The sequence below is a fragment of the Oncorhynchus masou genome, chromosome 19, assembly GCF_036934945.1.
Source record: "Oncorhynchus masou masou isolate Uvic2021 chromosome 19, UVic_Omas_1.1, whole genome shotgun sequence".
NCBI lineage: Eukaryota > Metazoa > Chordata > Actinopteri > Salmoniformes > Salmonidae > Oncorhynchus > Oncorhynchus masou.
In genome coordinates this window covers 28,265,491-28,319,720 of record NC_088230.1, presented here as the reverse complement: position 1 = coordinate 28,319,720, position 54,230 = coordinate 28,265,491, and the positions used below count along the sequence as shown (strand labels likewise).

The following is a 54,230-nucleotide window of genomic DNA, read 5'->3' as shown; positions in this document are numbered from 1 at the left end:
ACCTCTTTGTTAGCGCGTTCAGCCCAGTAATCCAAATTCATCACGCACAAGCAGACAAAGTCAGTTCCGCTTCAGTCTGTAGAAACATGTCAAGCAAAGTATAGAATCACTCTTTAGGCTGTTAACCTCTAATCTTCAATAATGTTCCAAACGGAGAATTCCTTTGTCTTCAGAAATGCAATGTAACTCAAGCTAACACTCACGTGAACGCGTGTCACAAGCTCATGGTACTCTGCCAGACTACTGACTCATTCAGCTCCCATTCCCCCATCCTTCACAGTAGAAGCATCAAATAAAGACGTGACATAGTGGAAGCCTTAAGAAGTGCAATTTGACCCCATAGACACTGTATTCGATCGGCCAAGAATTGAAAAACTACAAACTCGCGATTTCCCACTTCCTGATTGGATTTTTCTCAGGTTTTTGTCTGCCATATGAGTTCTGTTATACTCAGACAATATTCTAACAGTTTTGGAAACGTCCGTGTTTTCTAACCAAATCTACTAATAATATGCATATATTAGCAACTGGGACTGAGTAGAAGGCAGTTTATTCTGGGCACGCTATTCATCCATATGTGAAAATGCTGCCCCCTATCCCAAACAGGTTATTAAACATAAGTACACTTTATGAGGTTGTTCCCTCTTTTCCAAGTTTAAAAATTAGTTGAATCGTTTGTATAAATTCAACAAGTGGATACGATTGGCAGTTAATTAAGTAATTTTTGTATTGTAATTTAATATATCACTATGGAAGTGACCGACCCATGCTATGGTCAAAAGCGACTAGCTTTTACCTTAATTGTCGAGTCATCAAGAGTTAATATTTTTAATTGAGTTTTTCTATCCTGTAAATGATTTCTTGCACAAAATAATAAATTGACAAAATGTCTTTTTTGTTCCTCTGATTCAGAATCTATAGAGAATTCTAGTAAACTATAGTTTGAAATTCATGAATGATTGTGTATAAAATCTCCAGAATTACCTGTTTACCTTTGTTAAATGGCATTATGCTTATCCTTGTAACTCCAATCATAACTATTTTATTAACATTATTATTATATTTGCTGCTGTAAATGGGGTGGTGCAATTACTTTATTTTTTTCTTTGAACTGTTGCAATTTTTTATAAATCGCCCAAGCTGTGAAACTTAAGTTGGAAAAATTTATTAGAAGTCATTGCTGTTTCATTGCCTTGTATTTACAGGAATGTCCCTGTATTGATGTGCAATGTTATTGTTGCAATAAAGAAAGCCTTTGTCTTGAGCTCTAGCTAGCAACAATGGCTGACGTTAGTGCTGTCTACTTTAAAAATAGAAATGTTTTTACGGTTATCTTGCCCGTATACATAAACTGGTAAGGGAGGCCTTTTGGACTTTTTCTTGTGTACATGTATTTAAAACGTCCCTTTAATTCTTTGCTATTTTTATATCCTAACATTGAGGAATATGTTTGTTTACCTGAGCAACATTTTACCAGTAATTTCAATTTTGTGAATTCTTTCAGGTTAAGCCCCAGGATGTCAAGAAATTCAACACAGAAGAGCCACTCCTGAAAGAAAATCCGCGCCGGTTCGTCATTTTCCCCATCAAGTACCATGACATCTGGCAGATGTACAAGAAGGCAGAAGCTTCATTCTGGACAGCTGAGGAGGCATGTCCAACTTGATGTGTTCATTTTATTCTGTTTTACATGTAAATTACATGTTATGATTTAATATGTAGTACTTCATTTCCATACCAACCAGTTAAACCGACTCTGTGCAGACAAATTCACATGCATTGTCATTTTTATTAGGACGTTTATTTAATTGGTTTTCATATTTTGTTTTCCAGGTTGATCTTTCCAAAGACACGCAACACTGGGATTCTTTGAAGGACGAGGAGAGATACTTCATATCTCATGTACTGGCTTTCTTTGCTGCTAGTGATGGCATTGTCAATGAGAACCTGGTAAGTTGATCTTGAATGCATACTATACAAAAATCATTATTTCACTATACACTGTCAGAAATTACTGATCTGAGGGTTAGAAAATGGCAACTCATCCAGTATTCAAGTGTGGCTGTGTGGAATTTGTTGCCTTTACTTCCTTTTCACCGCTAGGTGGAGCGATTTACACAGGAAGTCCAGGTGACTGAAGCAAGATGCTTCTATGGTTTCCAAATCGCCATGGAGAACATCCACTCTGAGATGTACAGCCTGCTCATTGACACCTACATCAAAGACCCTAAAGAGAGGTCAGTATTGGATATTTAATATGTTAAACATATTTGTATTATCTGGCAATGATGAGAAGCGCAGGGGTACGTACCTCAGCTGATAATGGGAGCTGAGTGTTGGTGCTGGTTCTCAGCTCAGTGGGCATGTGGTCTGCTGACTGAGGGGTGCCAACACGATATAGACGCCTGACTGAGCCTCATGATAGTAAAATGTACTCTACCAAAGCCCATATTTCAAACCCCTAAACAATCTATTAAGCATTTTGTAGTGCAGCCTTGAACATTCTGAGGATGTGCCTAATGTACTTTGTCACTCAGGGACTACCTCTTCAATGCCATTGAAACTCTCCCCTGTGTGAAGAGGAAGGCTGATTGGGCCCTGAACTGGATCGGTAACAAAAATGCTGAATTTGGTAGGTACATCTCATAAAAACCTGCACAGCATTGTTGTGGTCAATCAGTTGGTAATGGCGTTGCTTGTATTCCAGGTGAGCGTGTGGTTGCATTTGCTGCTGTTGAGGGGATCTTCTTCTCTGGGTCCTTTGCTGCCATTTTCTGGCTGAAGAAGAGGGGGCTCATGCCTGGCCTGACCTTTTCAAATGAGCTCATCAGCAGAGACGAGGTGGGTCTTTTCACTGTTGATTAAAACTCTTCTACACAATTATCCCAGAGGGCGAACCTGGTTGAACTTGTCACTACCACCAGCATTCTTACTAACTAGTTCTGTCTAAATCTAGGGCCTCCACTGCGACTTTGCCTGCCTCATGTTCAAGCACCTGGTGCACAAGCCCTCAAAGGAGACTGTCACCAAGCTCATCAGGAACGCAGTAGAGATTGAGCAGGTAAATTGATTACACAATAAGGGCCTGTTGTCTTGACTCAGATTGAGCCTATTCTTGGTATGCGAGTCAAATGTCACCGTTTCCCTATACTGCACTAGATGTCTCTGATACTGCACTACAGAGCTATGGGCCCTGGTCAGTAGGGCAGTAAATGGGAAGCCATTTGGGACACATGGCCCTAATTGTGCTTAATGGAAAATTATATATACCTTTATCTAGATTTGTGTATTAAAGATCTGAATTAGTGAATACATGCTGATGTCTGTTCCCATTTCAGGAGTTCCTGACGAAAGCCCTTCCAGTAAAGCTGATTGGTATGAACTGCGACCTGATGACCCAGTACATAGAGTTTGTGGCTGACAGGCTGATGCTGGAGCTGGGCTTTGACAAGGTGAGATGGTAGTCTATGGGTCAGTCCCTGATGGCAACACACTTTCTATGTAGTGCACTACTTTGACCAGTGTACTATGTAAGGGAAGTTGGGTGCATGCTGTCCCTCATGTTTTCTCCTTTGATATGGAGAATGAGTTAAATCCAACACCTGTTGTAATTCTATGTTTAGATGGGCAGTCCATTTCTAATCTTTTTTCAAATAGTTATTTTGACTGATCAGCTCTGTAAGATTTGGTGTGATTGGTCAAAAGTCCAATTAGTGGTGGGGATCATAATTGGGCTACCTGTGACTGTGGACCATTAGTTCTTAATTTTCTTGTGATTGATAGACATGGGCTGGCAATGATGAGAAGCGCAGGGGTACGTACCTCAGCTGATAATGGGAGCTGAGTGTTGGTACTGGTTCTCAGCTCAGTGGGCATGTGGTCTGCTGACTGAGGGGTGCCAACACGATATAGACGCCTGACTGAGTCTTGCCTGTAAAGCTGTAGTTTAAATTTAGCCTGGTCCCAGATGTATGTGCTCTTGCCAGCACTATTGTGCATTAACCCAAACGTGACAATGAGTTGACTTTTTTTTATTGCACAGGCAGGCACTTTGGCTACTAGAAATGGGTGGGGTTAATGAAAGCATTTTAATTCCACTAGCAGACACCAATTAACTTCTCTTCTAGATCTACAGAGTGGAGAATCCTTTTGACTTCATGGAGAACATCTCATTGGAGGGCAAGACTAACTTCTTTGAGAAACGAGTAGGGGAGTACCAGAGAATGGGTGTGATGTCTGGCACCACAGACAACTCCTTCCGGCTGGATGCTGACTTCTAAAGCTCTTACAGGCCCCCAAGATGCCCTTGACATTAGACTCTTTGAAACTGTAAATACTTGAGAAGGGACATGGCCCAGACTAGATACTGGACTGACCACAGTACCACATCTCAACTGGCACCCTATTCCCTATGTAGTGCACTACTTTTGACCAGAGTTCTATGTGGGCCCTGATGAAAAGTAGTCCACAATATAGAGACTAGGGTTCCATTTGGGATGTGTACTTGGGTTGTCTGGTCCACAGACAACATGTATATTACCATTCACAACTGACCCTATTTGCAGCAGATCTTTCCTTATTTGTATATTACTGTTGAAATTTTATCTGTTTTTACTTTTTGTAATTAAATTTTTAAAATCAGATGCAGCGTTAAACCCTGTTTTACTTTACACTCCATCTTGGCACTAAAGTAAAAATGTATCTGGGGCAAGAAAGTCGAGAAATATGGGCAAGAAAGTCGATGGGGAAATGATCTGAAAACATGTTTCTGAATTTAGACACGATCCCACCTGTCACATAACTAAGGTAGCCTAGTGGTTAGAGCTTTGGGCCACAGTGCTGGATTGAATTCCTGAGCTGATAAAGAAACATCTTGTTCTGACCCTGAGCAAAGCACTTAACCCACTGTACCCCAGTAGGCCATCATTGTAAATAAGAATTTGTTCTACTTCGATGTTGACCATGTGATTTTCAGCATTTCGGTGCCATCAAGTAGCCTGATTTCAGATGTGTCATGCAAGAACGATTTCCGTTTACATGGCATGTGAATTTATATGAATTTGACTCCGCAATAATGGTGATGGCTCCCGAGTGGTGCAGCGGTTTAAGGCACTGCGTCTCAGTGCTAGAGGTGTCTACAGACCATGGGTTTGATTCCACACTATCACAACTGGCCATGATTGGTAGTCCCATGGCAGCGCACAGTTGGCCGTTGTAGGCCGTCATTGTAAATAAGAATTTGTTCTTAATACACATCTGATGTATAATGAGGTTAGGATGGGTTACTCACAGAGCAGGGGAAGAAGCTGATGGCCTGAACTTTGACTTTTCCAGAGAAGGCCAGTGGGTCCATCGTATCCAGGTCCAGTCAGCTTAGTGTAGCATATGAGCACTGTTCCCTGCCACCTAGAGAGATGGGGAAACAGTGGGAGATTCCTGATGGCTTCCATAGCCTCTGCGCCAATGTAATCAACATGTTATGGGTTGGTTACCAAGTAACAAACTGACACCTAAGAGGAGCAGAAGGACGGCCAGTTTGCTTGCTATGCACGTATTCACTAGGGCTAGGCAAATGTAAGAAAGACCAACATGGAGGGACTACCACATATTGCACAATAAGAAACTTGTTCGCTAATGAATACACTAGGTAGCTACAGAAGAGCCTACTTTTATCTACGTAGAGGTTATTTCCAGATCTGATATGCAGTGAGCTCCAACTATTAGGACAGAGACGCTTTGGATTTTTAAAAGTATCGGGACAAATTACTTACAATAAAAATGTCATTACAGTTAAATACATTCTTATTTACAATGACGGCCAAACCTGGACAACGCTGGGCCAATTGTGTGCCACCCTATGGGACTCCCAATCATGGCCGGATGTGAAACCGCCTGGATTCAATTCAGGGTTCTGTAGTGACGCCTCTTGCACTGAGATGCAGTGCCTTAGACCGCTGTGCCACTCGGGAGATCTTGCATGTATTAGTGGTCAAAAGCTTTGTATTTGGTCCCATATTCCCAGAACACAATGATTATATCAAGATTGTGACTACAAACTCGTTGGATGCATTTGCTGTTGAGTTTCAGATTATTTTGTGCCCAATAGAAATGAATGGTAAATGTATTACGTCATTTTGGAGTCACCTTTTATTGAAAATTAGAATATCTGTTTCTAAACATGTCTACATTAATGTGGATACTACCAGGATTACGGATAGTCCTGAATGAATGGTGAACAATGAGTGAGAAAGTTAGATGAAGTATCCACAATTACATATATATACCCCCCCCCAACAAAAAAAAATGCTTACCTTCCCTGTTATTGTAATAATGATATGATATTTATGCCTCTAACTATACACAAAAATGCTTTGATTTCTAAACTGTTCACCCAATATGTATGAAATACCCTCAAATGAAAGTTGACAGTCTTTACTTAAACCTCCATAGTCATTGCATACAGATCCAAAACAACAAAACATGTCAACCTTTTGGAGCTGGAATGAGGTAGACCACCACAATTAAGCACTGATATATTTGGCTTTTACCTCAGACAACATAAGAACCCTCCTAAAGTCGACCTCAACGTGATTGTGGTGGTTTATTTCTGCTTTACCAAACGAGGAGAGTTAAATGTCACACACCAGAGTTATACTTAAACTACATTTTTAATAAGAGCTTTGCAATAGTAATTTTACTTTCAATGATGTGCCATCTCTAATGAACCATTGAAAGTGACTTCAGAAAAGTACAAAGATCTGTTACAGCCAAGATACACCCCTCTCAACCTACATGACGAACCACAGATCTTAGGAACAGTTCACAAATTAATACTTTTACTTGAGAGAGAGGAGTATCCCATAGCCAGATAGCATTCTCTATAAGCTATCACTCAATTTGGTCCCTAAAACGAGGTTCTAATCTCGTTCCTGGTACTTCATAGCGCAGGACCATTACCTCATCCAATGGCAACTCTAGATACTCCCATCTCAAGTAAACTCCCTCTTGACCCCACTCCTGGACAAGCTCACTGAGGGGAGTGACTTGTGTGGAGACAAGTAATTGGTTCCCCATTAATCACGCCATCCCTTCACATGGTTTAACAGATACCTTCACATATGAAGACAATGTTCCATCCTGTACTCTTCCCTTTCTCATATTCTGCATAGCACCAGAAACATGTAAAAGACAAGCCTGACCTCTCCCCTCTCTGGGCCCCAAGTGACTGAGCCCCAGCTGAGGGAAGCAATGCAACTGCCAACACTAGAGTCTATTAGAAATACATTCTAATAAAAAGTATATCACATAAGAATATTATGCAGATATGACATCTTAATTACTTATGTTACCCAACTAATTCTGATTCATCCACCACATGATATATTTGGCTTTTACCTCAGACAACATAAGAAACCTGAGGTCAACCTCAACCACTAAGGGCAGTGAAAAATATATTATACTGAATTCTTACTAGGTCATGAAGGCAAACTGATTAAGCACGTTCCCCGTGCTTGATGAATATACAACCCTGGAACACAAAAACAAGGAAATGAAAGATTGGTATTCAGTCATATGCTGTGTTGGATTTGCACCAAACATAATGCTTTGTATTCAGAACAAAAAGTTCCTTTCTTTTTTCCAGTTTTACTTTAGTGCCTTAATGCAAACAGGATGCATGTTTTGGAATATTTTTATTCTGTACATGCCTCCTTCTTTTCACTATCTTTTAGGTTATTATTATGGAGTAACTGCAATGTTGTTAATTCTCAATTTTCTTCTATTAAAGCCATTTAACTCTGTAACTGGTTTAAAATCACATTTGGGCTCATGGTAAAATCCCTGAGAGGTTTCCTTCCTCTCATTCAACTGGGTTAGGAAGGACACCTGTATCTTTGTAGTGACTGGGTGTATTAAAACACATTCCAAATTGTAATGAATAACTTCACCATGCTCAAAGGAATATTCAATGTCTGCTTTTCATTGATCCAGGACAGGCCATACAGATCAGGGGAATCTGGGTTCGTATGCATAGACGCTGGAAGATGTTTTGTGATGGACGTGGGGGGTGCTGAGTATTTCTTTCCACTTGTACAGAAGTAATAAAGCCCATAGTTCACACAGGAGTAATATAATTTTGTGAAAAAGTATTATGAATGTTCTACATTTCAATTTATCAGGGGTTTTGGCTGTATGGAACAAATGTCTTAGTGTGCTGATCTAGGAACAGGTCCACATAGTCCATGATGTCATCTTATTCATTGTGGTCGAAAAGTTCAAACTGATCCTAGATCAGCACTGCTACTCTGAGACGCTTCACGAATATAGGCAATGAGGCATCTGAATCTGATCACAAGAGTCATCCTCACTTTAAACTCATCTTTCTGCACCAGGACCATCATCTCAAAGGTTGACCCCAGTGTGAAGGCGTGCTAATGCAGGATAACTTCCTTGCCGCAGCTCTGCATCATTTTGCACATGATGCAGGGAGATCTCTTAAAGCGCGGGTTGAAGTGGAAGGCGATGTCCGCTCTGGGCTTTGTGCTCTTCCCACAGGAGAAGTCCACCTGAAACGTGGAGACAGACAGACACACATATAGTAGGCTATAGCCAAGAGACTCCTATATCAACTTTAATCAAATTCTCTGCAACTGTGACTCATTCGTCATATGACTGCATGTGTAGACTTGTGATAGTAATCTGAAATACTTATTGAAACGTGTGTGTTTACATGTTCAACCTGATACCTCTCATAATCACTGGGAACAGTGCCTTGAATAAGCACCAACTCCGCAAACTGTAAACCTCCCATTGTCTGTGAGTGGAGTAGAAAATAAAGTGATCATAGTGTTACAGATAAGAGGGTATTGCTTGCTTTTACAGCTGGGTTGTTGTTTTACAGTTGGGTTGTTCTGATTAATGAGGGTGTTGACTGATACCCAAATAGTCAGGCTAGGTTGTTGTTTGAATGCATTGATGCACAAGAAAACAAATGTTTTGGTTCAATATGAATAATTATGAAATATTGTGACACAGAGGTAAAAATGTGTTTTATATTGGATATTCAATTCTCTGTCATCAATAGCTACTGAACCAAGCATGCCATGACTATGAATATGGTCTATTCTGAACCGGGGGGAAGAATAACAATCAACATATTCTTTTCATAAAAATACAAGTAAAAATTTATGATGGGGGGGGGGGGGCTTTCAATTGTTAATAGCTATTACATAAAGCTTGCCATGACTATAAACATGGAGAATCCAGGGCATTCTCTTCTAAAGCAGAACCTACACCATCGTTTCTCCTGCAAATTTTGTATGTATTTTAACAAGGGATATGTGTTGATGGTGCCTCTGAAAGCTCACCTCTCAGCAGAGCACACAGGCAGAGCACTTATGACAGGGCAGGGGCCAGTACTGTCCGGGGATAAGTCCAGTGCTGCCCCATACCAACTACAACCATAACTATCATCTATGAACTTTCTTTCCACACACATGCATACAATCACACACACCATGCTATTTTTTTGGTTGCTATTTGATTGCTTAATGTCCCCTGACGCTATTTTGTCGCCCCCCCCCCCCCCATGATTTAGTGGAGTAATGTTTCAAATTAGGTCAACAATTGAGGCTGGTGGGAGGAGCATAAATTATGTTTTTTGAAATATAGAGACCTGTTCCGAAAGGACCCGAGGACCATTAGACCATTCCATATCGACCTGGTCGGATCACATTTTTAAAGCTACTTTATTAACTAGAGCTGATATAGCACGAGAGGAGAGAGAGGGGTGCTGATCTAGCAGGCAGGGGAGGGGCCATACTGTGAGTGAGTGACCCAAGGAGAAGGGATGGAGAGGCAGCAACCAATCAAGCAAGTCTACTGGTGCGATAGTAGACTAATAGCTGCCATAGATAGGTCCTTTATCATCAAATATGATTATGTAGTACCTGTCTTGACTGCATCAAACCAGGAGAAGCTAGTTTTTTTTTGTAACAGTATTTTTATTGGAATTTCACAATTTTCACCCATATTAAGAGATACAACAGAGACAAAGCAACAAAAAACAGCACTCACTTACACATACCTGCGTATATACATACACATACATACGCATATACATACATAACAAAAGTGAATACACCCCTCACATTTTACAAATATTTGAGTATATCTTTTCATGTGACAACGCTGAAGATATGACACTTTGCTACAATGTAAAGTAGTGAGTGTACAGCTTGTATAACAGTGTACATTTGCTGTCCCCTCAAAATAACTCAACACACAGCCATTAATGTCTAAACCGCTGGCAACATAAGTGAGTACACCCCTAAGTGAAAATGTCCAAATTGGGCCCAATTAGCCAATTTCCCTCCCCGGTGTCATGTGACTCGTTAGTGTTACAAGGTGTGAATGGGGAGCAGGTGTGTTAAATTTGGTGTCATCGCTCTCACACTCCCTCATACTGACTGGTCACTGGAAGTTCAACATGGCACCTCATGGCAAAGAACTCTCTGAGGATCTGAAAAAAGAATTGTTGCTCTACATAAAGATGGCCTGGGCTATAAGATGGCCAAGACCCTGAAACTGTGGTGCAGCACGGTGGTCAAGACCATACAGCGGTTTAACTGGACAGGTTCCACTCAGAACAGGCCTCGCCATGGTCGACCAAAGAAGTTGAGTGCACCTGCTCAGCGTCATATCCAGAGGTTGTCTTTGGGAAATAGACGTATGAGTGCTGCCAGCTTTGCTGCAGAGGTTGACTTAGGGGTGTACTCACTTTTGTTGCCAGCGGTTTAGACATTAATGGCTGTGTGTTGAGTTATTGAGGGGACAGCAAATGTACACTGTTATACAAGCTGTACACTCACTACTTTACATTGTAGCAAAGTGTCATTATTCAGTGTTGTCATATGAAAAGATATACTCAAATATTTACAAAAATGTGAGGGGTGTACTCACTTTTGTGATATACTGTACATACACACCCATACATACGTACACCATTTTCCTCTCCCCGCTTCTCTCACCCCATCCCCATCATTGCGTCTCTCAATACATACATTTTAAACAAATTTACAAACAGAAATTAAACAAAAATGCTCAGTTTAAACCAAGAAGTTAGGTTCCACACATGAAACGTACAGTGTAATTCTGAAATACATAGATCACCACCATTCTAAAATAATCCTTGCAGCATAATAGCTGATACAGTGGGGCAAAAAAGGTATTTAGTCAGCCACCAATTGTGCAAGTTCTCCCACTTAAAAAGATGAGAGAGGCCTGTCATTTTCATCATAGGTACACTTCAACTATGACAGACAAAATGAGAAAAAAAATCCAGAAAATCACATTGTAGGATTTTTAATGAATTTATTTGCAAATTATGGTGGAAAATAAGTATCTGGTTAACTTCAAACAAGCAAGATTTCTGGCTCTCACAGACCTGTAACTTCTTTAACAGGCTCCTCTGTCCTCCACTCGTTACCTGTATTAATGGCACTTGTTTGAACTTTTTATCAGTATAAAAGACACCTGTCCACAACCTCAAACAGTCACACTCCAAACTCCACTATGGCCAAGACAAAAGAGCTGTCAAAGGACACCAGAAACAAAATTGCAGACCTGCACCAGGCTGGGAAGCCTGAATCTGCAATAGGTAAGCAGCTTGGTTTGAAGAAATCAACTGTGGGAGCAATTATTAGGAAATGGAAGACATACAAGACCACTGATAATCTCCCTCGATCTGGGGCTCCACGCAAGATCTCACCCCGTGGGGTCAAAATGATCACAAGAACAGTGAGCAAAAATCCCAGAACCACACGGGGGGACCTAGTGAATGACCTGCAGAGAGCTGGGACCAAAGAAACAAAGCCTACCATCAGCAAGGGCATTGAAGATGAAACGTGGCTGGGTCTTTCAGCATGACAATGATCCCAAACACACCGCCCGGGCAACGAAGGAGTGGCTTCGTAAGAAGCATTTCAAGGTCCTGGAGTGGCCGAGCCAGTGTGTGAAAACCTTGTGAAGACTTACAGAAAACATTTGACCTCTGTCATTGCCAACAAAGGGTATATAACAAAGTAGAGATAAACTTTTGTTATTGACCAAATACTTATTTTCCACCATAATTTGCAAATAAATTCATTAAAAATCCTACAATGTGATTTTCTGGATTTTTTTTCTCATTTTGTCTGTCATAGTTGAAGTGTACCTATGATGAACATTACAGGCCCCTATCATCTTTTTAAGTGGGAGAACTTGCACAATTGGTGGCTGACTAAGTACTTTTTTTGCCCCACTGTATGTGAGAATGCTGTTCATCGACTACAGCTTAGCATTTAACACAATAGTACCCTCCAAACTCATCATCAAGCTCGAGACCCTGGGTCTCGACCCCGCCCTGTGCAACTGGGTATTGGACTTCCTGATGGGCCGCCCCCAGGTGGTGAGGGTAGGTAACAACATCTCCACCCCACTGATCCTCAACACTGGGGCCCCACAAGGGTGAGTTCTGAGCCATTTCCTGTACTCCCTGTTCACCCACGACTGCATGGCCATGCACGCCTCCAACTCAATCATCAGACGACACTACAGTGGTAGGCTTGATTACCAACAACGACGAGACGGCCTACAGGGAGGAGGTGAGGGCCCTCTGAGTGTGGTGTCAGGAAAATAACCTTACATGCAACGTCAACAAAACAAAGGAGATGATCATGGACTTCAGGAAACAGCAGAGGCAGCACCCCCCTATCCACATCGATGGAACAGTAGTGTAGAGTGTAGTACATTTAAGTTCCTCGGCGTACACATCACAGACAAACTGAATTGGTCAACCCACACAGACAGCGTGGTGAAGGCGGCGCAGCAGCGCCTCTTCAACCTCAGGAGGCTGAAGAAATTTGGCTTGTCACCAAAAGCACTCACCATCTTTTACAGATACACAATCAAGAGCATCCTGTTGGGCTGTATCACCGCCTGGTACGGCAACTGCTCCGCCCACAACCATAAGGCTCTCCAGAGGGTAGTGAGGTCTGCACAACGCATCACCGGGGGCAAACTACCTTCCCTCCAGGACACCTACACCACCCGATGTCACAGGAAGGCCATAAAGATCATCAAGGACAACAACCACCCGAGCCACTGCCTGTTCATCCCGTTATCATCCAGAAGGCGAGGTCAGTACAGGTGCATCAAAGCAGGGACTGAGAGACTGAAAAACAGCTTCTATCTCAAGGCCATCAGACTGTTAAACAGCCACCACTAACATTGAGTGGCTTCTGCCAACACACTGACTCAACTCCAGCCACTTTAATAATGGAAAAATGTATGTAAAAATGTATATCACTAGCCACTTTAAACAATGCCACTTAATATGTTTACATACCCTACATTACTCATCTCATATGTATATACTGTACTCGATACCATCTACTGCATCTCACCTAAGCCGTTCTGTACCATTAATATTTTTATGTACATATTCTTCATCCCTTTACACTTGTGTGTATAAGGTAGTTGTTGTGAAATTGTTAAGTTACATTACTCATTGGTTACAACTGCATTGTTGGAACTAGAAGCACAAGCATTTCGCAACACTCGCATTAAAATCTGCTAACCATGTGTATGTGACAAATAAAATTTGATTTGAAATACATACCTCCAAACCTAGATGATTTGAATCCCTTCAATTCCGAGGAGCCAATGCTGGATGAGACAATCTTCAATGTTTAGACAGACTGTTTATTTCATGAAGATTATAATGAAAATCCGAAAAAGAAGAGTTATAAATGGATATAGGCCTAGAACAGTCATTGATGAGTATATGATGTAAATACATTAATTGGTTTTGTTTGATTTTGTGTGACATTTATATTTCCAATAAAGGTTGAAGTATCAGTGAGTAATATTTAGTCATAGGGTGGATTGAAAGGAATTTATGTTTAAAGTAATGACTAAAGGATTCCACCCTGAAATCATATAATTGTATGAAATGTGTTCGAGTCATAATTCCATAATGTGTGTGTGACTAGACCATTGTGTTACTATGTAGTAATGTGAGAGTCAAAGCTACAGTGATAGTTGAGTTCAACCATTGAGATAACAATTCTCGTGACAGTGTCCCATTTCGCGGACCCCCTTTCCGGCTCCGCCCACCGACATCCTATTAAGGTAAACAAGAGCAAAGAGAAAGAATTCGGGAGACAGAGTGGGAAGGTCGTAACATTACAAATAACTCCATCAGAACATTAAGTAGCAGCCTATCTGTTGGCTCTTGGTCGTTGTAGTCTATCCTTATCCTTTAACTTTTTATTACGTAATTTTAATTCCATCTATTGATTAGATATTTCCTAACTTTTGCCACACGGAGGCTCTGTGACAGTAGCCTTTTGCTGCTTTAATGACAAGCTACATGCCAGTGGACACTCCTCAGAGGAGGAAGGGGAAGACAATCCTCAGTGAATTTCATAAAAAAGTAAATCATTTAAAAAGTTACCCTAGCTAAAACTATAAATATATTCATGACATCAAATAATTGATTTAAACACACTTTTGCAATGAAGGTCTACAGTAACCTCAACAGCACTGTGGGGTAGCACCATGGTGTAGCCAAAGGACAGCTAGCTTCTGTCCTCCTCTGGGTACATGGACTTCAATACAAAAACATAGGAGGCTCATGGTTCTCAAACCCTTTCATAGACTTACACAGTAATTAGGACACCTTCCGGGGGATATCTTTCAACATGTCAGAGTTCTTGCAGCATGAACTGCTATGTTGTCCACCCAATCAAAAAAATCAGAGAATTAATCTAATACTGAAAGCATAAACTACAGCTAGCTAGCACTGCAGTACATCAAATCTGAATAGTTTACTCAGTGTTCAACTATTGTTTTTTTAACAAAGGAAGAGAGAGCAACTGTATATTTCCCACTTTTTCCCACTTAGCTAGCAAATGCAGCTAACTACTTTTGCCTACTCAAACAATAGGCTCAAACAGAGGGATGCTCTTTTAGCAGGAAATGACTATCCATTACAAGGTAAGCTTTTGGTTTTACTAATTGCCACTGGGGCCTTCCGGTGTAACTGGTAAACTACTTACTGACTGTACACTAACGTTACTGCATCATTGTAGCGGGTTAACTAACGCATTAGTTCTATTAGCTGACTATGATGTTAATATAGCAAATATGGTGACAGCGATGTAGGCTGTGTGCAGCAGTAATGATATGGTTTTGATTTTTTTTCTCTCACTTGGTCACATACAGCTGATGTGTTGTTCATTGAAGTCCACAAGCAAAGGGAAAAGGTGAAAGGAGGAGCGCATAGATGCAAGAAGGAATACAATGTGGCTGCTATGAAAGTGAACCGTATTTACGTGTGATCAGGGGTGTATTCATTCCACCGATTCTGTTGAAATACATTTCTTAAACGGAAGCAAACGGAACAAAACAGGGATAAACATACCTGAATTTTTCCAAGAGAAACCTGTTTTCAACAGTTGGACTAATAATAACACCCTATATCAGATAGATGCAGGCAAGTGTGCAAAGCAGTATTTAATGTGTCGTCCTCCATCTTAAACATCACCAACCACCACTGCTACACTCCACTCTTGTGAAAAGCAAGAGCAGCAGTATAAATTATACAATTTCTCTCTACTGCAGCATTTGTGTTCAGATCTATAAGTCAGTTAAAATTACACATACTCGAGACCTGTGACAAAGTCAGATCCGACCCAGACATTTAGAATTCTAGATCCGGGCCCGCTCGCGTCGCTGGTATTTGAGTAAAGATGGATCCGTGAAGACCTCTAATCCCCAACCTCCCGGTACAGAATGTCAATGTCATAGTCATGGCAGGCTGTGTAAGAGCTATTGAAAGATTGAAAGTCAAATTATATATATTTTTTAGAATATATGGACTGTTCTCCATCCACCCAATTCAGACTATGCCATCTTCAGTCATGGCATGCTTGGTGAAAACCGAATATCCAATATAAAATACATTTTACCTTGGTAATTATGACCTAACCAGTTGAAGAACGTCCCAGTTTTAATTTACTTAAAAACATTGCATGCACGTGCCTGACCTACATAGCTACTTCAGAAAGGTATGGTAGCTATTGGGACTGTTCAGGTACCAAAAGCCATCAAACCATTTGTTCAACCCGGTAAATTATTTTTTAAATATTTTATTTAACTAAGCAAGTCAGTTAATGTTTACATCTAGGTATATGATGTAGCCTAACTGGCTTTATGCTGTCAAGGCCTTTAACCGAATGTTATGCACCTCGAGTTTAATTCTGCAGGAGACGTGCATTCACTTGAGGGACATTTTAGTTAGGAACACAAGTTTGACCCGTTGTGATGTGGCCCATAGTGTGAAAAGTTTGTTTTGTCACCTCAAATTGTAGAACTCCGGTCCACTTCCACCTGGTGTGGTGAACACCAGAGGCCCACTAGCCAACGGAAGGAAGTCACTTTTCTACATGAAATAAAGGCAAATACATTTTTGCAAAGACTGCTAACATGGTGGTGCTTTTGAAGAGGAGCATTTTCAAGTCCACGCAATGGGATTGTTTAAGACTGCATGGAGTTTCTGCCAACATGTATAATAAGGAAATCATATCAAACATGCCCAGTTTCTGTCCTTTACAAGCCAATTATGATTAGTCTCTGTAATCAGAGCAACATATCAGTGCATGTCAGAGCAAAAACCAAGCCATGAGGTCGAACGAATTGTCCATCGAGCTCAGAGACAGGATTGTGTCAAGGCACAGATCTGGGAAAGGGTACCAAAAAATGTCTGCATCATTGAAGGTCCCCAAGAACACAGTAGCCTCCATCATTCTTAAATGGAAGAAGTTTGGAACCACCAACACTCTTCCTAGAGCTGGCCGCCCGGCCAAACTGAGCAATTGAGGTACAAGGGCCATGGTCAGGGAAGTGACCAAGAACCCGATGGTCACTCTGACAGAGCTCTGGAGTTCCTTTGTGGAGATGGGAGAACCTTCCAGAAGGACAACCATCTCTGCAGCACTCCACCAATCAAGCATTTAAGATGTGGAAAAAGGGAAGGGGCCCGAATACTTTACGAATGGCCTGTATGTGCAAGTCAGGGGTGAATTCTATTTAAATTCCAGTCAATTCAGGAAGCACAACTACATTCCAATTCTCTCCATGCTTTTCAATTAGTAAAAATGTTCAAGGTGAGTTTAGTGTACTTTTTTAATTGAAATGGAATTGACCCCAACCCTGGTGTGAGTGCTTGGTTTGGGGTTTGGCTTTGACTTTCTCGGTTAATTAGTGGACTACTAATCGAGCTGCACTGATCAAGTGTTTTGGGACGCGTTGAATGTAATTAGCAAATTGTTACGAATCTGTTGAAGCAGGTATGCGTAATATGATAAACAGGTGTGTTAACCTCTACGGGATAGTTTCATATTTCCACAAACCACAAAGTGTTTCCGTTCAAATGGTATCAAGAATATGCATATCCTTGCTTCAGGTCCTGAGCTGCAGGCAGTTAGATTTGGGTATGTCATTTTATGTGAACGTTGAGAAAAAAGGGTCCGATCCTTAACAGAAAAGCCTATTATTCATTTGAGGCAACTCAGGCCAGTGCGATCAGGTCCATATTGAGATATTAATACTATAATCAGGTACAGATTACGATACATTTTGTAATAATTAATGATCACCCTAATGCAATCAGAATAGCAATACTTTAATCTATCAATGCTTGTTATTTGTACCCATCCAACTTTTCAGCCCTGGAATGTGAAAGCATTCCCGAGCTGGTTATCTAACTATCTCGACTTTACGGCTAAATATTTTATTCCATGAGCATCAAAAATGGATGAAAGCTTATCTTGTTTAATACAGCTCAAAGCTGTTTACACTCCTTCAATCTAATAGCACATAATGTTATATGTTATACAATATACTATGCAGTACAAGAGTGAGCTTGTATAGTCAGGTAATTCTCTATCTTCCAGGATGAATGATACTCTTGTTTATCCTTGCTAACTGACCAAAAAGGTGCATTATTTTATGTATAGGATATACTGGGAAGTGTGGCTGAACTGACAATGACTTATATAGCAACTATTTCATCCGTATCGCGGAAGTATGAATTTCAGCAGCCCGTGGATGGACCACAGTTGCATAGGACAGTTTTCAGAATTGCCATTTCTACAAGCATCGACTGATGGTGACTCAATGTTGTTGCTAGCAAATCGCGTGACCAGTTATCAGTACTCAACTCCGCTTCAATATAAGATAATGGAGTTGTGCATTCCTCAGCTACGTTTACCGTGATTGCAGTCGCCGCTAACATTGCCGTTAAATTTCATCACGTATCCTCCCCTACGGTAAACGCTGCATATGTCGGCTCAATCGGAAATAACCTTTACATTTATTTGCGCAATCTGTAAAGCCAGCGATAAAGATTGAAGAGACTTTTACCACTATGTAACAAAGGCATTAGACCAGGGAATTGATCATACGCATTACCTCCTGACATTTCCAGAGCACAGGTCTGCTATAAGACATATCTAATTCAACTTGTATTGAATTATCAGGGAGCCCCTTGAACAAACAGTTTGGTTGTCGTTAACATTCCAATACAGGTTCCCACAGAGATATGCCTGATATGTCATTTTAAGGTAGATTTTTTGCATCTGCCACCAGTGTATTGTATAATTTCTGTCCCCAAAACTGAAGGTTTATTTTTGAATATCATGTATCACTGATATTAACAATAGCCCACAAGCTTTACCATAGGAAATTATTAAAGTATGTAAAGATGTGAAACAATAATAAACTAACAAATTCATATATCTGTTATTAGTTGTGTATTGTGTATTCTCTTTGAGTAGATCTTTCAGTTTAGCCTGAGAGCCAGTCTGTGCCATCATGCCAACTCCTTGTCACCGTTTGGCTTGACAATGAGCAATGTAGTTGGCAGGAGAACAAACAGATCTGGGATCAGGCTACAGTACTTTCAGTACAGATTAGCCTGAGGGCAAGTGCATCTTCTGTCCTCAGTGTATCCACTAGAGGGCAGTATACAGCCTCAGTCTCTGCCATCTCTAAGAATAGCATCCACATCATCCTCTCACTCGCCATACATACAGCAGATCCCTCAGAGCTGGCATAGCCATGCAGACATACCAGTACCTACACATCTGTCACTGCCGACAATTGGCCTGCAGGCATTCATTCAGTAATACACCCGAGAGCAAGGTACTGAAGAAGCTATTAGAATGGAGTTGCCTAAAAGCATTTCTGCCAATAGATTAGAGACTGGATTCATTCAGATCAAGTGTTAACCGGCGAAAGCAGACACCCACATAGCGGCTGTTTTGGCGCTGTTGGAAGTGGAACTGCATTGGCGCAAATGCTTTATATATACACACTAGATGATTGATAGGAGGCACTGTGTTGACCCCACCGTGCCTCCATCTTGGCTCTCCTCCATTGTAACATATTTTAGAACCTATAGAAATGCATTTATTAATGTCTACATACAATTTTGCCACATGTATTATTTTAAACACCTTAATGCACACTTTTAAATGATGTTATGTGAGCTAAACATACAAATAAAATAAAACATATAAAAACATTTTATTGAAGTATACATTTTTAGAGATGACCAATGTTACTGTCCCCACTACAACAACACACATAATGAAATACTTGTCATTTTGTCCTTTAATTGAACATTTAATTGAAATACTGTGGATTTCCATTAATTGAGACTGCTCTTACTGGGGACTGACAATACAACCGACCGGTGGCTTCAAAGAATCTCAATGGCCAATTCATAGCATCAGCAATCCAGGGTTTATATCCAGTACCAGTCAAAAGTTTGGACACACCTACCCATTCAAGGGTTTTTCTTTATTTTTTTTACTATTTTCTACATTGTAGAATAATAGTGAAGACATCAAAACTATGAAATAACACATATGGAATCATGTAATAACCAAAAAAGTGTTAAACAAATCAAAATATATTTTATATATAAGATTTTTCAAGGTAGCCGCCATTTGCCTTGATGACAGCTTTGCACACGCTTGGCATTCTCTCAATCAGGTTCACCTGGAATGCTGTTCCAACAGTCTTGAAGGAGTTACCACATATGCTGAGCACTTGTTGGCTGCTTTTCCTTCACTCTGCCGTCTGACTCATCCCAAACCATCTCAATTGGGTTGAGGTCGGGGGATTGTGGAGGACAGGTCATCTGATGCAGCACTCCATCACTCTCCTTCTTGGTCAAATAGCCCTTACACAGTCTGGAGGTGTGTTGGGTCATTGTCCTGTTGAAAAACAAATGATAGTGGGACTAAGTGCAAACCAGATGGGATGCCGTATCGCTGCAGAATGCTGTGGTAGCCATGCCGGTTAAGTGGGCCTTCACAAAATCACACCTTCCCCTCCATGCTTCACCACGGGAACCACACATGCGGAGGTCATCCGTACACCTACTCTGCGTCTCACAAAGACACTGTGATTGGAACAAAAACTCTCAAATTTAGACTCATCAGACCAAAGTACAGATTTCCACCGGTCGAAATGTCCATTGCTCATGTTTCTTGGTCCAAGCAAGTCTCTTGTTGTTGGTGTCCTTTAGTAGTGATTTCTTTGCAGCAATTCGACCATGAAGGCATGATTCACGCAATCTCCTCTGAACAGTTGATGTTGAGATGTCTGTTACTTGAACTCTGTGAAGCAGTTATTTGGGCTGTAATTTCTGAGGCTGGTCACTCTAATGAACTTATCCTCTGCAGCAGAGGTAACTCTGTGTCTTCCTTTCCTGTGGCGGTCCTCATGAGAGCTAGTTTCATCAAAGCGCTTGATGGTTTTTGCGACTGCACTTCAAGAGTTACTTAAAAAGTTCTTGAAATATTCCGGATTGACTGACCTTCATGTCTTAAAGTAATGATGGACTATCATTTCTCTTTACTTATTTGAGTTGTCATAATATGGACTTGGTCTTTTACCAAATAGGTCATCTTCTGTATACCACCCTTACATTGTCACAACACAACTGTTTGGCTCAAACACATTAAGAAGGAAATAAATTCCTAAATTAACTTTTAACAAGGCACACCTGTTCATTGAAATGCATTCCTCATGAAGCTGGTTGAGAGAATGCCAAGAGTGTGCAAAGCTGTGATCAAGGCAAATGGTGGCTGCCTTGAAGAATCTCAAATATAAAATATATTTTGATTTGTTTAACACTTTTTTGGTTACTACATGATTCCATATGTGTTATTTCATAGTTTTGATGTCTTCACTATTATTCTACAATGTAGAAAATAGTAAAAATAAAGAAAAACCCTGGAATGAGTAGGTGTGTCCAAACTTTTGACTGGTACTGTACATCATTGGTTGGAGGCTTTAAATTAGTGAGCAGCTGCTCTTGCAATCATTGTCACAAAATTCCACCTCCGACACCACCAAAACAACCACTATGCAGATGTTGGCTAAAGCGGATCTGATTGAAGAAAGTAGCAAAATGCCGGTCACTTTCCCTAATTCCAAGGTTTTCTAGAACTCCTGGTTGAAGGATTCATTAGCCACAGTAAACTTGAGAAAATATGTGTTGTACCAGATTTAGCTAATAGCTAATTTCTGTCTGCAAAGGGTATTCACTGAAAAGGGCATAGCCGCGGGAAATAGTTTGGGGGTGCTGGGATTTTTGCCCGCGCTGCAGACAGCTATATCGGTCCGCTAATACAGGACTATTAAAGGCCCAGTGCACTACTTTTGTGAAAAAATATTTTCTTCCCAAGGCTATGGAAAAGGGAATTGTGTTTTGTATTTCTGCCAAGTGACTGCACAGGCTGGTTGAATAAATGAAATCCACTCTTGTACATAAAAATATGCGAATTTATTCATTAAAAATAAGTAAATGAGTATTTCTTGGTACAATCATCACATTACTTATTATCTCTGTCCCAAATGGCACCCTTTTCCCTATATAGTGCATTACTTTTGCCAAAGTCCTTTTGGCCCTGGTAAAAAGTGACTGCACAGGCTGGTTGAATAAATGAAATCCACTCTTGTACATAAAAATATGCAAATGTTTCATTAAAAATATGTAAATGAGGCCTCCCGGGTGGCACAGTGGTTAAGGGCGCTTGTATTGCAGCGCCAGCTGTGCCACCAGAGACCCTGGGTTCACGCCCGTGGGGCAACGCACAATTGGCATAGCGTCGTCCGGGTTAGGGAGGGCCTGGCCGGTAGGGATATCCCTGTGTCATCGCGCACCAGCGACTCCTGTGGCGGGCCGGGTGCAGTGCGCGCTAACCAAGGTTGCCAGGTGCACAGTGTTTCCTCCGGCACATTGGTGTGGCTGGCTTCTGGGTTGGATGAGCGCTGTGTTAAGAAGCAGTACGGCTGGTTGGGTTGTGTATCGGAGGACGCATGACTTTCAACCTTCGTCTCTCCCGAGCCCGTATGGGAGTTGTAGCGATGAGACAAGATAGTAGCTACGACAGCAATTGGATACCACGAAATTGGGGAGAAAAAGGGGTAAAAAAAAAATAAGTAAATGAGAATTTCTTGGTACAATCATCACATTACTTATTATCTCTGTCCCAAATGGAACCCTATTCCCTATATAGTGCATTACTTTTGCCAATGTCTTTTTGGCCCTGGTAAAAAGTAGTGCACTAAATATAGAGGGTGCTATTTGGGATGCAGGCATGATGTTTTGGCATCACATTTGAATGAAACAAAAAGGTAATGCGGCTAGCGTCACACCGACACCGGAACGGACTGATGAACACTACCAATCAACACATACAGTGGTGACACAATCTGAAACAGGAAGTGACATCTTCTGTGTTCAGGGCCAACACTACTTGGCTGTTTCCATTACTATTGTATAAAAGAGTGTCACTTGACTCGGGACACATGACACAGATATCAAACTATAAACAAGTCCTATATTTAGTCCTGATTCATATATTCCCAGCTAATCAACAGACCTTGTCCCACTGTGCGTGTTCTTGGATGTCAGCAAACCAAAATGGCAACTGCCTTGGTACGTCGGTTTGGCTGACGAGAGGAGAGCGAGTCAGTTTCATTTCCGGACAATGACCGCTTGGTCCAGGTAGATGGTTTCCCCCAAAAGAGCCGTGAGTCGTGAGCCTTGGGCAGAAGCCTGGACCTGTATCGAGGCCTGGTAGACTCCTGGTAGGGCACTAGGTATACTACTGTGAAGAGGAAGGGGGATTCAGAAGCTTGATTTTGGTCCCGGTCAAGTGCAGTGGAGACTGAGGCTCTGTTTGTTTGGCACTAGAATAGCTTATCTCAACAGGTCGGGGGGCACAAATCTGGATGGGAAGGAGGGAGGGAGGGCTGGGATGGAATGTTAGGGGAACAGGAATTATGGCTTTGGTACTGAGTCGGCAGTGTGGAGCGGGGGGGGGGCTGGGGAAACGTCCTAAATGGCACGCTATTCCCTATATACTGCACTACTTTTTAAAAGTAGTACTACATATTGAATAGGGTATCATTTGGCACGCTGACAGAGTCTGAGTAGTGATTCCAAAAAGCCAGGGGGAGAGTCTCAGACAGAGCTGAGTTTGACCAGGCCCCTGATAGAGTCCTCGTGCAGAGAGTCCTGGCTGGCAGGGTCGTAGAGCTGGGCTGGGTTCATGTGTCCCCCGTGGGTCATGTGGGCGGGGCAGGGCAGAGTCAGAGGCATGGGGCCGGGCGAGGGCGTCTCCTCAGGGCTGACAAAGTGATGGTGGTGGCAGTGGGTGTCTGGGTCCCTCAGGGTCAGCATGTCCCCCGCACAGCCCAGGCCGGGCATGGAGGAGGGCAGGGAAGGCTGGCTGGGGGTCAGTGAGGCACAGGGGCCCCCCAGGGAACTCTTCCCAGGGAGAGTAGGTCCCTCTCCGCCCATCATGACAGGGTCGCTGTGGAGCAGAGGGGTAGCGGCAGCCTGCAAAACGAATTTGGTGCTCTGAATGCAGTGCTCTTGGTCACACTGAGGAGACAGGGAAAGTGACAGGAGATATAGATGAAGGGAAGAGAAGGGAAAAAACAGTAGGAGAATGATATGTTTTTGAGGAAGGGCAAGAAATACACACGTATAAAAAGGTTAACAGACAAAAGAGGAAGAAAGATAGTGAAACAAGGTCTTCCATAAAACATCCCATTACTACAGACCCAGTAGCATGTATAATCAACTTACACCTCCTTCAACTCAAACAGGTGGTACTACCATGTCATTTCCGTTCAATTGACATTTTCAACACATTTTGAGATTGCCCAATGTTGCTTCCTTTTTCCCCCAGAACATTTTCATAATCTCTGCACGGGCTTACGGCCAAAGTTACTTGTTCTCACAGCTGCCCGTTTCAAGCAAGGCTGTATGCAAATAAGGAACTAGCAGGAAGACTATGATTATTCTGCTTGAGATAAAAAAATAATAAAAAAAAATATTTAAAAAAAGACTATTTGAAACCACTGCAGGGAGAGGATCCACAGACTGCAGGGAGAGGATCCACAGACTGCAGGGAGAGGATCCACAGACTGCAGGGAGAGGATCCACAGACTGCAGGGAGAGGATCCACAGACTGCAGGGGATAATACACATCAGCATTCATCAGATTACCGACAGGTGAAGTCAATTAGGGATATATTTAGATGGAGGGTGATAGGATTGCCTGAGAAGTGAGAAGTTACACCCGGATGAACCAATGACCAAAAACACATAAGCTGTGTTCATTCACTATTAAATACTGCTCTCTGCATCACAGGGTAAAGCCCACTGCGACCACCAGCAGAGAGAGAGGGCGAGGGAGAGAGAAAAGGGAGAGAGCAAGAGAGAGAACGAGAGAGAAAAGAGAGTGAGAGAAAAGGGACAGAGTGAGAGAAAAGGGACAGAGCAAGAGAGAGAACGAGAGAGAAAAGAGAGAGAGAGAGGCGAAAGAGAGCGATAGAGAGGCAAAAGAGAGAGGCGAAAGAGATAGAGAGAGAGAGAGAGAGAAGGGATTCTGAGCCCAATAATGACATGAATAGAGACAGTTGACTGCTCTCTGTTGGTCGTAATAATAACACAGTCCAGTTCAAAGAGCCATTTGTAAGTGAGAGCACTTAAGTGAGTTGCTGACATCATAAGGGGAGTCCACTTTGAAATAACTTTCAAAGCGTTTCTCAGTGGTTATAAATACTGAAGTGCCAACTCAGTCCTGTGAAACAGTAAAACCAAAGAATGCATTAAGAAAGTGCTCTCTCTCTCTCTCTCTCTCTCTCTCTCTCTCTCTCTCTCTCTCTCTCTCTCTCTCTCTCTCTCTCTCTCTCTCTCTCTCTCTCTCTCTCTCTCTCTCTCTCTCTCTCTCTCTCTCTCTCTCTCTCTCTCTCTCTCTCTCTCTCTCTCTCTCTCTCTCTCTCTCTCTCTCTCTCTCTCTCTCTCTCTCTCTCTCTCTCTCTCTCTCTCTCTCTCTCACGAACACACCCACATCTTCCTATTTCTCACACACACAACCTACCATGTGAGATTGAAGCTGGGTGGAGTTGTACATGCTGCTCCCGTTGGAGTGTGACACAGGCTGGGGCGTGTCTGGCTGGATGAAGCCTCTTCTGTCAATAAGACTAGAAATAAAAGACATGGCACATGAGCAGAGGTCTTGAAATGTGTGTGCACCTGCAAAAGTGTCTGTGTTCACGCTGTGGTGTTTGTGTGAGTCTGTTTCTCTGTGTGTGTGTGTGTGTGGGTGAGAGAGAGAGACAGAGTCTGCTTTGGTGTGCATGTGTGTAACTGCAGAGAGTTTGTGCGCTTGTACTTCGGCGTGTGTGTATCTGCCAAGTGTGTGTGTCGCCTTGGTGCAAGCATTCATACATGTGTGAAGCCTCCACACCCCCATCTCTCCATGCATACCCACACACAGAGCAGATGGCAATCACCTGTCTACGGACAGAGTCAGGTCACCTGAAATTCCCAGAGAATCCAACCCAATGTACAGTACCTACCTACTGAGCAAACCACACACATACCTCAGCTATTATTACGCATACCTCAGCTATTATTGCGCATACCTCAGCTATTATTGCGCATACCTCAGCTATTATTGCGCATACCTCAGCTATTATTGCGCATACCTCAGCTATTATTGCGCATACCTCAGCTATTACTACGCATACCTCAGCTATTACTGCGCATACCTCAGCTATTATTGCGCATACCTCAGCTATTATTGCGCATACCTCAGCTATTATTGCGCATACCTCAGCTATTATTGCGCATACCTCAGCTATTATTGCGCATACCTCAGCTATTATTGCGCATACCTCAGCTATTATTACGCATACCTCAGCTATTACTACGCATACCTCAGCTATTACTACGCATACCTCAGCTATTACTACGCATACCTCAGCTATTACTACGCATACCTCAGCTATTACTACGCATACCTCAGCTATTACTACGCATACCTCAGCTATTACTACGCATACCTCAGCTATTACTACGCATACCTCAGCTACTACTACGCATACCTCAGCTATTACTACGCATACCTCAGCTATTACTACGCATACCTCAGCTATTACTACGCATACCTCAGCTATTAATACGCATACCTCAGCTATTACTACGCATACCTCAGCTATTACTACGCATACCTCAGCTATTACTACGCATACCTCAGCTATTACTACGCATACCTCAGCTATTACTACGCATACCTCAGCTATTATTACGCATACCTCAGCTATTACTACGCATACCTCAGCTATTACTACGCATACCTCAGCTATTACTACGCATACCTCAGCTATTATTACGCATACCTCAGCTATTATTACGCATACCTCAGCTATTATTACGCATACCTCAGCTATTATTACGCATACCTCAGCTATTATTATGCATACCTCAGCTATTATTACACATAATTCAGCTATTCCAAGCCAGATGTAACCCATTAATGTGATAGACCAGCTAATGAATCAATGACAATTGTTACTCCACCAGATGTTTGAGCTACTGACATGATTTTGTATCTGCGGGTAGTGTATGGAGTCAAATTTAGGCCCCAAAATAAAATTGACCCTAATGTAACTCCATAGTTTTGGTATTGTGGTGTCACTGGGGAGAGAGCAAATGACTGAATGACATTATCCTCTACAGCCAGACCATTTGCGTTAAATGCAATAACCAACCATATGCTGTGGGGATGCTTACAGTGCATTTGTCAAAAGTAGTGCACTACATAGGGAACAGGTTGCAATTTTGGGTGTAGACAATGTGCTGAGCTCATCCTAATAATGTGTAAGACAAGGCTAGTTCCAGCTCCCTCGAAAGAGGACAGAAACAAAGTGTACAGTAATTATTCCTGCCTGTGTGCACTGATGGATATCTTGATTGAAAGTATTGCTCATTTAACACAGTGGCTGACAGTTTGATTCACATAAGGGGAGCTCATTCTGTGGGTGCTGACTAATGCAGTAAGGGAGAGAAGAGGGGGAGGAGGAAGGAGAGAAGAGGAGGAGGAGGAAGGGGAGAGAGAAGGAGGAGGAAGGGGAGAGAAGAGGAGAAGGAGGAGGAAGGGGAGAGAAGAGGAGAAGGAGGAGGAAGGGGAGAGAGGAGGAGGGAGAGAAGAGGAGGAGGGAGAGGAGGAAGGAGAGAGAGATGGAGGGAGAGAAGAGGAGGGGAGAGAGAAGGAGGAGGAAGGAGAGAGGAGGGGAGGAGGAGGAAGGGGAGAGAAGAGGAGGAGGGAGAGAGATGAAGAGGAAGATGGATATTTTATATTATATTTTATTAGGATCCCCATTAGCTGTTGTGAAAGCAGCAGCTACTCTTCCTGGGGTCCACACATAACATGAAACATGTCATAATAAAGAACATTAATAGACAAGAACATTAAGGACAGAACTACATACATTTAAAAAATGCACACGTAGCCAACATGTCAATATGTACACACAAACTATCCAGGTCAAATAATGGAGTGGTGTTGCTTTATCAGTTATTTTAAACCATGTTTGCTGTTCATTTGAACAATATGAGATGGAAGGAAGTTCCATGCAATAAGGGCTCTATATAATACTGTATGCTTTCTGCAATTTGTTCTGGATTTGGGGACTGTGAAAAGACCCCTGGTGCATGTCTGGTGGAGGGGAGAGAAGAGAAGGAGGAGGGAGAAAGAGGGGAGGGGAGGAGAGATGGAGGGGAGGAGGGAGAAAGAGAGATGGAGGGGAGGGGAGGAGAGAAAGAGAGAGGACGGGAGGGGAGGAGGGAGAAAGAGAGATGGAGGAGGGAGAAAGAGAGATGTAGGGGACAAGAGGAGGGAGGGGAGAGAAGAGGAGGCGGGAGAGAGATGATTTAAAACCCCTTGGATCTAAAGTTGAGCAACAGCCATGACTGTGTTGCCCCTCAGTGTATACAAAAGTATGTGTTCTCATTGGACAAGTTTTAGGAAGTATCTCCCTGTTTCAAATCGTTTTCTCCTTACTGAACACGACCAGCCTTGCTGTTAGGGTTAGTTTGGCCATGTCAGACAGAGACTCACCTGGGTGGAAGAGGACCACAAAGGGCAGCACAGCAGTTGGTCAGGATGTTCCCGTAGCTGTAGGGGTTGTAGTTGTCCTTCGCCCGTTTGGTCGACCACGAGCCTTTAATCTGGAGGGGGAACATGACCCATCAGTCCAAAGGGAGGGGAACACTGCCGCTACCTCGTTCTCAAACCAAGGTGCATAAATTGAGGAGGAAACTGAAGTGAAGAGGAAATTCAGAAACTCTTGGGAGGACAGTGGATCTCGACAAATCACACCAGAGAGACAAATCGGGAGGATGAGGGAGGATGCTCGAGTGTTCAATCTACCAGAACCTCAGCAGCTCTAGTGAAACAAATCACACCAGAGAGACAGTTCAGAAGGATGAGGGAGGATGAGGGAGGATGAGCGAGGATGCTCGAGTGTTCAATCTACCAGAACCTCAGCAGCGCTAGTGAAACAAATCACACCAGAGAGTTATTACATGGAGGACCAAGCGTGAAATGAGCCTTAATGAGACAGAATTTATATCCGCAGTCAAAGATGGAGAGAGCTGGATGATGAGAAGTGGTGTGTGTGTGTGTGTGTGTACTCACGTCCTCGTTGGTGGTCTGATTGGAGCTGATGAGGTAGGTGTGGAAGCCCGACAGACCCATAATGGACCACACAGAGAAGAAACACACCAGCACCTCCAGCACAGTCATTCAGTTAAGGAAACGAGACCACCATCACTACAACAACTGGCACGTCGTCACGGTGACTGAGAGGTGGAGAGAGCTTTTCCATTTGTCCATGGTAACGCACCGTGGTATTGACTACCAGAAGATTGTCGGGCCATTGGTTTACTAGGCAATGCAATCTACATGTGGTACGGCTCCATGAAATAACTGCTGTGTCCTCCGTAATGTCCCGAGAGACTCCAGGCAAAGTGGATACATACCAACAATCGACTAACATACACATCTAACCCAGTGCACGTGCCCAACACACACACACACACACACACACACACACACACACACACACACACACACACACACACACACACACACACACACACACACACACACACACACACACACACACACACACACACGTTAATGCCTCTTTCCCTGTCATTCGTTTAGTGCATTCCAGCCCATAGAGAGAGTGTGTATGTCAGATCTGTTGCCTCTGCAGGAAGACAGGGGGCTGGCCTATGTGCAGTGTGTTCAAGGCCCAAATGATAAGTGACAGGTGCTTGATTGTCAGAAAGCAGCGGGGTGGCTGGATGGAGACTAATGGAAAAGAGACAATGTGTCTGTCTGCTCCCTGATGGAATTGAAAAGAAGGGAGGGCAGCGTCTAGCTCTTCCCTCAAATCAAACTAAAACCTGTCCCACAATGCACAGAATTTAAACACCTCCTCCTGGTGTTTATCTCTTCTGATGTTGTGTGTACGTGTGCGTCACGATTTTCCGGACATTTGAGAAATGTACCGAACCCATATGTATTGGGTGTGTAACCTGATTAGGGCGTCCACCCATAGTGCTCAGAATGACAGAAATCACATTCGTATTACGGTAATTCATCTTAACATGGACTGGCGTTTCTGAATTCTGATGTAAGAATGTTAGAAGATGTTAGAATAACTGTCCACATGTACTTTTCCTCAGCCAACAAGACGAGTAACGAACAGCAAAATCACTAGCTTATGTCAATCTACTATCCCCCAAAGTAGAAAAGCTTACCTATTCTATTAGTCAGCTTGTTGTTCTGCGCAAGAAAGAAATAGCCTATTCCAAACAGAGTCTGGGACAATAGATTCCAAAGTCATACGACTAGTAGTCCGAGCCTACACCAACAAAAACATGTAAACGCAAAGAGGCTGATGCAACAGATCAAAGCGTTTAGTACAAAATGTTGATAAACTATTATTTCTTCACATTATAAGTGCAGCAATGTGCACAAGGCAGTAGGCTGCACGCACATTTTCCTTCCATAATGTAATTAGCTGGAAACCGTAAATTGTCAAAAACACATGTGAGCGGTTTCCTGTGACAGAGATGAAAGTACCTTTAACATGTTAGTCATTTAGCAGAAGCTCTTATCCAGAGCCACTTACAGGAGCAATTAGGGTTAAGTGCTTTTTACACATACAGATTTTTTTCACCTCTTCGGCTCGGGATTCGACCCAGCAACCTTTTGGTTACTGGCCCAAAGCTCTTAACCGCTAGGCCGCTCTATTACCGGCTAACGGAAACGTTGGTGTGTGTGTGTGTAGGTGTGATAACCATTAGATTACTCCCACAGTTGGAAAGAGGGAGATGAGGACAGTGTCATCTGTCATTAAGAGAGATGAGGACAGTATCATATGTCATTCAGAGAGATGAGGACAGTATCATCTGTCATTCAGAGACACGAGGACACTTATCACAGACATACAGACAGAAAGACAGACACACTCTCCCCCAGTGAAAGGATATCTGGCAGGGCTGTCTTTGAGTGCGCTGAGGAAGCCTGTCCGGTTGGATCCTGCAGAGAACAGAGAGAGCACAGAGAGAGAGAGAGCAGAGAGAGAGAGCAAACAGAGAGAGAGAGCAGAGAGAGCACACAGAGAGAGAGAGCAAACAGAGAGAGAGCAGAGAGAGAGAGCAAACAGAGAGAGAGCAAACAGAGAGAGAGCAAACAGAGAGAGAGCAGAGAGAGCATAGAGAGAGAGAGCAGAGAGAGAGAGCAGAGAGAGAGAGCAAACATAGAGAGCAAACAGAGAGAGAGCAAACAGAGAGAGCTTGTTGGTAAAAAGTGGAACATCCAAAGTCTCACTGAGCACCATGATGGTGAGCTAGTCAGTACACAGCATTACTTCACATACCTGAAGCTACTCACACTGACTGACTGACTGCACCTGGGAGAGTAACTGATGCTAGTCACACTGACTGACTGACTGCACCTGGGAGAGTAACTGATGCTAGTCACACTGACTGACTGACTGCACCTAGGAGAGTAACTGATGCTAGTCACACTGACTGACTGTTTATCTCAGGGCATCACCACTGTGTGTCACTCACTCAGGATGACATGTGTAATAACGAAGGCGAAGATGAAGACGGTGAGGAAGGAGAGGGACAGGATGAAGAGGTAGAAGAAACGGTAGTTCCTCTTCCCAACACAGTTCCCCACCCAGGGACAGTGGTGGTCAAAACGCTCTGCAGAGAGAGAAGGGGGAGAGGGAGAAAGAGGGGGGAGAGTGAGAAAGAGGGGAGAGGGAGAGGAGAGGGAGAGTGAGAAAGAGGGGAGAGAGAGAGAGGAGAATGAGAAAGTGGGGAGAGAGAGGGGAGAGAGAGAAACAGAGAAAGAGGAGAGTGAGAAAGAGGGGAGAGAGAGAGAGGAGAATGAGAAAGTGGGGAGAGAGAGGGGAGAGTGAGAGAAACAGAGAAAGAGGAGAGTGAGAAAGAGGGGAGAGAGAGAGGGAGAGAGGAGAGAGAGAAAGAGGGGAGAAAGAGATGAGAGAGAGGGGAGAGGAAAGGGAAACAGAAAAGTGTAAAGAGTGGAAGAGAGAATTAAAGGTGAAGAGAGAATTAAAGGGGAAGAGAGAGGGAAGAGGGTAGCAGATAGAAAAGGAAATAAAAAGTGTTAAGAGAGGGGAGAGTAGATGGTTTAAAAGTTATACATATGGAACAGCCATGGTTAGTCAGCTTCTCCTATTCTGTTCCCACAGAGTCTGAGTGAGGTCCAGGTCTACTCCACTCACCTACACAGTTGTCACACAGGCTGCAGTGCGAGGCCCGTGGGGGCCTGAAGATCTTGCAGGTGAAGCAGTACTTAAGCTTGACCGTCTGCCCGTTGATGACCACTTCTCTGATCCTCGGGGGCGGCCTGTACCCTGGACCACTGGGGCCATTAGAGGCGTCTGAAGAGGACCACACAAGACCTAGTCAGATTTAGTTCACAAGGGAAGCATATTCCTTTGTTTTCCTATGTTGGATATCCAGTGCTGTCTCAGTGTCACGCCCTAGATTGGTTCTCAATCAGAGGCAGGTGTATATTGTTGTCTCTGATTGGGAGCCATATTTAGGCAGCCATATTCTTTGGGTATTTTGTGGGTGATTGTTTCCTGTCTTTGTGTTTTATGCACCAGTTAGGACTGTTACGGTTTTCACGTTTATTGTTTTGTAGTTTGTTCATGTTTGAGTTTTCTTATTAAAGAACCATGAACTACAACCACGCTGCGTTTTGGTCCGCCTCTCCTTCCCAGGAAGAAAGCCGTGACACAGAGCTGTATCTTAGAGCAGTCTCAGAGCTGTATCTTAGAGCAGTCTCAGAGCTGTATCTTAGAGCAGTCTCAGAGCTGTATCTTAGAGCAGTCTCAGAGCTGTATCTTAGAGCTGTATCTTAGAGCAGTATCTTAGAGCAGTATCTTAGAGCAGTCTTAGAGCAGTATCTTAGAGCTGTATCTCAGAGCAGTCTCAGAGCTGTATCTCAGAGCTGTATCTCAGAGCTGTATCTCAGAGCTGTATCTCAGAGCTGTATCTCAGAGCTGTATCTCAGAGCTGTATCTTAGAGCAGTCTCAGAGCTGTATCTTAGAGCAGTCTCAGAGCTGTATCTTAGAGCAGTCTCAGAGCTGTATCTCAGAGCAGTCTCAGAGCTGTATCTTAGAGCAGTCTCAGAGCTATATCTTAGAGCAGTCTCAGAGCTGTATCTTAGAGCAGTCTCAGAGCTGTATCTTAGAGCAGTCTCAGAGCTGTATCTTAGAGCAGTCTCAGAGCTGTATCTTAGAGCAGTCTCAGAGCTGTATCTTAGAGCAGTCTCAGAGTTGTATCTTAGAGCAGTCTCAGAGCTGTATCTTAGAGCAGTCTCAGAGCTGTATCTTAGAGCAGTCTCAGAGCTATATCTTAGAGCTGTATCTTAGAGCAGTATCTTAGAGCAGTATCTTAGAGCAGTCTTAGAGCAGTATCTTAGAGCAGTCTCAGAGCTATATCTTAGAGCTGTATCTTAGAGCAGTCTCAGAGCTGTATCTTAGAGCAGTCTCAGAGCTGTATCTTAGAGCAGTCTCAGAGCTGTATCTTAGAGCTGTATCTTAGAGCAGTCTCAGAGCTGTATCTTAGAGCAGTCTCAGAGCTGTATCTTAGAGCTGTATCTTAGAGCAGTCTCAGAGCTGTATCTTAGAGCAGTCTCAGAGCTGTATCTTAGAGCAGTCTCAGAGCTGTATCTTAGAGCAGTCTCAGAGCTGTATCTTAGAGCAGTCTCAGAGCTGTATCTTAGAGCAGTCTCAGAGCTGTATCTTAGAGCAGTCTCAGAGCTGTATCTTAGAGCAGTCTCAGAGCTGTATCTTAGAGCAGTCTCAGAGCTGTATCTTAGAGCAGTCTCAGAGCTGTATCTTAGAGCAGTCTCAGAGCTGTATCTTAGAGCAGTCTCAGAGCTGTATCTTAGAGCAGTCTCAGAGCTGTATCTTAGAGCAGTCTCAGAGCTGTATCTTAGAGCAGTCTCAGAGCTGTATCTCAGAGCTGTATTATTTATTTATTTCATTTTTTAGCCCCTTTTCTCCCCAATTCTGTGGTATCCAATTGTTAGTAGTTACTATCTTGTCTTGACGAAGGTCGAAACACAACCCAACAAAGCCGCACTGCTTCTTAACACAGCGCGCGCCTCCAACCCGGAAGCCAGCCGCACCAATGTGAGGAAACACCGTGCACCCGGCGACCTGGTTAGCGCGACCTGATATCCCTACCGGCCAAACCCTCCTTAACACGGACGACGCTAGGCCAATTGTGCGTTGCCCCATGGACCTCCCGGTCGCGGCCTGCTGCGACAGAGCCTGGGCGCAAACCCAGAATTGTGCGTTGCCCCATGGACCTCCCGGTCGCAACCTGCTGCGATAGAGCCTGGGCACAAACCCAGAATCTCTGGTGGCACAACTAGCACTGCGATGCAGTGCCATAGACCATGCGCCACCCGGGAGCCTCCTCTGTATCTTTTCTAAAAGCACAGCCAGTCTGGTAAGAGCCAGATACGAACTCCTGTATCCAAGGGGGCTCTGGCTCTGTTTTTATTTCCCTGTTCCCTGTAATAAACTAAATAAGTCACGCAATCACATCAACAGTATAGGCTTTCACAGTCAGCACATTTTACTGGCTTCCTCACTGATGCAATGTACAGCAGCAGGCACCTGGGGCACGGTGTTCACTTGACATTACATTATTCATCTGCTCTGCAGGACCTAGCACTCATCACACACACACACACACTGCATGCTCTTCCTGCTTGGAGATGGGGGGGGCACACCTAATTGATCCAGAAAAAGTGATTTATTAGTCTGTGTGGTCTGGGAGGGGGGGGGGGGGGGGCTCCTGGTGGGTGGGGGCCAAACCGACGGCCCTGCAGCCCTGCTTATCACTCACTCTGTATCACTGCCTTGGATCATTGTTTTCATACACTGCATCATTCCTTGTTAACATTTCATCGCACCATACCACTGGTTTATTGTTCAATATAAATGGAGTGTATAAACGTTAAAGATCGCTCCGCCATTTCCTGGTTACTATAAATCTAATAGTTTCAGTTTATGTAACAAAACAAGCAAGGAGAGTGTAGAAAACCATTCTACCATCTAAACCGCTGTGAAATATCTTTTCCATAACCAAAATATTGTATTTTCAGCTGTTTGAAGCCGTTGTACAAAACCAAAAGTAAAAGACGCAAAACCTAAACTTAGGAATGGGAAGCATAGGAATAGCGCACATAGAACATATTTACTGTTTCTTAGACTCATGTTATTTGAGAGTGACAGACCTATAACAAATATTTCTATGTGAATTTTGTAGGGTTAAGTTAAATATTGCAGATTTAACTATCAAGTTTCAGGCGACAACGGATTATCAATGTGGTGAACATCTATTGGATTGAGGTTTAGCCTCAATATTTAACCACGACTTTGTGCATATGAAAAACAAGACATTGACAGTGGCTGTGACAGTAGCGTGGGAACAGAGCATACATTAAGTATATTACGGAAAGGGAATGAGATCACTTGCAATCACATTCACGTCATTCTTATACACAGAGGATTGTGAATGCATTTAACAACACGACAGCAGGAATGATGAGAAGTACATATAAAAAGGAGGAGAGAAAGAGAGAAAGACACACAATGAGAGAGAAGCACAGCAGACATCAGAAAGAACGCATTGTGGGACTGCAAGTTGTGGGAAGGCACTACATCACAGTGTTAGCTGTACCACCAGAGACTCAGTGGTCTAAGGCACTACATCACAGTGCTAGCTGTACCACCAGAGACTCAGTGGTCTAAGGCGCTGTGCCACCAGAGACTCAGTGGTCTAAGGCACTGCATCACAGTGCTAGCTGTGCCACCAGAGACTCTGTGGTCTAAGGCACTGCATCACAGTGCTAGCTGTGCCACCAGAGACTCAGTGGTCTAAGGCGCTGTGCCACCAGAGACTCAGTGGTCTAAGGCACTGCATCACAGTGTTAGCTGTGCCACCAGAGACTCAGTGGTCTAAGGCACTGCATCACAGTGTTAGCTGTGCCACCAGAGACTCAGTGGTCTAAGGCACTGCATCACAGTGTTAGCTGTGCCACCAGAGACTCTGTGGTCTAAGGCACTGCATCACAGTGTTAGCTGTGCCACCAGAGACTCAGTGGTCTAAGGCACTGCATCACAGTGTTAGCTGTACCACCAGAGACTCTGTGGTCTAAGGCACTGCATCACAGTGCTAGCTGTACCACCAGAGACTCAGTGGTCTAAGGCACTGCATCATAGTGTTAGCTGTACCACCAGAGACTCAGTGGTCTAAGGCACTGCATCACAGTGTTAGCTGTACCACCAGAGACTCTGGGTTCGAGCCTACCAAGAGATCCATGGGACGACGTAAAAATGGCCTAGCGTCGTCCAGGTTAGGGAGAGTTTGGCCGGTAGGGATGTCCTTGTCTCATCACTCACTAACGACTCCTGTGGCGGGCCGGGCGCAGTGCACACTGACCAGGTTGCTAGGTGTAAGGTGTTTCCTCCGACACATTGGTGCGGCTGTCTTCCGGGTTGGATTGCGCACTGTGTTAAGAAGCAGTGCGACTTGGTTGGGTTGTGTTTCGGAGAACACATGGCTTTTGTCTCTCCCGAGCCTGTACGGGAGTTGTAGCGATGAGACAAGACAGTAACTACTAACAATTGGATACCACGAAATTGTGTATAAAAATAAATAAATCAAATGTAATTCTCGTTTATAGGTATTGTTTGTAGGCACGATTTTGACGACAATTGGCACCAATTTCCTGTTTGTAGAGTGTACTGTACAGTCCAGAACCTCTAGATCCTTTAATACAGGACGTGCAGATGTTATTTCTAGACGTGCATCACATTGTGACTGGCCACAGACACTAAACAACCAAACTGAGTAAATATAACAGAATTCTTTCCACCCTTCCTCATCAAATGTATACAACAGCGTTGAGGTGGGGAGACATAGGCTATGTCCCAAATGGCACCCCATTTCCTATATAGTGAACTACTTTTGACCAGAGCCCTATGGGGACTGGTCAAAAGTAGTGCATTACATGAGGAATAGGGTGCCATTTGCGACGCAGACATGAACCGTTTTCTCTCCTGCTATAAGAAAGCTGGAGTTAGATGCAGTGTAAGCAACGCCCAAATTTGCTCATTCTCTCAGTAATGACTCTTTTGTGATTGACAGGTCTGTTCCCGGAATGCTGTATTCACAGGGAAAAATACAGTTCTAAATATACATTGATTGTTCGGTCTGTATAACACATGATTGTTCGGTCTGTATAACACAGGTTCTCTCATTGAACATCCCTGACTCATTCTTCTTGGTTTACATTGGATTGGGCGTCTCATAACAAAGGGGAACAAGTGTCTTGCACCAGTGATAAAGGAGGGTTGGTTCCCAAATGGCACCCTATTCCCTACATATTGCACTACCTCAAACCAGAGGCCTATGAGTCCTGGTCGAAAATATTGCACTTAAAGGGAATATGGTAAAACATTTGTGACACGGCTGACATCTTTTCTAACTTGAACTCTAAAATGAGTCCCTTAAAATCAGGTTGTTTGGACAACATGCCATTGTGTTCAGGGCAAAGCACCTCTCAAAGCTGATGTCATCTCTGAACACCTTATCATCTCACTGGCACGGACACACAAGCATTTAGAGGGCGGCACGTGATTGGCTCGATCCACGCCATTTAATAGAGGTCGGGTGAAGTTCACGTTGATAACAAATCTATCTGCTTCATTAGCGGGACACAAACAAAGGAGAAGCAGCCACCTCAGAGTTCTGCCTCAGCAAAGTCCCAAAATGCACCCTACTCCCTACATAGTGCACTACTTTTGAACAGAACCCAGTTCTGGACTGTTAGAAAACCAGGTGGTCTCCATAGTTACCAATCTGTCTCTCCAGGTCGGCAGCCTCGTCTGGTGTGGCACGGGGCAGGACTCCCGGGTCACTGAAGCTGGCTCTGAACAGCATCCCCAGAACAAAGACAAACAGCACCCCTCCGATCACCGGGATGGCCGGGGTCAGGTTGGACGCCAGGAACGGGCAGCTGGAAGATGGGAGGAATGAAAATAATTAGGAATGGAAAAGCATGTAGCTAATACCCCCCCCCAACATCAGACACCCCCTAACTTCGGACACTCTAGCGGTTGGAGGATTAAATCACCTCGAGCACAACATGCAAATGGCCTGGAAAATAACGTTTTGTGACTAAAGACACCCTTCTAGCTAGCTGACCACTGATTTTAATTGTAGTTTTTGTAAGTTTTGAGAGTTTTCAAAAAGGTTAAATATATACAGTGGGGAGAACAAGTATTTGATACACTGCCGATTTTGCAGGTTTTCCTACTTACAAAGCATGTAGAGGTCTGTAATTTTCATCATAGGTACCAAAAAAATCCAGAAAATCACATTGTATGATTTTTAAGTAATTTATTTGCATTTTATTGCATGACATAAGTATTTGATCACCTACCAACCAGTAAGAATTCTGGCTCTCACAGACGTGTTAGTTTTTCTTTAAGAAGCCCTCCTGTTCTCCACTCATTACCTGTATTAACTGCACCTGTTTGAACTCGTTACCTGTATAAAAGACACCTGTCCAAACACTCAATCAAACAGACTCCAACCTCTCCACAATGGCAAGACCAGAGAGCTGTGTAAGGGCATCAGGGATAAAATTGTAGACCTTCACAAGGCTGGGATGGGCTACAAGACAATAGGCAAGCAGCTTGGTGAGAAGGCAACAAATGTTGGCGCAATTATTAGAAAATGGAAGAAGTTCAAGATGACAGTCAATCACCCTCGGTCTGGGGCTCCATGCAAGATCTCACCTCGTGGGGCATCAATGATCATGAGGAAGGTGAGGGATCAGCCCATAACTACACGGCAGGACCTGGTCAATGACCTGAATAGAGCTAGGACCACAGTCACAAAGAAAACCATTAGTTATACACTACGCCATCATGGATTATAATCCTGCAGCGCGCGCAAGGTCCCCCTGCTAAAGCCAGCGCATGTCCAGGCCTATCTGCCAATGACCATCTGGATGATCCAGAGGAGGAATGGGAGAAGGTCATGTGATCTGATGAGACAAAAATAGAGCTTTTTGGTCTAAACTCCACTCGCCGTGTTTGGAGGAAGAAGAAAGGTGAGTACAACCCCAAGAACACCATCCCAACCGTGAAGCATGGAGGGGGAAACATAATTCTTTGGGGATACTTTTCTTCAAAGGGGACAGGATGACTGCACCGTATTGAGGTTGGATGGGGCCATGTATCGCGAGATCTTGGCCAACAACCTAAATCCCTCAGTAAGAGCATTGAAAATGGGTCGTGGCTGGGTCTTCCAGCATGACAACGACCCGAAACACACAGCCAGGGCAACTAAGGAGTGGCTCCGTAAGAAGCATCTCAAGGTCCTGGAGTGGCCTAGCCAGTCTCCAGACCTGAACCCAATAGAAAATCTTTGGAGGGAGCTGAAAGTCCGTATTGCCCAGCGACAGCCCCAAAACATGAAGGATCTGGAGATGGTCTGTATGGAGGAGTGGGCCAAAATCCCTGCAAAGTGTGTGCAAACCTGGCCGTGAACTACAGGAAACGTATGATCTCTGTAATTGCAAACAAAGGTTTCTGTACCAAATATTAAGTTCTGCTTTTCTGATGTATCAAATACTTATGTCACGCAATAAAATGCAAATGAATTACTTAAAAATCATACAATGTGATTTTCTGGATTTTTGTTTTAGATTCCATCTCTGACAGTTGAAGTGTACTTATGATAAAGAATGACAGACATCTACATGCTTTGTAAGTAGGGAAACCTGCAAAATTGGCAGTGTATCAAATACTTGTTCTCCCCACTGTATATATATAAACTCAGCAAAAAAAGAAACATCCTCTCACTGTCTACTTTATTTATTTTCAGCAAACTTAACATGTAAATATTTGTATGAACATAACATGATTCAACAACTGAGACATGTGACTAACAGAAATGGAATAATGTGTCCCTGAACAAAGGGGGTGGTCAAAATCAAAAGTAACAATCAATACCTGGTGTGGCCACCAGCTGCATTAAGTACTGCAGTGCATCTCCTCCTCATGGACTGCACAACATTTGCATGTTCTTGCTGTGAGATGTTACCCCACTCTTCCACCAAGGCACCTGCAAGTTCCCAGACATTTCTGGGGGGAATGGCCCTCACCCTCACCTTCAAATCCAAAAGGTCCCAGACATGCTCAATGGGATTGAGATCCGGGCTCTTCGCTGGCCATGGCAGAACACTGACATTCCTGTCTTGCAGGAAATCACGCACGAAACGAGCAGTATGGCTGGTGGCATTGTCATGCTGGAGCGTCATGTCAGGATGAGCCAGCAGGTAGCGTACCACATGAGGGAGGAGGATGTATTCCCTGCAACGCACAGCGTTGAGATTGCCTGCAATGACAACAAGCTCAGTCCGATGATGCTGTGGCACACCGCCCCAGACCATGACGGGCCCTCCACCTCCAAATCGATCCCGCTCCAGAGTACAGGCCTCGGTGTAACGCTCATTCCTATTGCAGACAGTCTGAGCACTGATGGAGGGATTGTGCATTCCTGGTGTAACTCGGGCAGTTGTTGTTGCCATCCTGTACCTGTCCCGCAAGTGTGATGTTAGGATTTACCGATCCTGTGCAGATGTTGTTACACGTGGTCTGCCACTGCGAGGACGATCAGCTGTCCGTCCTGTCTCCCTGTAGCGCTGTCTTAGGCATCTCACAGTACGGACATTGCCAATTATTGCCTTGGCCACATCTGCAGTCATCATGCCTCCTTGCAGCATGCCTAAGGCACGTTCTCGCAGATGAGTAGGGACCCTGGGCATCTTTCTTTTGGTGTTTTTCAGTCAGTAGAAAGGCCTCTTTAGTGTCCTAAGTTTTCATAACTGTGACCTTAATTGCCTACCGTCTGTAAGTTGTTAGTATCTTAACGACCGTTCCACAGGTGCATGTTCATTAATTGTTTATGGTTCATTGAACAAGCATGGGAAACAGTGTTCAAACCCTTTACAATGAAGATCTGTGAAGTTATTTGGATTTTTATGAATTATCTTTGAAAGACAGGGTCCTGAAAAAGGGAAGTTTTTTTGCTGAGTTTATATATATATAATATATATATAATGTGTGTGTGTGTGTGTGTGCATGTATATATTTACACACACACACACACACACACACACACGCACACACTGTGGGACACGCTGTATATTGTAAAATTTGAATGCGTGACAGACCACACATTTAATATCCAACTTTTTACCTAAATTATTCATACTCATTTATATGTCAGTATTAAACTGTTATTTACTTTCTCAAAACATAAGAATGATCTGTAAAACCAATAATGACACATTATTTGGTTACAACACTCAAGAAGATGTTGGTGAAGAACCATTTTTAAGAGTCTACAGGAGGGCCCACCAGGCTACGCAATGAAGACTTGACAGGGAAGTCATTTTTTTAACCCGAAGGCTAGCCAACTAGCCAACTAGTCAACTATCTAGTAACCCCTTGGCTATGTGGTTGGTGTCTCTTTTTTGAACAAAATTAAACAGATATCTTATAACTGAAAAATAGTAAGGTGGCCAATAACTGGGGTCTGTATGCCGATAATACGGGACGCATTTTTGTAAACCGCTTATCAAAAAGCTGATAGTAGTAATACTTCCACTGAAATGTCAAACATGCTAATTGCTAACCCGTTTTTACGGCACCAATAAACACAAAACATTGATGGCTTGATCACAAGATAACACTGTTGAAGGTATTTCTTAAATGCTGATGAATATGCCAATAATATGAGTTGCTACGCTAGGTGTAGTTATTAGCTGGTATTAGTGTAGTCTCTGTATCTGGGTGGGTGGAAAGTTCACAACTATTAAAACTCTTAGGATAAACAGGAATGTGCACACACACACATAATTATTTGATTAACTTGTAACAACAAAGTCACTTAAACCATGCCTCGTGTTTTGTTCATGAACAGATGTTGGTTAGCACTACTGTACTGTCTGTCCTCTGTACCTAACATCATTAGATGACAAGACTGGGGCCGGGGCCAAGGAGGAATGGCTTTCCTGGAAAACTTTCTGTGGCACAATTCAACACATCCCATACGGCTCTGGTCAAAATTAGTGCACTATATAGGGAATAGGGTGCCATTTGGGATGTATCCACTGACTGAAATCTACTGGCCTATTTCCAAGCATTTTCCTCGACTGGCATCCGTGACAAAAGCATGAAATGAAAGGTATGCCTTCATATTTATTTTTACATTATTTCTACAAATGAACAGACACTCCATTCTTCTCTTCTCATAGCCTGGGTCTATAGCAGCAGACAATTTTCCCGATAGGGATCCTTTGTTCGTACCCCCCATGTCAATTGAACTTATCCCAGAGGCTGCTCCAAGAAGCCGCCAGTGGGAGAAGAGGTATTCGGAGTCTGACTCAGGTGGCGTGCACATCATCCACGGCTTCAGAGTATATTACTCGCTAATGTTCAGTCTCTGGACAATAAAGTAGACGAGCTCAGGGCGAGGATCTCCTTCCAGAGAGATCAGGGACTGTAACGTACCCTGTTTTACGGAATCATGGCTCTCTCGGGATATACTGTCCCCATCCATACAGCCAGCGGCGTTCTCAGTACATTGCGCAGACAGGAATAAAGCACGCTCCGTGAAGAAGAAAGGTGGTGGTGTATGTTTCATGATTAACTACTCATGGTGTGATTGTGATGACATACAGAAACTCAAGTCTTATTGTTCACCTGACCTAGAAGAACTCACAGTCGTGAATATACCCCCTCAAGCCAATACCACGACGTCCCTCAAGGAACTACACTGGACTTTATGCAAACTGGAAACCACATATCCTGAGGCTGCATTTATTGAAGCTGGGGATTTTAACAAAGCAAATTTGAGGAAAACTCTAGCGAAGTTCTATCAACACATTGACTGTAGTACTCGCTCTGGAAAAACACGATCACTGCTACTCCCCCTTCCGGGATGCCTACAGGGCCTTCCCCCGCCCATCAAATCACAACTCCATTTTGCTCCTCCATTCCTATAGGCAGAAACTCAAAGATTGAATTATCCGTTAAAACACTGGTTTCACCAATCGGAATCCATGCTTCAAAATAGCTCAGTCCGCAGGATCAAAACTATGTTCCGGGTAGCCTCTGAGAATAACATTGAGGTATACACGGACACAGTGACTGAGTTCATCAGGAAGTATATAGGGGATGTTGTTCCCACCGTGACTATTAAAACCTAACCAAACCAGAAACCGTGGATAGATGGCAGCATTTGCAAAAACTGAAAGCGCAAACCACCGCATTTAACCATGGCAAGGTGACTGAGAATATGGTTGAATACAAACAGTGTAGTTATTCCCTCCACAAGGCAATCAAACAGACAAAACATCAGTACAGAGACAAAGTGGAGTCGCAATTCAGACACGAGGCGTATGTAGCAGGGTCTACAGACAATCACGGATTACAAATTGAAAACCAGCCACGTTGCAGACACTGACGTCTTGCTCCCGGCAAGCTAAACACCTTCTTTACCCGCTTTGAGGATAACACAGTGCCACCGAAGCGACCCACTCCCAAGGACTGTTGGCTCTCGTTCTCCGTGGCCAACATGAGTAAAACATTTAAGTGGTTAACCCTGCAAGGCTGCTGGCCCAGACAGTAGCCCTCGTTGCATCCTCAGAGCATACACAGACCAGCTGGCTGGAGTGTTTACGGACATATTCAATCTCTCCCTATCCTAGTCTGCTGTCCCCACTTGCTTCAAGATGTCCACCATTGTTCCTGTACCCAAGAAAGCAAAGGTAACTGAAATAAATTATTATCACCCTGTAGCACTCACTTCTGTCAGCATTAAGTGTTGAGAGGCTGGTTAAGGATCATATCACCTCCAACTTCCCTGACACACTAGAACCACTTCAATTTGCTTACTGCCCCAATAGATACACAGACAATGCAATCGCTATCGCACTGCCCTATCCCATCTGGACAAGAGGACTACGTTTGTAAGAATGCTGTTCATTGACTATAGCTCGGCCTTCAACACCATAGTACCCTCCAAGCTCACCATTAAGCTTGGGGCTCTGGGTCTGAACCCAGCCCTGTGCAACTGGGTTCTGGACTTCTGACGGGCTGCACCCAGGTGGTGAAGGTAGGAAAACACCTCCACTTCACTGATCCTAAACACAGCGGCCCCACATGGTGCGTGCTCAGCCCCCTCATGTACTCCCTGTTCACTCATGACTGCATGACCACGCACGCCTCCAACTCAATCATCAAGATGGCAGATGACACAACAGTAGTAGGCCTGATTACCAACAATGATGAGACAGACTACAGGGAGGAGGTGAGGGACCTGGCGGAGTGGTGCCAGGAAAATAACCTCTCCCTCCACATCAACAAAACGAAGGAGCTGATTGTGGACAGCAGAAGGAGCACGTCAACAGAATTTTTTTTATTTTTTATTTTACCTTTATTTTACCAGGCAAGTCAGTTAAGAACAAATTCTTATTTTCAATGACGGCCTGGGAACAGTGGGTTAACTGCCTGTTCAGGGGCAGAACGACAGATTTGTACCTTGTCAGCTCGGGGATTTGAACTTGCAACCTTCCGGTTACTAGTCCAACGCTCTGACCACTAGGCTACACTGCCGCCCCAAAAAACCAGCCACGTTGCAGAAGGAGCACGTCCCTATCCACATCAACGGGACTGTGGTGGAGAAGGTGGAAGCTTCAAGTTCCTCGGCGTACACATCACTGACAATCTGAAATGGTCCACCCACACAGACAGTGTGGTGAAGAAGGCGCAACAGCACCTCTTCAACCTCAGGAAGCTGAAGAAATTCTGCTTGGCCCCTATGACCCTCACAGACTTTTACAGATGCACAATTGAGAGCATCCTGTCGGGCTGTATCACCGCCTGGTACGGCAACTGCACCAAGAGGGTGGTGCGGTCTGCCCAACGCATCACCGGGGGCACACTGTCTGCCCCCCAGGACACCCACAGCACACGATGTCACAGGAAGGCCAAAAAGATCGTCAGGAACATCAACCAACCGAGCCACGGCCCGTTTCCCCCGCTATCATCTAGAAGGAGAGGTCATTACAGGTGCATCAAAGCTGGGACCGAGAGACTGCTTCTAAACAGCTTCTATCTCAAGGCCATCAGACTGTTAAATAGCCATCACTAGCCGGCTACTACCCGGTTACTCAACCTTGCACCTGAGAGGCTGCTGCCCTATATACATAGACATGGAATCACTGGCCACTTTAATAATGGAACACTGTTTCCATACTGCATTACCCATCTGGATATACTTTATTCTATTCTACTGTATTTTAGTCAATGCCACTCCAACAATTGCTCGTCCTAATATTTATAGATTCCTTAATTCCTTTTAGATTTGTGTATTGTTAGATATTACTGCACTGTTGGAGCTAGGAAAACAACATTTCGCTACACCCACAAAAGCATCTGCTAAATATGTGTGTGACCAATAACATTTGATTTGAATTAGAAAAAGGATTGGGAAGAATCATGTCCATGTAATCTGTTAATATTTTGGTGGGCACAATATCCAATCAAAATCTCTTAACCTCACATCTGTTCCCTAAAGTCTTCAATGGGTTGTTACAATATTGGACATCAAAGATCCCCATGTTTAATGAGTGAGGCATGTTGAGCGCAGGTTTGAGTAATTGGTTTCAGGTTATAGTCTAGGCATAAAACGACATTAAATATTTAATGGTATTAGCCATGAAGTGAAATACCATGCTTTTATTCACTTAGCATAGTCAGTGTGAACTGATATGAGATCTGTATGGCTGCTACCTTGGCTCTGTGAGGCGGCTACGCTGGAATTGAATTAGACTGAAACTCAGATCTTATCAGTTCGTCATGCTGGGATTGGAAATAGCTGCAGCAAGTTTCCAAGTAGTCCTGTTTAAAAAATGTCTACTATTGTAGACTAGAGGAGGTTATCGGTCAATGTTGTTGTTGGCATTGTAAAGAAAGCATGGATAATTGTCAGAGGGCTGGATTGGAGATCTGGCACAGTGGAGGGAAAGGTTGGGGTAGGGTCATGGTAGCGTGATTCTTTCACTCTACCTGCACTTCACTATCCCACTGCCTTTAGAAATATACGGACTATGCCCTTGGTAAAGACTATGGAATCTGGATAGTATTGGATACTGTACTGAAAAAAAATGTCTGAATGAAAGCTTGAAAGGTAGCAGTTAAGAGGGTAGGTCCAGTAACCAAAATGTTGTTGGTTCAAATCCTCGAGCCAACTCTGTGAAAAATACATGTGCCCTTGAAGAAGGCACTTAACCCCTAATTGCTCCTGTAAGTCACTCTGGATAAGAGCATCTGCTAGATGACTAAAATGCAAATGTAGGAGATGTGTAAACATTCAGGCATGAGTTTCTCATTTCATTTTCTCAGGCTTTATACAATACAATGAATAACCAGAAGTTGATCCATTCCAAGGTTGAATCACGACACAATTCGTCCTTGTTATGTTTCATTTATTGGACCATTTGTCCAATGTTTCCCAGGCAAATCCCAGAGCATGTTGGACTATAAATGGATGAATGTTTTGGCTGTAGTTTAGAGATGCTCTCCGTTCTGGCTAGAGGAGTGCAATTACTTTAGTCTTATCTTTAGTCAAACACAACAGAGACAAAGTCTGAGTCTCAAATGGCAACCTATTACCGTTGTAGTGCACTATATAGGTAACAGGATGCAATTTGGGACGGAGACCAAATCAAACTAGAACAATTGGTGACTCTTCTCCAGTTGCCTTGGAGATGCAGGCTGTTGGTTCGACAGGACACAAAGAGCCTAAGAGGAAACTGTTACCATGGAAACGGGAACACTGGGGTGCCATGTTTTGGAAGGTATGGAAGGTGGGAGGAATGAAAAGCAACAGAGAAGGAAAGACGGGGGGAGATGGGTAGACTGACCGGAAAATATATGTCAGTCATCTCCCAGTTTTGTCTTTACATATTAGGATCGGTGTCACTCTCAAATGAATGAATTTGCATGTCATAACAGTGGGCCTATATGAGCTGTCATTCAAATGTACAATTGAAGACATCTGCATAACTGACTGACTTACATTTGTGGCATTTCATCACTCAATGAATAGCCTAGGCCATTGAATTACAGGCTTGTCTGATTAATGACTAAGATGGAAATGTTCAGGCTGATACACTAAGCAAATCCAAAACGTTTCTGAATTTGAACCCATCTTGATTGCAAGATTGAAAGATTTCAATTATATAAACCTTTAAAAATGACCCTTTGAAAACCTGCAGAAGCTTAGAGAGCCACGAAAACATTTCAGACCTTCAACGTGCGAGACAGGATCCCAGAGGATGACTATGAGACTTGCTGACTAAGTTGAAAGGATGGTTTGTCCTGTACCCCCGACTCTGCGGACTGCACAACCATCACAAGACCTCCTTGTGTTCATATTTCTCAACAGCATGTCAGAGCCCTGGAAAAACCAAATTAAATACATCAGCCCACCAAGGAAGGCATTCACCTGACCCCAAAATCAAGTAACTCATTAGTCATTACTATCACAAAAATCTTTGTTGACCAATGAGGATTGAGAACCATTACTTTTCTGCAATGTTTGGAGCTCTGCTCACCCAAAGTTTGGCACTTGACTGAGTGGAGTAAATTTCATCTGCTTGGCGAAAACTAAGCTCTGTGACCATATGGTTGGGGGGGGGGGGGTTCGTTCCACCTCAAAAAGTACAAAAATTCGATTTCGACACCCACCATCTCAGATTGTTCTCAAATGTTTCTGTTGTTAGAAACAGATACAATTAGCATTCCTGCAACATTATTTTGTTGAAATAGAACTTGATATCTGAGAAATTAAGCAGATTGATTGAACCCAAATTGGCCATTTTAATTTATAGGATTAATATAATATTCAATAAATATAGTACCGAACATATAGTATAGTACCGAACTTTATTTCTAAGAATGAATTAGACATGAGGAATCCAAAGAAATAGCCAAAAGCCACCCATGGACCCCCCACAACCTACGCCAATCCTACACCAACAACGAGTATATATCAGTTCACTATATATCAGTTCACTATGTCTGACAAGTACTATGGAGCTGCGGCTCAGAGTATTGTTTCTTCATCCTATGTATTGTGTTCTCAGAGAATTTGGTGATGTTTTTTTCCCCTGTTCAGAGAAATTAGTCATTGAAGTTGTTAGGTTTATGTTCCATCCTACATCCTGATACTGTACACTCGTTGTTGGGGTGGTATTGGTGTGGGGTGTGGTGTGGGGGGGTCCATGGGTGGCTTTTAACCATTTATTTGTATTCCTCATGTCTTATTCGTTGTTAGAAAAAAAGTTTGGTCCAAATCGTATGTTAGGTACTATATTTACTGAATATCACAAAATTGAAAATTTGGGCACAATCAATCAGCTTAATTCCTAAGAGATCAAAATATATTTAAAAAAAATGATGATGCAGGAATGCTAATTTTACTACAAAAAGTATTTCCAAACCATCTTAGATGGTTGGTGTCATGGTTTTCTGAAATGATATGGAACGACCAGGGAAAAAGAGTCTAGACAACATTCTCTCTTTATTTATTTATTTTATTTAACTAGACGAGTCAGTTAAGAACAAATTCTTATTTACAATGAAGGCCTGCCAAAAGGCAAAAGGCCTCCTGCGGGGACGGGGGCCTGGGATTCAAATATAATAATAAATACAATATAAATATAGGACAAAACACACATCACAAAAAGAGAGACAACACAACACTACCTAAGACGACAACATAGCAAGGCAGCAACACAACATAACAACATCACGGTAGCAACACAACATGGTAGCAGCACAAAATATAGTACAAAAATTATTGGGCACAGTCAACAGCACAAAGGTCAACAAGGTAGAGACAACAATACATCACACAAAGCAGCAACAACTGTCAGTAAGTGTCCATGATTGAGTCTTTGAATGAAGAGATTGAGATAAAACCGTCCAGTTTTAGTGTTTGTTGCAGCTCGTTCCAGTCGCTAGCTGCAGCGAACTGAAAAGACGAGCGACCCAGGGATGTGTATGCTTTGGGGATCTTTAACAGAATGTGACTGGCAGAATGGGTGTTATATGTGGAGGATGAGGGCTGCAGTAGATATCTCAGACAGGGGCGAGTGAGGCCTAAGAGGGATTTGAGAGGTTTGAGCCTTGGGGTACTTGCTTGGTGACAGGCAGTGGCTGAGATAGCAGATTTTCTGACTTCATACACTGCACTCTTTGAGTGAGGTAGTTATCAAACCAGGCCAAAGACCACTCAGCAACACCAATACTCCTTACCCGGCCCACAAGAATGGAATGGTCTACCGTATCAAAACGGTAGACCATTGACCAAGTCAATAAAAATAGGAGCACAACATTGCTTAGAATCAAGAGCAACGGTGACATCATTGAGGACCTTTAAGGTTGCAGTGACACATCCATAACCTGAGTGGAAACCAGATTGCATACTCCCAAACTCTTTCTATATAAAGGTAGACAATTAGCTACATTCATAAATCAGTGGGGTCTGTGTATCAAATGACACCATATTCCCTACATAGGGCACTACTTTTGATCAGGGCGCCGGTCAAAAGATGCACATTGTATATGGAATAGGGTGCCATTTGGGATGGAAACGGTTTAGAGGGATAGCAAAAGCAAAGTGTGTATGTGTGTGTGTGTGTGGGGGGGGGGGGGGGGGGGTATATGTGGTATATGTGTCATTAGTTTTCAAGATATACAACTTTCGAAATAGAGCCATTACACCTGCTTTATTTAAAAAATAAATTTGATGGTATATATATCTTGAAAACTTGATTGCTGACATGAAAAACATTTTGAGACTATATCACCAATGAACTAATGAAACAAATACCAAAATATAGTTTTAGGGTTACATTTCCTTTAAGTGTGGCACACTTAGAAACTTTGGCACTCTTTTAAAAACGACTGTTCACACCTGTAAATGATGAGATCTTGCATGAGCTACTGTAGTGTAATTTGCACTTACTCGAATGCGAAGAAAAGCCCGCTGGTGACCATGATGAGGATCAAGGTTAGGTAGAAGACCCCGGTCTGTCTCGCCATCATGACCCTTCCATTACAGTAGAATCTATTTCGGCCAGGGAAGATCTGCCACTTCCTGCGGGGAGTCTTCTTTTTGTGCCCCGAGGTCTCCATAGACGATGAGTTGCGCGTGCAGATCGGATTATACTGACATTCTCGCACTGGCTCATCAAGTCCGAGATGCATCTGTAAATAGTGCACCTTGCAAAACAATACAAAGAATTCAGGGGCAGCTGATAAATGGGGTTAAAGACGTGCTCCGTGCTTGTTCCTGATCCTTTGGCACAGTGATGATGTAATGCTGTCAGAAAATGTCAATTTCTGTACAATACATTGCAGTACAAATCAAAAATCCTTAAAATACTTTTAAAAATAAGTTTCATTTTCTGGTCGTGCATCCTCCAGAATTTGATCAGCTATACCACTTTGTCAGTGTGAAAATAAGCATAGCCTCAATTGTTTGAATAACACTTCCATTGTGTTTTTGAAAACTGTAACTGTAGCCACTAGCGAGGCGTTACTGGCCAGACTTATGTAAACACAATGCAATCAAAAAATGTGGAAGACGCGAGAAGAAACCCAGTCATAAAGACGTCCTTCGAGTGTCCTTAAAAGAGAATAATGCTTTTCACATTTAAGTGCAGAGAAGATACAGCCAATCGTTTAGCCACTCAGTGTATACAAATGCAATTCTCCAACGAGGATATACGCAAAATAAAATACGGGCATTTTACTGCAGAATAGCGCGGAATGGATTTCTAGAGGTGCACGGCTCTCGTTGCAAGCCGCCAGTACAATAACGTCGTGTCCGCAGTCTTCGTTGGTTGGTAGCAATAGCCTATACTTGATACACCTCACATTCTCACAGTTCTCTCGATTCGGTAAAATACTGATTTCATAGTGTTGTTGTGGAGACGCGTAATCTTATGTTCATGCCTTCATGGTTTTGAAAGCAGAGACATTTGTATCACTGCAACAACAGCTCGCCACCCGTTGCCTGTGTTGCGGCTGCCTACAATGTACAGCAGCCCCAACAACAAACACATGCGCGCACACGTTAGTAGTGCCATGGGAATTGTAGTATCGGTATTTGTATTTCAGATGGAGTATACTAGTCTCAAATTGAAATATACATCCTAATGTTCAAATGCATAGTAATGAATAAGTATGCTACAATTGATTTTCGTGTCTCCAAAAATGTGTATGTAGATAGAGTAGTTTAGAGCGAATTAAAGGTTCTTAGCTGAGCATGTTTCCACCGTAATTATTTAAGTGTGGGACAAATAAAATGACTACTTTGAAAAGAAACACGACTTTGAATGTCACTGCAATTGTGACAGAAAACGATAACAAACGACAGCTAAAGAAAGGCAAGCGACTGCTTATTTATTTATCGATCGCTGTACTGTTTGTGAATATAATAATAGCCGTTTTTGTATTATAAATGTAGGTGCTACTATAGCTAGCTAATTGTTTACTTATACGACAAATTATTGTGACCCATAAACAACGTCCCATTATCCCTTTTCAGGTGCAGCTTTCCTGACGACTGTCGCCTCTGCCGGGATGATTGCAGGATTTGGCTCAACGTTTGCAAGGTAGCAATGATTGATGTAGGCTAGCATTACATCTAGGCAATTTAACTTCCGATGCCTGTTAGCCCTGACCGATGACGGAGTGATATTATACTGGTCCACATAATCTGACTACTAACGTTGTCTAAAATGTATTGCATTTTTTTTGCATAGCCTCCCTGGATGTATGGCAATTTTATATTATGACGAAAAACAAATGGCTCGCGCTGCAGACGTATCTCGGTCCGCTAATACAGGACCAGTAAAATCCCAATGCACTAATTTTGTGATTTAAAATAAAAACATGTATTTGGGTGTTTATCAGCATTTGTAACTTGAGTCTGTATAAAACATTTCATTTGATAATATTTATGGAATAAACAAAATCTTGCTTGATATGTTTTCCAGTTTCTTTGCAAATGCAACTTTATTTCTATGTGACAACTGAAATGGTCTGTTCATTCCTTTTCAGTAGATGCTCTTATCCAGAGCAATTTACAGTAATAAGTGCATAGATTTTCATGCATGGTTTAAACTGCTCTACAGCCTTCATTGTTATGCACAGTCCATACACAACACTACGCTCATCATGTCTTAGCAGGATCAGATGGTGGCAGGTGTCTCAGCAAGGTCAGACAGCCATGGAAGTACAGTCTACAGAGCTCTGGTGGATGTTGTAGTATATTATAACGAGTGAAGGGATACAAAGTCACATCTTGAGTTGATGGCTAGGCTACAGTCTGGGAATAATGGTCATTTCAGGTATTGTACCTTTGATTCTATTCTTGGATAATATAATGTATAAATGTACACCAAGGTAATTATGTCATGTCTCATCTGAGCAGGATCAGATGGTGACAGGGGTCTCAGCAGGGTCAGTCAACCAGGGAAGACTAGTGCGTGATGGCATTGAGGTGAACTTTTGCAGCTGCAACACTTTATTCTCTCTTTGCAACAAACACTGGACAAGACAGAAGCTTCAAAGATTGCCTTAAAATGGTTTCAGTCTGACAAACCTCTTATAAAGTAGATTTTCAAACTGTATCAAGGGTTGATAGAGGCTTTTCCCGATGACACAAAACATGTATAACAAAAATGTGAGAAAAACCTGGGAGACACTTGATGATGATGATGATGAATGGATACATGTGTTTGAATGCCCAGTCATGTTCATATATTCACAGACATACATTTCTGCAGTTTAAGACCTTCCACAGAACATACTATATGCCAGTGAAACTGAATATCATGCAGTCAGAAATGTAATTCCTCTGCTGGAGGTGTAAAACACAAAAGGGAACATATTTTCATATGTTGTGGTCTTGTGAAGGTTGACTGAATTCTGGCAAAGAGTATGTTATTTTATCTCAGCATGTCTACATACTCTCCTTTCTCCATGTTTTTGTTTGCTTGGAAATGTTGATACTGGAGACTTAACAGAAGAAACTGTGTAATGTAGAATTTATAGCAACTAAGAAATCCATTGCCATTAATTGGAAGGTTGGTTCTCCTCCCACAATGGATGGCAGAAGATAAAGTATACTGTGCAACTTTCACAAGGTCTGCCTTATATGGAATACTGTACAACAAAAGGAGTCTGTATTGAAAACATGCCCACGTCAATGGAGATGCCCATTTAGGAAATCCCTAGGTGCTGGGCTGCTCAGTCCTGGCCATGGTGGTCTGCCTGGCCCTTGGTTGTCACTCTGGACTTGGCCTAACACCTGAAACCAATAATGAATGTTTCACTAAGTTCCTAAAGCTGAGTGGGGTGTGTTGGGTTGGGGCGCTGCAGGGCGGTGGACCCCTAGGGACAGGACAGGGGCGATCCAGCTATATTATGTGAAAGTTAAAAGAGCTCTACAACACTGTTAGCGCTATGATATGAATTACAGTGCCCTCTGAAATTATTGGGACAGTGAAGCATTTTTTCTTATTTTGGCTATACTCAAAGTTTGGATTTGAAATCAAACAATGACTATGGAGGTTAAAGTGCAGACTGTCAGCTTTCATTTGAGGGTATTCATCCATATTGGGTGAACCATTTAGAAATTACAGCACTTTTTGTACATAGTCCCATTTTAAGGGAGCAAAAGTATTGGGACAAATTCATTTGTGTATTAAATTAGTAAAAGGTTAGGTATTTATCATATTCATAGCACAAAATGACTACATCAAGCTTGTGACTCTACACATTTGTTGGATGCATTTGCTGTTTGTTTTGGTTGGGTTTCAGATTATTTTGTGCCCAATAGAAATTAATGGTAAATAATGTATTGTGTCATTTTAGTCACATTCATGTAGAAGTGTTTAGATTCTTATTTACAATAAGTGACCACAAAAGGGTCATATATTTTTTTTTAAATGCAGGAAATGAGCTTTTGTTGCCCAAAAACTCTTGCCAGGTTATGCCCCCCCCC

General features: G+C 43.0%; 2 protein-coding genes and 2 non-coding genes across 7 annotated transcripts in view; 3 read left to right on the top strand and 1 right to left on the bottom strand.

The window, feature by feature from the left end:
* LOC135506108 (ribonucleoside-diphosphate reductase subunit M2) overlaps positions 1–4,641 on the top strand; it is an 8,635-nt gene extending 3,994 nt beyond the window's left edge. For both annotated transcript variants that reach the window (XM_064925547.1, XM_064925548.1), the window contains 8 exons: positions 1,505–1,651; positions 1,834–1,950; positions 2,104–2,237; positions 2,538–2,632; positions 2,708–2,841; positions 2,957–3,061; positions 3,339–3,452; positions 4,128–4,641. In XM_064925547.1, the coding sequence (XP_064781619.1) occupies positions 1,505–1,651; positions 1,834–1,950; positions 2,104–2,237; positions 2,538–2,632; positions 2,708–2,841; positions 2,957–3,061; positions 3,339–3,452; positions 4,128–4,280 (999 nt within the window). In that variant the 3' untranslated portion in view covers positions 4,281–4,641. The remainder of the gene's footprint in view (positions 1–1,504; positions 1,652–1,833; positions 1,951–2,103; positions 2,238–2,537; positions 2,633–2,707; positions 2,842–2,956; positions 3,062–3,338; positions 3,453–4,127) is intronic.
* LOC135506372 (small nucleolar RNA SNORD94) lies at positions 2,280–2,418 on the top strand. The gene has a single exon (XR_010450452.1). It is a non-coding gene; the product is annotated as a small nucleolar RNA SNORD94 (small nucleolar RNA).
* On the top strand, positions 3,791–3,929 carry LOC135506373 (small nucleolar RNA SNORD94). The gene has a single exon (XR_010450453.1). It is a non-coding gene; the product is annotated as a small nucleolar RNA SNORD94 (small nucleolar RNA).
* Positions 4,642–21,879: 17,238 nt separating the features above from the next.
* LOC135506107 (palmitoyltransferase ZDHHC14-like) lies at positions 21,880–51,238 on the bottom strand. Of its 3 annotated transcripts, none has more exons than XM_064925544.1 (9): positions 50,181–51,238; positions 37,922–38,082; positions 32,257–32,415; positions 31,574–31,711; positions 30,989–31,037; positions 29,121–29,223; positions 28,542–28,651; positions 25,518–25,620; positions 21,880–24,010 (listed from the first exon to the last, which is right to left on the bottom strand). In XM_064925544.1, the coding sequence occupies exons 1-9, from the start codon at positions 50,420–50,422 to the stop codon at positions 23,588–23,590; spliced, it is 1,488 nt and encodes a 495-aa protein (XP_064781616.1). In that variant the 5' UTR covers positions 50,423–51,238; the 3' UTR covers positions 21,880–23,587. The 3 variants fall into 3 exon arrangements, with proteins under 3 accessions (XP_064781616.1, XP_064781617.1, XP_064781618.1); XM_064925545.1 differs by having other exon boundaries at positions 21,880–23,965; XM_064925546.1 differs by lacking the exon at positions 31,574–31,711.
* Positions 51,239–54,230: the final 2,992 nt, after the last annotated feature.

Bases quoted from the DNA above. Each gene is read 5' to 3' on its own strand.
- LOC135506107 (XM_064925544.1), bottom strand. From the start codon at position 50,422: ATGCATCTCGGACTTGATGAGCCAGTGCGAGAATGTCAGTATAATCCG. The intron at 31,712-32,256 runs GTGAGTGGAGTA...CTCTCTCTGCAG, and splicing joins CCTGTGTGACAACTGTGTAG to AGCGTTTTGACCACCACTGT. The intron at 29,224-30,988 runs ATATCCTTTCAC...TAACTGAATGAC, and splicing joins CTCAAAGACAGCCCTGCCAG to TGTGCTGGAGGTGCTGGTGT.